Genomic DNA, 72,089 nt, shown 5'->3' with positions numbered 1-72,089 from the left:
TGTGGGTTTTTCTTATATGGCCTTTATTATGTTGAGATATTTTCCCTCTATTCCCACTTTGCTGGGAGTTTCTATCATAAGTGAATGCTGGGTTTTGTCAAATGCTTTTTCTGAATCTATTGATATAATCATATGATTTTTATCTTTCATTTTGTTTATGTCGTGTTTCACGTTAAGTATTTTGCAGATATTGAACCAACCTTGCACAACAAGAGTAAATCCCACTTGATCATGATGTACACTTTTTTTTTTTTGTAGATTTTATTGGCGGAGGGGGGAACAGGACTTTACTGGGGAACAGTGTGTACTTCCAGGACTTCTTTTTTCCAAGTCAAGTTGTTGTCCTTTCAATCTTAGTTGTGGAGGGTGCCGTTCAGCTTCAAGTTGTTGTCCTTTCAGTCTTAGTTGTGGAGGGTGCAGCTCAGCTCCAGGTCCAGTTGCCGTTGCTAGTTGCAGGGGTCACTGCCCACCATCCCTTGCAGGAGTCGAAGAATTGAACTGGCAACCTTGTGGTTGAGAGGATGTTCTCCAACCAACTGAGCCATTCTGGAGGCAGCTCAGCTCAAGGTGCCATGTTCAATCTTAGTTGCAGGGGGTGCTGCCCACCATCCCTTGCGGGACTCAAGGAATTGAACTGGCAACCTTGTGCTTGAGAGCCCACTGGCCCATGTGGGAATCGAACCGACAGCCTTCGGAGTTAGGAGCACGGAGCTCTAACCGCCTGAGCCACCGGGCCGGCCCTATACTTTTTTTTTTAATGTATTGCTCAATTTGGTTTTCTAGTATTTTTTGAGGAATTTTGCACCTATGTTCATCAGGGATATTGGCCTATAATTTTCTTTTCTTCACAATGTTTTTTTTTTCTGGCTTTGGAATCAGGGAAATGGTGGCCTAGTAGAATGAGGTTGGGAGCCTTCAATCCTCTTGAAATTTTTGGAATAGCTTGAAAAGGATAGTTGTTCATTATTTTTTAAATGTTTCGTAAATTTCACCTGTGAAGCCATCCAGTCCAAGCCTTTCTTTGTTGAGAGTTTTTTGATTACTGATTTGATTTTGTTAGTAGTAATTGGTCTGTTCAAGTTTTCTGTTCCTTCTTGATTAAGTCTTGGAGATTGTATATTTCTAAGAATTTATCCATTTTTTCTAGATTGTACAATTTGTTGATGTGTAATTGCTCGTACTATGTTCTTATAATCCTTTGTATTTCTGTTGTGTCGGTTGTCACTTCTCTTTCATTTTTTATTTTATTTATTTGTGTCCTCTTTCTTTTTTCTTAACGAGTCTGGTTAAAGTTTTATCAATTTTGTGTATGTTTTCAAAGAATCAGCTTTTGGTTTCATTGATCTTTTGTATTATGTTTTAAGACTGTTTTATTTATTTTCACTCTGATGTTTATTTCCTTCCTTCTGCTCGCTTTGGGCTTTGTTTTTTGTTCTTTTTCTAGTTTTGAGGTGTAAGTTTAGATTATTTATTTGATATTTTTCTTATTTCTTGAGGTATGCCTGTATTGGCATGAATTTTCCTTTATTACTGCTTTCAGTGTGTCCCATAGATTTGGGGTTGTTGTGTTTCCATTTTCATTTGACTCCAGGTATCTTTTGATTTCTTCCTTGATCTCATTGTTAGCCCATTCAACGTTTAGTAGCATGTTATTTAGCTTCCATGTGTCTGTGTGTTTTTCAATATTTTTCTATAATTGATTTTTTGTTTCATAACATTGTGGTCAAAGAAGATGCTTGTTATGATTTCAGTCTTTTTCAATTTATTGAAGTTTGTTTTGTGGCCTAACATGTGGTCTATTCTGGAAAATGTTCCATGTGCACTCGAAAAGAATACATATTCTGCTACTCTAGGATAGAATGCTCTGAAAATATCCATTAAATTCATCTACTCTAGTGTGTCATTTAAGGCTGCTTTTTCCTCATTGATTTACTATCTGAAAGATCTGTCCATTGGTGTCAGTGGGATGTAAGAGTCCCCTACTATGATCTTGTTACTGTGGATCCCTCCCTTTGTGTTGGTCAATATTTGTTTTATATAGTTAGGTGCTCCTATATTGGATGCATAAATGTTTACTGAGGTTATGTCCTCTTGTTGGATTGATCACTTTATTATTATGAAATGTCCTTCTCTGTCTCTTATCATGACCTATGTTTTAAAGTCTATTTTGTCAAAATTTTGATAAAATTTGTCAATTTTATCTTTTTTGAAAAACCGCCTCTTAGTTTTCTTGATCTTTTCTATTGTGTTTTTTTGGGGGGAGGGGGTGGGGAGGGTGGGTCTCTATTTTATTTATTCCCATTCTGATCTGTATTAATTTTTCCTGCTACCTTTGGGTTTCATTATTTCTTTTTCTAGTTACTTGAGGTGTAATGTTTGGTTGTTTATTTGCTATCAGTACTTTAAGTGCCACCAGTGCTGCCAAAGCCACTGCTGATGCTTCAGCTGCCAGTGCTTCTGCTGCCACCTTGATTCCCCTGGCTCTGCAGTCTTCATGAGGTCCAATTCACCCACCTTCAGTCACACAGATGTATGGATCTCTTAGATGTAGCACTGTGCTGTGCAGAGAAGCACTTGTTTGGTTATGGATGTCTGATTAGTAAATCAAAGGGGAGAGACAAAGGGAATGACTCATTCTGCCATGATACTTGAGAAAATGTTCTTATTGGTTTTAAATGGAAATCCAATCTTTTAGATATTGTTCAGTGTTTTCGCTTTAGAGGAAATTATAAAAGTAAAATGTGTAAAAAAAAGTAGCTATTGTAACAACCTTTTTAATTTTTAAGACATTAAGTGATAGATTTGAGTCTCACTCGTCTTGATTGCATATTATTACAGAAATTTAAGCATAAGGGATATATCATCATAATGTGAAATATATATATTTGGCCTTTGTCCCTGTTTCGTGGCACAGAATTCTTAAAACCCTTGGAATTTCCTGAGTGGTAGGTGTCTCTTTTGTTATTCATAACAAACCCCTTTCTACCATATCTGAGTTTATGCTAATAAAATAGCTTCTAGGTGGTAACTTGTTGTCAGAGAAACCTATCACATGATATGAGGGCTAGAATTTATGTTTTATCCCCATATCTTGGGGAGAGGAGAGGGACTAGAAATTGTGGTCAATCACCAAAGACCAATGCTTTAATCAATCATGCCTATGTAATGAAACTTTGATAAAACTCTTAAACAACACAGTTTAGGAAGTTCCAGTTTGGTGGAGAGGATGTGGAAGCCCTGTGTCCACCCTTATGTCTTGCCATTCCATATGCTTGTTTCTGAGTTGTGTCCTTTATAATAAAACTGTAATCATGAGCACACCACTTTCTTGAGTTCTGTGACTTGTTCTAAGGGATTAACAAACCTAAGGAGTGGTTGTGGAAAAACTGAAATTTATAGCTGGTAGGTCAGAAGTACAGGCAGCCCTTAGGACTTGGGACTGGTGTCTGAAAAACAAACAGTCTTGTGGTGCTGAGCTTTTAAACCTGTAGAGGTTTTTGCTCACTCTAGGCAGTTACTGTCAAAATTGAATTGAATTGTTGTACACATAGTATGTGTCAGAGAAGTGGATAATTGATTGTTTGGGAAACCAAACACTAGCTGATACAAAAAAAATTCTAGCTAACCAATTAACTAATGTACTGGCTTTTAATTTTCAGATTAGAAATCTGAGTGTGCAAACTACCTAATAGCAGACTTGTAGTCAATTCAGAATAAATTCAGCTAATTCAGAATTTTTGTGGTCAATTTTTTTCCTTCCTCTCAGAGTTAAATCTGCCAAATTTTGTCAGATGAAAAACACCAACAATTGTAAGATGCACCATTATTTTATGTATCATTAAGGAAAAAAATGCTGAAAATTAATGCTATCTTATCATTTAAAGCATTTTTATACTTATTTTAAAAGGTTTTTATACTTAATTAGACATAACATTTTCATATATTGCTCTTTTGCATACATTAAAAAGGAATATACAAGCAAAATAATTTGGTTATGATAATTCTAAAACTACTTTATATTTTACAATCAATTTTCTTATTCACATTTCATTGCAGAATGAGCAAAAGTTATTTTTTACATAATACTCTCCTTGCCATCAAAAGTTTTGTTAATACAGCATTTCTTAGAAGAATCCACCAATAACTAAAAACATCAGTACTGGGCTCTTATGCCAGCTTTAAAATTATTAGAACTAGATCATTTTGGTTTACACTTTAGAAATGTTGCTACATAATCTGGTAATCACCTCTCCCCTTCCTTACCCGCAACCATTTGGTTCCCATAGGTTAAAACAATCCATGATAAGGTAAATCTCCAAGCCTTTGCCATCCATTCCACATGTATTGGTGATGCTGAAGCTTTTGATATAAGCACAAGTTCAGGAAATAACTACTATATTACAATTGCCACATTACAACACTGATTGTAAAATGTCTTTGATTATGAGCTACATGTCAATTTTGATATGTAAAAATGTGGGCAAAAAATGGTTTGCAGAATCCCAGCCACAAAATCAGAATGCACAGTATAGACATTGAGAGATAGTATTTTAATTATTCTTCCTTCTGATTCAAAAATACACCACATACATAGGGTGTCGAAAAACCACACACATTTTAAGAAAGGAAAACTGTATTAAAATTGTAATACTCAATACATACCAATAGCAAAAGATGAATACAAGTCATGTTTGACTTCTGCAATTACAAGAGGTGCTCAAAATGGTTACCATCAGCGTCCAGACACTTCTGATTAAGGTGAAACTGCTTGAGCAACGTTGACCAAAGTGCCCACTTGTATACATTTTTTTGGCACTCTCAGCATATTTTGATTGTAATGCAAAAATTATAAAATTTTTATCTTAAAAATCTCTCACAAGTAATATAAATGCAAAGTAATTACTTTGCTGAAGAAATGCTAGCTCCTGAGATTGAAAGAATAGCTTCTTATGAAAATAAAATTTTATTTTATTTTATTATTATTTTTTTAATTTATTGGGGTGACAATTGTTAGTAAAATTACATAGATTTCAGGTGTACAATTCTGTATGACATCATCTATAAAGCCCATTGTGTGTTCATCACCCAGAGTCAGTTCTCCTTCCATCAGCATATATTTGATCCCCCTTACCCTCATCTCCCACCTCCCCACCCACCTTACCCTCTGGTAACCACTAAACTATTGTCTGTGTCTATGAGTTTTTGTTTCTCATTTGTTTGTCTTCTTCTTTTGTTGTTTTTGGTTTATATACCACATATCAGAGAAATCATACGGTTCTCAGCTTTTTCTGTCTGACTAATTTCGCTAAGCATTATATTCTCAAGATCCATCCATGTTGTCACAAATATTCCTATATCGTTTTTTCTTACCGCCGAATAGTATTCCATTGTGTATATATACCACAACTTCTTTATCCTTTCATCTATCGAAGGACATTTTGGTTGTTTCCATGTCTTGGCCACCGTAAACAAAGCTACAATGAACATTGGAGCACACATGTCTTTATGTATAAATGTTTTCAGATCATTTGGGTAGATACCCAAGAGAGGGATTGCTGGTCATACGGTAATTCTATTTGTAATTTTTTTGAGGAACCTCCACTCTGCCTTCCATAAGGGCTGCACCAGTCTGCATTCCCACCAACAGTGTATGAGGGTTCCTTTTTCTCCACAGCCTCTCCAACACTTGTAGCTATTTGTCTTGTTGATGATAGCCATTCTGACTGGGATGAGGTGATATCTCATTGTGGTTTTGATTTGCATTTCTCTGATGATTAGTGATGTTGAGCATTTTTTCATATGTCTATTTGCCATTTGTATGTCCTCTTTGGAGAAATGTCTCTTCAGATCGTCTGCCCATTTTTCAATTGGGTTGTTTGTTTTTCTGTTCTTGAGTTATATGAGATCCTTGTATATTTTGGATATTAGCCCCTTATCGGAGGCCCTGTTTGCAAAAATCTTCTCCCATTCAGTTGGCGGCCTCTTTATTTTGTCGATGGTTTCTTTTGCTGTGCAGAAGCTTTTAAGTTTCATGTAGTCCCATTCGTTTATTTTAGCTTTTACGTCCCTTGCCTTTGGAGTCAAATTCATAAAATGCTCTTTGAACCCAAGGTCCATAAGTTTAGTACCTATGTTTTCTTCTATGCAGTTTATTGTGTCAGGTCTTATGCTTAAGTCTTTGATCCATTTTGAATTAATTTTGGTACATGATGACAGCGCAGTCCAGTTTCATTCTTTTCCACGTGGCTATCCAATTCTCTCAGCACCGTTTACTGAAGAGGCTGTCTTTCTTCCATTGTATGTTTTTAGCTTCTTTGTCAAAAACTATCTGTCCATATTTATGTGGTTTTATTTCTGGGTTCTCAATTCTATTCCATTGGTCTATGTGTCTGTTTTTCTGCCAATACCATGCTGTTTTGATTATTGTGGCCCTGTAGTACAAGCCAAAGTCAGGAAGTGTGATACCTCCAGTATTGTTCTTTTTTCTTAAGATTGTTTTGGCTCTTCGGGGTCTTTTGTGGTTCCAAACAAATCTGATGATTTTTTGTTCTATTTCTATAAAAAATGCCATTGGGATTTTGATGGGGATTGCAATAAATCTGTATATTGCTTTGGGTAATATGGCCATTTTAACTATGTTGATTCTTCCAATCCATGAGCATGGAATGTCTTTCCATTCCTTTGTGTCTTTTTCAATTTCTTTCAAAAATGTCTTATAGTTTTCAGCATACAGGTCTTTCACATCCTTGGTTAAGTTTATTCCTAGGTATTTTATTCTTTTTGCTGCAATTGCAAAAGGAATTGTTTTTTTTAATTTTTTTTTTTCTGAGATTTCATTGTTAGTATGTAGGAATGCAATGGACTTCTGTATGTTGATTTTGTAGCCAGCAACTTTATGGTATTTGTTGATGTTTCTAATAGCTTTTTGGTGGAGTCTTTAGGGTTTTCTATATATAGCATCATGTCATCTGCAAAGATTGATAATTTAACTTCTTCATTCCCAATTTGGATGCCTTTTATTTCTTTCTCTTACCTGATTGATCTGGCAAGGACTTCCAACATTATGTTGAAAAGCAGAGGTGATAGGGGACAGCCCTGTCGTTTTCCTGAACACAGAGCCAAGGGCTTCAGTTTTTCACCATTAATTATGAGATTAGCTGAGGGCTTGTCATATATGGCCTTTATTATGTTAAGGTATTTTCCTTCTATACATATTTTATTAAGTGTTTTAATCATAAATGGATGCATCTTGTCAAATGCTTTTTCTGCATCAATTGATATAATCATATGACTTTTGTCCTTTATTTTGTTTATGTGATGTATCACATTGATGGATTTGCGGATGATGAACCATCCTTGAGCCCTCGGGAAGAACCCCACTTGGTCGTGATGAATAATCTTTTTAATGCATTGTTGTATTCGATTTGCTAGAATTTTATTTAGGATTTTTGCATCTGTATTCATCAGAGATATTGGTCTGTAGTTTTCTTGTTTTGTGTTTTCCTTACCAGGTTTTGGTATCAGGGTAATGTTGGCCTCATAAAATGAGTTAGGGAGTACTGTCTCTTCTTCAAATTTGAATAGTTTCAGCAGGATTGGTATTAGATTCTCTTTGTAGGTTTGGTAGAATTCATTAGTGAAACCATCTGGTCCCGGACTTTTGCTTTTGGGAAGGTTTTGGATGACTGATTCAATTTCATTACTGGTGATCGGTCCGTTTAGATATTCCAGTTCTTCATGGTTTAGCCTTGGAAGGCTATATGTTTCTACGAACTTGTGCATTTTTTCTAGGTTATTGAATTTGGTGGCATATAGTCCTTCATAGTATTCTTGGATGATCCTTTGTATTTATGTGGCATCCGTGATAACTTACCCTTTTTCATTTCTGATTTTGTTAATTAGTGTCTTCTCTCTTTTTATCTTAGTGAGTCTAGCCAAGGGTTTGTCAATTTTGTTAATCTTTTCAAAGAACCAGCTCTTTGTCACATTAATTTTTTCTCTTGCCTTTTTGTTCTCTATTTCATTTAGTTCTGCTCTGATTTTTATTCTTTCCTTTCTTCTGCTGACCTTGGGTTTCACTTGTTCTTCTTTTTCTTGTTCTTTAAGGTGTAACTTGAGGTTATTTATTTGGGATTTTTCTTGTTTCTTGAGATAGGCCTGCAATGATATAAATTTCCCTCTTAAAACTGCTTTCGCTGCATCCCCAAAATTTTGGTAGGAAGTATTTTCATTGTCATTTGTTTCTATGTATCTTTTGATCTCTCTTCTAATTTCTTCTTTGACCTGGTTGTTCTTTAAATGTATGTTGTTTAATTTCCATGTATTTTTGTTTTTTCCTGCTTTCTTTTTGCAGTTGATATCCAATTTCAAAGCCTTGTGATCAGAGAATATGCTTGGTATGATTTCAATCTTCTTAAATTTGCTGAGGCTGATTTTATGACCCAATATATGATCTATGCTTGAGAATGTTCCATGTACCCTAGAAAAAAATGTATAGTTGATGTTTTAGAATGAAGTGCTCTATATATGTCAATTATGTCCATTTCATCTAATGTATCATTTAAGGCTGCTATTTCATTATTTATTTTCTGTTAGGATGATCTATCCTTAGCTATCAATGATGTATATAAGTCCCCTATTATTATGGTGTTTTGGTCAATTTCTCCGTTTAGTTCTGTTAGTAGTTGCTTGGTATATTTCTGTGCTCCCTGATTGGGGGCATAAATATTGATGACTATTATGTCTTCTTGTTGTATAGTCCCCTTCAGCATTATGAAATGTCCATCTTTGTCTCTTGTTATCTTTTTCACCCTGAAGTCCGTTTCAGCTGATATCAGTGTGGCTACACCTGATTTTCTCTGCATAACACTGGCTTGGAGTGTCAATTTCCACCCTTTCACTTTGAGTCTATGCTGGCCCATGTACGTGAGATGTGTCTCTTGGAGACAGCATATGGTTGGGTTTAGTTTTTTGATCCAATCTGCTGCTCTGTGCCTTTTTATTGGTGAGTTCAGTCCATTTACATTTAGGGTGATTATTGATATGTGATGATTTCCTGTCATTCTATCTTTAGTTTTCTGGTAAGGCTGTGTCTCCATTGTTTCTTTTCCTTTTTGTTGTTTGTTATTTCTGTGTGGTGGTATTCTATGATGTTTCCCTCTGTTTCTTCTTTTATTACAGTATATATTTCAGTTCTGGATTTTTTTTTTTTTTGAGTGGTTACCTTTAAGTTTATGTAAAAGAAAGTTTGATATTTAGAGTATTCCATTTTGTTCAGCATGCTTACTTTCTCCATTCCCATATTCTGGGTCAGGCCTTTACGCTCCCCCTTTTTATGTTTTGGTTGCCACACATTGTCCCTGTTGATGGTGGTTGAATAGCCTCCTTTAGTATTTCTTGTAGTGCAGGTCGTTTACTAGAAAATTCCCTCAGATTCTGTATGTCTGGAAAGGTCTTTATTTCGCCTTCATATCTAAAGGATATCTTTGCTGGGTGTATTATTTTTGGTTCATAATTTCTCTCTTTCAATACTTTGAATATTTGGTTCCACTCCCTTCTAGCTTGTAGAGCATCTGCTGAAAAATCTGATGATAATCTAATGGGCTCTCCTTTGTAAGTTACCGTCTACTTTTTCCTGGCTGCCTTGAGGATTCTTTCTTCGTTGTTGATTTTAGACAGCTTCAATGCAATGTGCCTTGGAGAAAGCCTGCTGGGTTTGAGGTAATTAGGTATTCTATTTGCTTCTTGGATTCGAGGATCCAGTTCTTTCCATAAGTTTAGGAAGTTCTCATTGATGATTTGTTTGAATATACTCTCTGTTCCCTTCTCTCCTTCTGGTGTGCCCATTATTCTTATATTGCTCTTTCTGATGGAGTCAGAAAGTGCTTGTAGATTTCTTTCATTTCGTTTAAGTCTCAAGTCTCTCTTCTTCCATCCATGTCATTTCTAGGTTTCCATCTTCAATGTCACTGATTCTTTCCTCCATCTAGTCAACTCTACTACCTAAGATGGTTATTTCATTCTTAATTTCTTCTATTGAGTTCTTAATCTCCAGAAATTCTATTTGGTTCTTTTTAAAATTTCAATCTCTTTCGTAAAATGCTCATGTTGTTCTTTCATTGTGTTTCTGAGTTTATTAAACTGCCTTTCTGTGTTTCCTTGCATCTCGTTGTGTTTTTTCAGAACTGCAATCTTGAATTCTGTGTCATTTAAGTCACATATTTCCATATCTTTAAGTTTCTTTTCTGGAGACTTTTCACTTTCTTTCAGAGCTGTCTTGTTGCCTTGGTTATTCATGGCAATTACTGATTTATTATTTCTCTTCCTAGACATCTACAGGAGTGGCTTCTGCAACAATTTCATAGGAAGAGGTGTTTCTTTTGTTTTCCAGTAATTGTGGGTAAAATGTTTTATTTTGTCTCCGACTGCTACCTTTTCTTCTCTCTCTCATGTTAGTGTTATGTTTTCTCTGCACTATTCCAGCTTCTCACACAATGGGGGGATTCCCTGGGAGACGGACGTTAATAGTTCGCCTGGGTCACAGGGTGCATTGTCCGTGTGGGTATGTGGAGAGCTTTTGAAGTTCCAAAGCTCTTCCTGCACCAGATTCAGAACCTGTATATTTCAGCAGTTCTGTTTACTCCTGCAGGGATCCTCCCAGATAGGTGGGGCCAGGGGCAGGGTGACTTGTGAGAGGTGGCCCAGATCAATGGTGGCGACCACCACCACAGCTGGTCCTGCTTCCACAGCTCCCTCCTTGCCAGAACTAGTTGGGCTGCGAATCTGTGTCTGAGGACCACAGTTCTCAGAACTGCAAATATTCTATTCTTTTGATCTGACACTGCTACTGTTTCGCTTCTAGCACTGGGTAGGTGGGGGCAGGCGAGTTCTGGGAGGGTAGGGAGGGGGCGACTAGTCTCAGTGCCTAAGGCTTGCATTCTCTGCTCAGCAGTGAAGTCTTCAATTACCGTTTTCAGCCTTCTTCCCTCAGTTTTTTCTCCAAGGTCTCTACCGTGAGCTTTGGGTTCAGCCATGTTATATGTTGTCCCCTCAGCCCTGTGGGCCACAAGCGGAGCCCTAGCAGTCCGAGTTCTTCCCTCTCCTACAGCTGCGGTAGTTCCAGGATGAAACGAGCTCGAAGCACTGAGCTAGGTCTGTGTCCTGCGCCCTCACGGCTCCATCTCCGCACTTCTCCCTTCTCTCCTCCCCCGCTGGCGCAATTCACCCACCTTTAGGTGAATTCAGTAGTGGGCTTCTTAGTCTTGCCTGTCTGCTGTGCAGGGAGTCCTTTGTGGAGTTATAGTTGTAAATTCCAGGGGAGATTTCCAGATTGTCACCTCACGCCGCCATTTTGATGACCTTTTTTCTTTTCTTGATTACTGTGTAGATTATCAAAGTTCTCCTCTGAAATCATTATCACATTATCACACCCTTGAATTTTGGTGTGCCATAAATATTAAAGCCTACCAGAGCGTGCTATGGTTATAGTAAATGGGAAGTTATAATAAACAGAAAAATATTTTATTTCGCACGAAGACCCAATCTTTTAGACTTTGGAATGACTTGGGCAAAATTTTTTATGGGGAAATTCTCTGCTCAATTATGTTGACTGCACAATTATGTTCCTGAACTGAATAAAATGGATGTGTTCTCTTTATTGTAAATAAAGCTATTTTTAGTTTTAAAACCACAACAAGAAATTTGAATCCTCTATTTTCCCTTGTTCCTAGTCATTGACATGACAAATAGTTTCAAAATGCTGAAGATGGGACAGGTATGTTTTATCATTATTTTAGAGCTATACTCTGATTATTTATGACTGCATTCCAGCAGCCATACAACAGATGCTAATCAGTGAATTCAATAAAACATCAACCAAATTCTCTGGAAAGTGGCTGTAAAAAGCTAAATTACATTTAACAGCTGTACAATTCAAGAGATTTAGCTATCTCAAACTGTCATATTCATGTGGAAGATAAGTAAAACAGAACTGTGTCCATGCTATAATTTCTTGACAGGCTTTAGAGATAATTGAAATAGTCTATTCTGTCATTTTATAAAAGATGTTTGACTCTTCAAGTAAGTTCGGAATTCAAATGATGTTTGGAAGGTTTTTAATGAATGAGTAAAATGGCACACCTGTGTGCTCTGGGGTGTTTGTGTGTGTGTGTGTAAGTGTGTGTGTGTGTGTGTGTGTGTGTGTGTGTGTGTGTGTATCCCTTTTCCCCTAAAGATAGTGAATGTAGTTTCCTGGAAGAAAAAAGATAATAAAAAAAACTAAAAGCAAGTTGGCAAGATTTTGTGAAAATTCTTCTGAGAAATGTAAATGAAAATAACTTTTATGCCTTGAAGGCTAAAATGTCATATAAAACCAAATTTAATAAAAAATCTGAAGAATCAATTCTGCCTGAATCAGGTTGTTTGTTTGGATATAGTCTCCTTGTCCAGATCATTCATTTATAATCAATTACTAAAACTGTGGTCTCTAATTATGCTTAGTTGTATTTCCACCAATTTCTTGTAGTTTTATCAAAGATAGTCACAAAAACTACTCATAGTAATTCTGGTACATATATTTCAAATTATTATGAATTGACTAAATAGGGAATAAACATTAATATGTTCATCATTTGTCTGATTTTTTATATACCACATTCCTCTCCTTTAATAATTGGCTGACTGCTGTCTCTTTGAAAGCATCTCCGAATAATTCCACCTATTCTTCAATTATTTGATGTGATGACTAAAACCTCTCCTAATTCTGAGGTTGCATCATAATAATTATATGTGTATTAAACACAAACTTCTCAAAATTTTTATAATGCCTTTGTAGTGCTTCTCAAACTTTAATATACATACAAATAACCTGGAGATGTTGATGAAATACAGATTCTTATTCAGGAGTTTGGGAAAGAACCTAAGATCTTTTAATAATATCTAATGAGCTCCCATGTTATGTTAATGTCACTGGCTTTTGATTCACCTATCTACAAAGGATAGTAGTAATCCATGAATATCTCTGGAGTATACAAAATTATCTAATATGCATAGGAGAATGCCTGTTTCTACAGGGTATTGTTCCTGCTCAATTCATCCCTGATTAACATTTATCTCTGTGGGTCATTGTTGTTTCTTGCTGCACTGAAACAACAGAGTCTTCAAATTGGAAAACCCACAGTGTGCCATATGATACTAAGGAAGAAAACCTTTTTTCTTCCTTTTTGCATGAAAAGAGAGTGGTACCAAAGTATTTCTTCTTGTATCCCAGTATTTTGTGTAACTTATAGTGTTAAGTGACTATTGGTTTTAGCTTAGAGTCTTTTTACACTCTAGAGAATTTATTGCTAAGTCTAATGGGGAACTGGGCAGAGAAATTAAGCCAAGTGGCAAATATGATGAACTCATGATGTTCCTCTAATAATGACAATAAAGACCTGTTATTTGATCAGGATAGTCATACCCAGTTGCTCTTCTGTAAAAAATATGTATTCCAACATAGTCCTTAGCACCTTTATACAAATGGTATTCTATCCACCATTTTGCTCACAGTTCCCCAGAAAAACCCACACAACTGTGAATCTCAGGTCATTAAGAATTTGACATAACAAGTTGATATTAAAATTACTATTACTTATTCTTTGATACCAATTTATACCTTAAAAGTAATGAACTTTGTGCTGTCTCCTTCAAAATGTCTCTGATTAACTTATTATTTTTAAAAAATTAGTATCGTTGGTAGACAATATTATATTAATTATATTAGTTTCAGGTGTATAAAAATTGGCACTGATTAAAGAATTCAATGTAAGGCCTGAAACCATAAAACTCCTAGAAGAAAACATAAGTAGTAAACTATTTGACATCAGTCTAAGTAGTGTCTTTTTTAATCTGTCTCCTTAAGCAAAGGAAATACAAGCAAAAATAAGCAAACAGGACTTATTTGAACTAAAAATCTTCTGCACAGTGAAGGAAACCATCAACAAAACAGAAAGACAGCATACTGAATGGGAAACTATATTCACAAATGTTATACCTGATAAGGGGTTGGTATCCAAAAAATATAAGGAACTCATACAACTGAATAACAAAAAATAAGTAATCCAATAAAAAAATGGGCAGATGACATGAAGAGACATTTCTCCAAAGAGGATGCGCAGACGGCTGGCAGACATATGAAAAGATGCTCAGCATGACTAATCATCAGGGAAATGCAAATCAAAACCACAACGTGATACCACCTCACACCAGTCAGAATGGCTATCATCAAAAATCAACAAATAACATGTGCTGGCAAGGATATGGAGAAAAGGGAACCTTGTGTACTGTTGGTAGAACAGCCACTATGGGAAACACTGTGATAAATTTATTCTTAACTTATTCTTTATTCCTTCAGCAGGCTTACTAACCTATTATTATCTTGATATCACTTTAATGATAATTAAACCAATTTTCAAATATGGATATTTCCTTTCTTTGTCTTTTATTTTTTTGAGTGGGTAATACTCTCTTGTACATGTGTTTTTATTTTCTATTATTTTATTGAGATAAAATTGACGTATAACACTGTGTAAGTTTAATGTGTACAACACATTGATTTTGATACATTTATATATTGCAATGTGATTACCACCACAGCATTAGGTAACACCTCTATCACATCACATAATTATGTTTTCTTTTTCTGTGGTGAGAACAATTAAGATGTAGTCTCTTAGCAATTCCGAAATTTATAATACAGCATTATTGACTATAATCACTATGCTTTGCATTAGATCTCCAAGATTTATTTATCTCCTAGTTGCAAGTTTGTACCCTTAAACAACATCTCCCCAATTCCAGAACCTCTCAGTCCTTGGTAGCCACCATTGTACTCTTTGTTTTTATGAGTTTCACTTTTTTGATTCCAAATATAAGTGATACTATACAGTATTTGTCTTTCTTTGTGTAACTTATCTCACTTAGCATAATGTCCTCAAGGTCCATTCATGCTCTTGGAAGTGGCAAGATGACCTTCTTTTTCATGGATGAATCATATTCCATTGCATCTCTGTCTCTATTTCTATCTACATCTCTGTCTGTCTCTATATATTCATTACCCTTTTTTTTTTTTTTGACAGGCACTTAGGTTGTTTCTGTATCTTGGCTATTGTGAGTAATGCTGCAATAAATATGGAAATGTGGATATCTCTTTGATATCCTGTTTTTATTTCCTTTTGATATATACTCAGAAATGTAAATATGCCATTGGAAATTGGTAGGAATTGTAGTGAATTATAGATGGCTTTGTGTAGTATGAATATTTTAACAATAATATTTTATCTGATCCATGAACACAGAATATCCTTACATTTGTTTGTGTGTTCTTCAATTTCTTTCATCAAAATCTTATAGTTTTCATTGTACATATTTTTTACTTCCTTGGTTAAATTTATTCCTCAGTATATTGTTTTTGATATTATTGTAAATGGCATAGTTTTCTTTATTTCTTATTCAGATATTTTGTTGTCAGTGTATAGAAACAACTAATTTCTGTAGGTTAACATTGCACCTTGAAATTTACTGAATTTGTTGGTTAGTTTCAACAGGTGTTTGTTTTGTTTTGTTTTGAGTCTTTAGGATTTTCTATATATAAGATTATATCATCTGCAAATAATGACAGTTTTACTTCTGCCTTTCTCATTTGGATGCCTTTTATTTATTTATCTATCTATTTATTTATGTTACCTAATTGCTCTAGCTAGGACTTCCAGTAACATGTTCAATCACAGTGGTGAGAGTGGGCACTCTTACCTAGTTCTCGATCTTAGATAAAAAAATTTTAATCTTTCATCATTAGGTATGATGTTAGCTGTGGGTTTGTTGCTTATGGCTTTTATTAGGTTAAGGTATGTTCCTTCTGTCCTCTGTTTGTTGAGGGTTTTTATCATGACAGAATGCTGCATTTTGCCAAATACTTTTTCTGCATCTACTGAGATTATGTGACTTTTATCTTTCATCCTACTAATATGGTATATCATATTTATTGATTTACATATGTCAGACCATCCTTGCATCCCACTTGGCCTTGTTGTATAATCCTTTACATATTTTGTTGAATTTAGTTTGCTAATATTTTGTTGAGAATTTTTACAGCTATATTCATCAAGGATATTAGTATATAATTTTTTTCTCGTAGTATCCTTTCCTGGCCTTGCTATCAGGGTAATGCTGGCCTCATAAAATGAGTCTGAATGTGTCCCCTCCTTTTCAATTTTTTGGAAGAGTTTGAAAAGCACTGGAATTAATTTTTTTTTAAATGTTTGGTAGAATTTACCAATAAAGTTATCTGGTCCTGGGTTTTTCTTTGTTGGGAAGGTTTTAATTAATTAATTAATTTCCTTACTTATTATTGGCCTATTCAGATTTTCTATTTATTCCCAATTCAGTCTTGGTAGGTTGTATATTTCTAGGAATTTATCCATTTATTCCAGGTTATCCAATTTGTTGGCATATAATTGTTCATAGTAATCTCTTATGATTCTTTGTATTTCTATAGTATCAGTTGCAATGTCTCCTTTTTTATTTCTGATTTTACTTATTTGAGTCTTCTCCTGTTTTTTCTTAGTATAGGTAAAGGTTTGTAAATTTTCTTTATCTTTTTAAAAAATCAGCTCTTATTTTTATTGATCTATCATTTTCCTGCTATTTCATTTATTTTTGCTCTGATCTTTGCTATTTCCCTTATTCTGCTAAATTTGGTCTTAGGTTGTTCTTTTTGTGGTTCCTTGAGGTGTAAAGCTGTTTTCTTATTTAACAGAATTTTCTTTTACTGAAAATAGACTACACACACACACACACACACACCAACAAACAATTACTATTTGCTGCAAAAATTTGAAAAATGCTTGTTGACTGAACAGTAGTGAAAGGATGTGGCATAAATAGATAAAATTAAAGGAGATATATGAAGTAAAGATGCATATTTTTAAAACCTTTTTGTCCATATGAATAATATCATAAAAATGTATTAATAAAATTAAAATGTTGTGATTAAAAACTAGACAAAGGACTATCAAGCAAATATTAACCAAAGGAAATTGTTGCATCAATACCCATATCAGACAAAATTAAACTTAAGGCAAAAACCATTAATAGGTATAAAAAAAGACACTATTAAAAAATAGAAGACCTATCATCAAAGTTATATAATATTAGTGATTTTTTTTATGCACTCAATAGCAAATTATAGACTTCAATTTATTTCTTAATAAGTGAGAAATGAAGAGTGAAGTCAATAAGATGGCAGACAAAGCTCTGTCTCATTGATTTTCCATAGAATACCAAGTAAGAAACAACAAAGTGACTGGAATAACTATGTAGGCAGTCAAGAAACCAGGATTCATAGACACCAAGCAAATGCTCAACTGAAAAAAAGTCACACTCCAAACAATAGGAAATGTTATCCACGGTCGCCCTATGCCAAAATGAGGCACTTATGAGAAAGCCACAAAATCCCTGGTGCCTCCTTTGGAATGGAAGAGAAAAAGTACAATGTTCTGGCCTTTCTAGGGGCTACCAGAAGAACTTGTTTTTGTCTCACCTGACTCGGAGCTCAGATAGAAATAGGGGCATAGTTTGGATATCAGGTTGGAGATCACTGAAAACAGTGGTGAGTATCACAGCACATGAAAGCAGCAGTGGGACTGCAGAGATTCAGGTACCTAGTGTAAGAGATTATGGTCAAAGGAATGCAATTGAACATCTAAGACTTAGAAAAAAACCAGAAGTGAAACCTTTAGAAAAATTAAAACACTTAAAAAAGCAGCCATGAATACAGGGGAATTGTCAAAATAGCATGTGCACAACCACAATGAAGACGTATACCTAGATGAGGCTTGAGAATACCATAACTTTAGATTTCAGGATGATTTTTGAAGATCTTTCACAGCATGGAGCAAGTCCACATAGACTGGGAGATGTAGATGTCTTTTCCAAAGGCCTAATTTTTAACAAAAATTCATAGGCATCAAACAAAGAAAAATATGGTCCATTCAAAGGAACATCATATATATCCAGAAACTGAGCCTGAAAAAACAAAGAATTTCAACTTAGTAGACAAAGACTAAAATAATTGTCTTAAATATACTCAAAAAGCTAAAGAGAAGTGCAGACAAACTAAAGAAAACCAGAAAAATAATATATGAACAAAATGAGAATATTAGCAAAGATACAAATTATAAAAAAGAAGTAAACAAATTCTTGAGCAGAAAAATACAATAACTGAATTGAAAAATTCACTAGAAGGAATCATAAGCAGACTTGAAGAGGCAGAAAAAAGAATTACTGAACTTGAGATTTCACATTTGAACTTATCTACTTTAAGGAACAAAATGAAAAAATAAAAGAAATATGAACAGAGCATAAGGGGCTTGTGGAATACCATCAAGTAGAACAATATATATTCACTATGGGAAGCAACAGAGAGAAAGAAAGAGTAAGAAAGCTTATGTGAAGAAATAGTGATCAAACTGTCCCAATTTGAGGAAATAATTGGACATATAAATACAAGAAGCCCAACAAACTTGAAGTAGGAAAAATTCAAAGAAACTCGCACTGAAACACATTATAATCAAATTGTGGAAATTCAAAGACAAAGAGAATCTTTAAATCAATAAGGTGAAATCAAATCATCATGTTCAAGAGGTCCTCCATAAGAATATAGGTAGATTTCTTAGCAGGAAAGTTTCAGACCAGGAAGCAGTGGGGTGATATATTTCAAGTGTTGAAAAAAACACACAAAACACCTGTCAAACAAGGCTTCTATATCTGGTAAAAGTAGCCATTAAAAATGTGGCAGATATTAAGACATTCTGAGATAAACAAAAGCTGAGAGACTTTAACACTAGACTTACAAGAAATGCTAAGGCAGTCCTTCAAGCTGAGATTGAAAGGATGCTATATAGTAACTTGAAACAGTATAAAAATACAACATTCTCTGTTAAAGGTAAATACATGGACAAATATAAAATCAGTATTATAATTTTGGTTAATAACGACTTTTTATTATTTTATAGGATTTAAAAGGCAAATGCATAAAAATAAATATATGTTTAATGTATAGTATACAATATATAAAAATGTAATTTTTAACATCAGTAACATAAAATATGGGGAGCAGAGCTGTATATGGGTAGAGTTTTGTATGCAATTAAAGTTAAGTTGATATCAGTTTAAAATATATTTTTGTCTTTAGAGAATGTTATATATAATCCTCATGGTAACCACAAAGAAAATATCTTTAGAACATACACAAAATGAAATTAAAACAAAAAAATCAGAATGGACCACAACAAAAACGAACTAAACTCAAAGGAAGGCAGTAAGGGAGGAACTGAGGAATAAAACAAAAGGTTTGATACCGTGTTTCCCTGATATAAGGCCTGATTATTATATTATATTTATTATATTATATTATATTATATTATATTATATTATATTATATTATATTATATTATATTATATTATATTATATTATACCCAGTCTTATAGTATAGTAAAATAAGACCGGGTCTTACATTAATTTTTGCTCCAAAAGACACATTAGAGCTGATTGTCCGGATAGGTCTTATTTTCGGGGAAACACAGCAGCAAATAACAAAATGGCAGTAGCAAATCATTCTTATCAATAATTACTTTAAATGTGAATAAATTAAACTCCTAATCAAAAGATATAGAATGGCAGAAAACAAAAAAGAACAGCATCCAATTATATGCTCTCTGCAAGACTCACTTTAGATCTAAAGAAATAAATAGATTGAAAAGGAAAGGCTGACACAAGATACTCCATGCAATAGTAACTGAAAGATCACAGGAATGGTAATACTAATATAGGACAAAATTTTTAAAAGCGTTGGAGGAGAAAAAGAAGAGCATTGCGTGATGATAAATGACTCAATTCACCAAGAAGATTTAACAATTAAAATATGTATGCACCAAACGTCAGAACTCCTAAATATAGATACAAATATTAACATAATTGAAGGAAGAAATCAATGATAGTAGAAAACTGCAAAGCCTTTCATTCAATATTTATTGAGCAACCAGAGAGGATATCAAAAGAAAATAGAAGGCTTAAGGAACTATATTATAGACTAATTGAACCTAACAGACTTACACAGAACACTACACCCAACAAGAACAGAACATACACTTTTTGTCAAATGTAAATGGAAATATATTTCTCAGAATAGATCATATATTAGTCCACAAAAGGAGTCTTAATACATTTTAAAAAGTTGAAATCATAGAAAGAGAATTTCCATTCACAATGAAAAAAAAAAAAATCTAGAAATCTACAGCACAGAAACACTGAAAAATCCACAAATATGTGAAAGTTAAAGAACACACTCAAAAAAACCAATAGGTCAAAGAGACCTATCATGAGACAGAAAATAGCTTGAGATAAATAAAAATAAAAACCCAACATTCTTAAACTTATGGGATACAGTGGAAGCAGTACTTAAAGTAAAAATTATAATTGTAAATGCTTACATTAAAAAAGAAGAAAATCCCAAATTAGCAACCTAAATTTATACCTTAAAGAACTAGAAAGAAGAGGCCCACAGTCACTGTGAGTTGCCTCTTCTTTTTGGGCCTGGGAGATGCACAAGGCTCCATTCATCAACCACGCATCCAGGGTGAGGGTCAGTGTACTAGTTAGCAGCAGCATGTATGCCCTGATGGTTGGGGATGATGCTGGCCAAGTATATATTTACTTTAAAGAGGAAGGTGGGGAAGAAGATCAAGATCATGGAGAAGTCTCTATCCAAGCCTTGTATCTCTGGAAAGTGTTTACCACTTATGTTTAGTTTCAGGAGAAATTCAAGGACAGAACGTAGAGTGTCGTAAGGAAGATTGTATAACCAAGAAATGACTAATTAAGATTTTACTGTACATGAGAACATGATGCCAGAATTCCAAAAAAATTCAGTTCTCATCAAGAACCCTGCAAGAGTAGAAAAAATTATCTGTGGTCTTATCAAAGGAGGAGCTGCCAAACATTAGATAATAACAGATTTTGATATGACATTAGGTAGATTATCCTACAAAGGGAAACAATGCCCAATATGAAATGATGTCATTGACGACTGTAATCTGGTTACAAATTAATGTAAAAAGTTATTCCAAATAAAGGAAAATATTATGCTTTTGAAATTGATCCTCTTTTAAATGTAGATGAGAAGTACCCTTATGTGGTAAAATGGTATACCAATTTACATGATTTTCTTGTTGAACAAGCTTTAGCGAAAGCTGGACTTAAAGAAATTATAGCAGAATCTGACAGTATGCTCAGGAAGGATATGACAATTTATTTGATAAACTCCAACAACACAGTATCCCTGTATTTATATTATCAGCCAGTATCACTGATGTACTACAGGAAGTTATCCATAAAGCTAGTGTTTATCATCTAAATGTCGCAGTAATGTCAACTTCATGGATTTTGATGAAAATAAAATGCTCAAAGTACTTAAAAGAGAACTAATTCATGTATTTAACAAAATAATGATGCCTTTAAGAGCACAGAATATTTCAATCAAATAAAAGACAATACCAACATAATTTTTCCAGAAGACACTCAAGGATACTTAAGAATAAAAAAAAAAAAAAATTGGGTATCTAAATGATAGAGTGGATGAGCTTCTAGAAAAATATATGGACTCTTATATTAGTGTTTTAGGAAAAGATGAATCTTTGGAAATAGCCAACTCTATCTTACAGAAGATTCTGTAAACAAGCATTCTTAAAAAAGAACTCTGTCCTATGGGTTCAAATGATGCAAGAAGGGCTCAACTGTTCATCTTGCTGAAAGACTCCTATTTATAATACATTTTTGCTCTTGACGTTTTTCTTTTACATTACTGTAGTATTTTCAGATGCATTGTACCCATTAACTGGAAGCTCCTTTTTCTCCACCTCTCTCAACACATGTTTTTGTTTGTTTGTTTGTTTGTTTTTGTTTTACTATATTTTAAAATGGATTTTTAAAAATCTTAAAGCTAAATTTTGAAAAATAACTTTGTACTTCTTCAAAATGAAATTTGTAGTTTATTGTTATTAACAAGTTTTTGAAGAGTTTTTTTTACACTGGGAAGTTTGTATAATAGAAGTTTTTTTCTTTTTTTAAGTACTAAGAAATGGTAAAATAATGTGCATGGTTTTATGTATTGCCATTTTTGTAATGTGGGTGAATCATGCTGATGGTATTGTCTGCTGAAATTGTGCCTTTTTGTGTTTTTTTTTTTTTTTTTTTTTTTTGGTTTGGAGAAAATCAACATTTACAAGAAAATATTGGTATTAAAAAAATGTTGGTATCCACATGTCACTAATCATTACAAAATGTTCTATATTGATGTATTGATAATGAAGATGAAATGAAAATCCTTTAAAAATAACTAGAAATAGAAAACCAAACTAAACTGAAAGCTATTGTAATGAAGGAAATAAAAATCACAGAAGATATAAATAAAACAGATAATAAAGTAACAGAGAAAATCAACAAAACCAATACTTGGTTCTTTGAAAAGATCAACAAAATTGAGAAACATTTAGCTAGATTGACTAAGAAACAAAGAGAATCCTCAAATTACAAAAAAGAAAAATAATAACAGAAATACAAGTTTACTACCAACTTACAGAAGTAAAAAGGTTTATAAGAGAGTACTCTGAATAAACTTATGACAATAAATTGAATAGCCTAAATGAAATGGACAAAATCCTAATACACACAAGCTATCAAGATTGAATCATGAAGAAACAGAAAATTGATACAGAGATATATAACTTGTAAGGAGATTAAAATTAGCAATAAAAAATCTTCCAACAAAAGAAAACCCAGGACCAGGTGACTTCACTGGTGCATTCTACCAAAAATTTAAAGAGACATTAACACCAATATTTCTCACACTCTTCCAAAAAATTTAAGAGAAGGGAACACTTCTAAATTTATTCTATTTGTGTCCAGCATTACCTAAATACCCAAACCAGACAATGACATTACAAGGGGAAAAAAAAAAAAAAAAAAAAAAGCTGCAGTACAATAACCAGTATTAGTAGAGGTGTGAAAATCCTCCAAAAATACTAAATTACAGAATTTATTAGCATGGTAAAATAATTATACACCATGACCTTTGAGATTAGTTTCTGAATGCAAGGATAGTTTCTGAACATACCAAAATCAATCAATGTAATACATAACATTAACAGAATAAAGGGGGGAAATGTGATCATTTCAATAGATCCAGGAAAATAACTTGGCAAAATTCAACACTGTCTCTTGAGTAAAAAATAATAATAACACTGAACTAGGAATAGTAGGAAACTATGTCAATATAAAAAAGGCCATATTAAAAGCCCACACCCAACATCATACTCAAAAGTAACAAAAACTGAAAGTTTTCTCACTAAGATCAGATGCAAGACAGGAATGGTCACTCTTACCACTTCTAACCAACATAATATGAGAAGTCCTTACCAGAGAAATTAGGCAAAAAAAAAAAAAAATCCATATTAAAAGTAAGAAGTAAAGTTATCTCTGTTCACAGATGACATAATTTTATATGTATAAAACCCTAAAGATGCCACACAAAACTTATAATAAACAAATTCAGCAGAGTTACAGAATACCAAATCAACATGACAAAATCAGTTGCATTATTATACCCCAAAAGTGAACATCTGAAAAGGAATTTAACAAAACAATTCCACTCACAATAACATCAAAAAGAATAAAATACTTTGGAATAAACTTAACCTAGGGAGCAACAGACTATTACACTGAAAACTACAAAACATTGCTGAAAGAAATTAAAGAAGATACCAATAAGTAGAAAGACATCTTGGGTTCATGGATTGGAAGACTTAATATTGTTAAGATGTTAATACTACCCATAGCTATCTACATATTTAATGCAATCCCTATCAAAATCCCAATGGTGTTTCTGCAAAAAATATCCACTATAAATTTCAATTGGGACCTCAAGGGACTATGAATATTCAAAACAATCTTGTAAAAACAAAAAATTAGAGTTCTCACACTTCCTGATTTCAAAGCTTACTGCAAAGCTACACTAATCTAAACAGTGTGGTACTGGCATAAACATAGATATGTAGACCAATGAAATAGAATAGTGAGCCCAGAAATAAAGTCTCTCACTTATGGTGAATAATTTTTAACTTAGTTGCCAAAACCATTCAAAGGGGGAAAAAACTATCTTTTCAATAAATTGTACTGGGAAAACTGGATATCTTTCCACACACAGAAGGATGAAGATGGACCCTTGCCTCATACCACATACACATGTTAACTCATAATGGATTAAACACCTAAACATAAGAGCTAAATCTACAAAACTCTTAGAAGAAAACATAAGGAAAAATCTTCATGACATTAGGTTAGGGAATAATTTCTTTTATATGACACCAAAAGCACAGTCAACAACAACAACAACACACACACACACACACACACACACACACACAAGATAATTTGGACTACGTCAAAATTATTTAAAAAAACAAAAACAAAAACCCTTCTGGTCACCAGAGAACACACTAACAGAGTGAAAAGGCAATCTATTGAGTGGGAGAAAATATTTTCTTTTTTTCTTTCCCCTTCTTCCACCTCGCCTCCCCCCCCCCCCCCCCCAACTCGTGTTCAAGCTGTTGTTGCTTCTGGCAGCTCACAGCAGCAACCTGCAGCAGCACACAGCAGCCCAGCTCCAGGGAGGGCCATTGTTCACAATCTTAGCTGTAAAGGGTGCAGCTCACTGGCCCATGTGGGAATCAACCGGTAACCTCGGCTTAAGAGTATGGTGCTCCAACCACCTGAGCCACCAGGCAGGACAGAAAAATTACTTTAAAATAATTGATTAGATAAGGGATTAAAAATTGAAAGTCTTGTGCACTGTTGGTAGGAATGCAAAATGGTGGAGCTGAGATGAAAAGCAGTTTGACACTTCCTCAAAAAATTGAAAGTAAAATTACGTATGATCCAGCAATCCCCCTTCTGGGAATATACCCAAGTGATTTGAAACCAGAGATTCACAAATATTTGTACACTCATGTTTATAGCAACACTATTTATGATAGCCAAAAGGTAGAATCAATCCAAGCATCTACTGACGAATGAATAAACAAAATGTAGTATATACATACAATGGAATATTATTCGGTCTTAAAAATAAAGAAAATTCTGACACATGCTACAATGTGGTTGAACGTTGAAGACATTATGCTAAGTGAAACAAGTGAGACATAAAAGGAGAAATACTGTGATTCTACTTATATGAGGTACCTAGAGTAATCACATGAGGAATTATTTAATGGGTATAGAATTTCAGTTTTGCAAGATGAAAGGGTTCTGGACAAGGATAGTGATGATGCTTGCTCAAAAAAAAATGTGAATGCACTTAATGCCATTAATTTGTACACTTAAAAATGATTAAGATGGAAAATTTTGTTATGTTTAATTTTAAAAGGGGTGGGGGGAGAAATAGAAGAAATAAGAATCAAGAAATGTTGAAACTAAAAAACATGAAATATTTAATTTCAAAAGGCAGAAAAAGAACACCTCTGCAAAACCAAGGAAAGCAGAAGGAAAGAAACAATATAGATATAAGCAGAAATTAATAAAAAAGAGCTTTACTATTTCCTCAGAGGCCACTGATGTTGGTTGTTTATCTTGAACTCCTTCCTTTGAGCTACTAAATTCCCTGACATTTATAAATGGTTTTATTATTATTTATTATTATTATTAGTGTTGTGCTCATTAATATTAATGTATGTCAAATTTATCAGTATTGTCAGTACATGTTTGTTCTATGTGCACGTTGGTAAATATTGCTGTGTGGTCTTCCTGGCATTATTTGACTTGCAAAAGTGAGTAGGAAAAAATGAATGTATTCATAGTAAGGCAAATGATAAACCAGATTATTTGTAATCCTGTATTCAGGACTGCATATAAGGGGGTTGCTCAGCTCCCATTTCACCAGGAGCTTGGAAGTTTGGCATGATTTCCAATTTAGACCTGTGGGATGCACTTCAAGTCAGGTGACTCACCCAACTACCTAAACAGTCATGATTTCATCAGGTTTTGCTCTAAATTATGCCACTGAGTTAATGTTTATCCCTGCGTGTGGTCTTCTATCTCCCCCCACTACAAAAGTTATAGACACATGAAGCAAATAGATTATATCCACCTCTACTAGGCTCTTACCTGAATGGTCTTCATAAACAAAAACAAACAAACAAACAAAAAGATTTTACTTTCTTTTTTCTTTTTTTTTGAATTTTTGTCAGAGTTTATTTGAGCCAAACTGATGACATGCTGGGTAGCAAGATCTCAAATACTCCCCAAGCTTTTACTTTCTAGTGAGACCTTCTCGCTTCAATATATCCAGGAATGAAGCACCTTTTTTCTTTTTATAATACTTGTATGAGTATATTTGTGTTAATTAAGGAGTTGAGACAATAATGACTTAAGGGTTTTTATGCCATTCACAGCCTGTAGTGCATCTTGAGAGCTCCATTAAGATTTTTCAATTGAAATAGAGAATTTAGCTTCATTCTTCAAATACTTCCTGAGTATTCCTGTATTTCTGGACATTTGAGCTCATTAATGAAGTCCATTTGGGCACTTTATGGCTAGCCTTTCTCTAAATAGAAGGGGTTTCCTCTCCCTGGCATCCACATCTATATGCAGGAGAGAATAAGTGGATTCCGGAGCTTTATTTACATCAACCCCCATTCCTTTCACTAAACTCAGTCTGCTCATCACATTTTGTTTTGAGACCGAAAAAAAAAAAAAAAGAGAAATCCTTATTTTTTGTTCTTGTTGCTGTTTTTGTTTTTAAGTGAGAAGACTTTGTTCTTTTAAATAATGAAAGACATGATAAAGCCCAGGAAAGTATTCTGATAAGACAGAATCTTTTTTTTTCCCCTGTGGATTACTTAAAAGGTAAAGAAAACTTTTTACAATTTCTTATTAAGAGCAGACCAATAATTTAATAAAACTTTGTTATTTTAACAAGAAAGAAAACTAAAGTTTTACATCAATACACTACTGAGCTCATTGAAAAACAAAAACAAAACAAAAAACTTATAAATAAATCCATTCAATCTTAGCCAGCTTTGACACACAACATAAAATTTCTTTCCCAGAAAACACTCTACACTTTTTTATATCAATTCAAGTTTTGTTCTCTTTCTCTCTCTCTCAACCCGTTATTTTACTTAAAAAAAAAAAAAAAAATTGCTCTCCTTTTTCTCTTGAAGAAACATATTTTTTATACTTCCTGCCTTTTATACTTTTATAAAAACACATCCTACTTTCCTTGCATACTTTGCATACAGAATTATTTCCCTTCATTCTTACAATTTCTGGTAATTTCATATACATATATTGATTATACTTTTCTTTCATATACATATATTGATTATACTTTTCAACCCTTAGTAATCTTAATTTTCCAGAGGGAAAAAGAAAGTAGACAATTGTAAACTCTCTGTCATATGCAAGCATTCTGCAATAGATTAACAAATTTATCATTTCACAATTTCTAGTACAATTTCTCGATATGGCAAAAATAACATGTTTTATTAGCGGACCCAAATATCTTTCATCTCTGTAAAACTAAGAAGCAAAAACTATATAAACGTAAACTTAATTTTAGTAATTAATATATCAGCTTTTCATTTTGTTTAGAAGTAATCTAGATATTCAACGAATATCTGTCATTTAACTTAATTTTGTATAACTTTAAGGTTTTAAGTTATCAAAAAGATTTTGGAAACTACTCAACAGATATATAAAACATAATTATTGTTAAACTAAATTTGTCATAATGACTCATTTGATTAAAATCAAATCTATAAATTTTATAATCTTAAACATTTAGTAGATATAATATTAGCTTATTTGACTACTAGGCCAAAGTAGAATAAAAATGTATGTATTATATTTAATGGTGACATACCTCTTTTATTAAAACAACAATATTAAGCTAGTCTTACAAAGACTAGTTTTATTCAAATCATGGGATTTGAAAAGCATCTGGGTCAATTCCTATATTTCTGAGAATTTTAGGAAAATTTAATTTGTGTGTTTATTTCTTTTCTAAAGCAATTTAGAATAGAGTACTTTGAAGAGATTTAATAAGTTAATGTGTCAATATCATCAGAGGTAGGAAAATATCACACATATATATACAAATGTATGCCTTATACATATGTATAAACATAAAAGACATGCAAACAGAGATCAAATAGATTTGTTCTATGATTTTAGCCATGAATCAGGTATAAAAACAGGTAGAGAAGATAGTTCTGGGTGATGAAAGATTCATATTTCAAAGTGGGGAGTGAAAGGGTGCAAACTTTCTAAAGTAAGTGTTATAAAAGAGTTTAGGTTATATTTTCCTATTAGGTTTTGGCTAGGTCAAACAGTAAATTCTCCTGGCAGCACTGAGCTTTGTCAAGCAGGCATTTTAAGGGGCCATTTAAAACAAACATTATTTGTGTTGAAAGTCTACAGTTCTTATAGGTCTAGGTTGAGACCTAATTAAAAAGAGGCCTGAGGAGCTTGGCTGAAGAGGCTGAGGCCTAGGGATTAGCAAACATTTGGTCCTGTCCAAAATGTCCCCCCACCCCACCCAGAGATATTTGGTTCAAGCCAAAAAAAATCTTGATATTTGGTCCAGTTCAAAATGTCCATGGAGACATTTGATTCATGCCAACTCACCTACCTAACCCCGTGTGCCATGACCAGCTAGACTACCAAGATGAGAAGGGTTATCATTGGCAATACAGCTACAACACAACTATTGGACCAATAAAACAAAACAGTATTTTTATATATTAATCCTGTATACCAAAAGTACAAATAAACTTTATGGGTTATCTGAACCCTGGGATAGTTCCTAAGCATGGGCGTTTTGGACAGAATCAAATTTCAAGGACCTTTTGGTGTGGACCAAATGTCTCCATGGGCATTTTGGACAGGACAAAATGTCCTGCAAGGAGGCCTAGGGTAATTGCTATTTAAGTTTTTCTTTTTATTAGGTGTAGAATAGTCCCTTTCCCGATGTCCTGACTTTTCACACTATCTGCAACATCTTGAGATGAATACGGGAGGCTTTGAGATTGGTAAACAGATGGGTAAGTTTTGGGTTACTCCTAGAACCACATAACCACATTTCTGTTTTTATAAAGACTTAATTTGTAAAGCAAGGGTAGCTCTTTTGTTTATTTATTTACTTATTTATTTTTATCAAACTATTGAGTGGCAGTCTCAATAGTAACATTAAAAGGCTGACCCACTCATCCAACTACGTTTTTTTTTAATTCTTTATTAAAGTTTCTCTTAACAAGAAGATAAATTATTTTCTGTGACCTTTGGCAAGTAATGTCAATGCTTTGTCATGGTAGTGATGCAAAGCAACAATCATGAAATGCAAAGTCCAGTCATTAATCATGCCCAAGGTTAAAGTGAGAGTATTTGTGCTGTTCCCAAAAAGAGCCCTTTGATGGCCGGGAACATTGTCCCAGTAATACAATGCCTTCACAAATTTTCTTAACTAAATTGTCAATTCTGAGCCTGAGCTACAGGGAGTTTTAAGGAAGGATTGAGTAGTACGACAAACATGGATACTGGCAATAAGTTTCAAGTGGAAGGAAAACCAGTAGTGATAACATATAGATTCCGAACTCCATGTTTTATTTGAATATGGCAAGTTAACATCTGAAGTAAGCCTTTCCTTTCAGGCAGATGGAAAACATTGCCTCATATCAAACACTTCAAAAGGTCAAAATATCAAAACTGAAATTTGAATAAATCAGTGTTTTATTTTATTCATTCAGAATTGGGGAAAACTCAACCACCTCTGTCACTTTTTTACCCAGAATCACTTTATTCTGAGGATCTTGCTAATGACCCTCCCGTACTTGACTACGTAGATGGACTTGCTTATGACTGGGAATAGTTGCTGACATCTTGAAAATCTGGTCGCTTCTGAATCATGTGAGCCTTAAGGTAAAATTGAAAAATGTGTTTAAATTGCTCAAAGATAATACCACTGGTCACGTTTACGTGACACTTATTGCCTAAACCCAACGAGTATAATTGTTGATATTTATCTCATTGAGTGGGGTCTTTTTTCCAAAAAAGAACATGACTCATTGCCTTTCTAGGTGAAGATGATCAGTGGTAATTCAAGAATTTCTATATAGGAAACGGTTATGGAAGAGGGCTAGTGGATACAGGTTGAAACTGTGTTTCATAACAAACAAATGACATTTAGTTTGATTGTATTCTCATGCAGGGGTAGAGGTAAAAGAAAATGTGGGAAGGTCCCTAAGCCTTTGATTATTCTCTTCCCAAGTTGCTGCTAGCTCCAACAAGCAGACAAAAATGCTAAAATGCTGTACAGAAAATCAGCACTCAACCAGAGTATAAGGACTGTAGAAACTGCAATTCCTGGCTACAGATCTAGACCACACAACACACCAAGTACTGGCAGCAAATCTCTTAACCCTTTTCTTCCTAGAAATACTTACTTCCTAGAAATACTTACAACCAAAAAGTTTTGCAAACCCATTGTCAGGTTTCATATAGTGTAATGACAAATTTTCCAATATGGGTCAAAAATTTGATGAGTTATTAATTTCATGAAGAGCCTTCGAACATCACATTTCATCAGATTTATATTGGCCAGTGTAACAATTTCATCCAACTACATTTTATTAAATTTGCTTCTTTATATCAGAGAGATCCCCAACTAAGATGGAAATCAAAAGATTCCTTCATTTTGGGGATGCTGTATTTAGAGCTGTGTGCCTTTAGAATTTTTTTATAAATTGTTTAACAAAGACTTTTTAGAATGTGTTTCTTTCCTTTGAGTATATAGTCCCACTTTAGCCCAATTAACCTTCAAAGGGAAGGCTTCTACAATAGCTCCTTCAGGCCCTGAGCAGTGGTCTCCAACTGGGCCATTTTGTGATCATTTGCAAGAGGGCTGGAAAGAGGGTCTGGACATTTGTTACCTTGGTGATGAGGATTTTCTGCAGGGGCCTGCCTGTCTTGTGTGACTATGCTATAATCATGGTTTGGAAGATTTATGGTTGGTATGGCTTTTAATTTTTGTTCTAAATCTTATTTCTGCTCTTTAATTTTATTGAGGGAGTGTTTAGGCTAGCCATAATGATTTTTTGTTGTCCTTTCAATTTCATACTTCCATAGGTACAAGTAGAATATTTGTTTAGGGTGAGAGCTCTCTAAAATTCTTTTAAAAAGAAATGCTTTTCCAATTCAAGAGATATATCATCTGGCCATTGATGATTTAGGATCTCCAAAGGTGTACCTCTTAGCAAATATGACTCAAATCAATATGCCTTTTAATCACTTAACAATGGATGCAAAATGCATCCCCAAAAAGTGTACAGAAGATGTAGCTTTCATAATCGAAAATCACTCTCAAAGACAGCCAAAGAGATAAAACCAAAGACCTTTGTTGCCATAGGTGGTAAGAATGGTATTTGTGAAAACTCGTGTTTCTGGTCTCCCATAAAAGTGAGATGCCTCCAATCATGAACCCACCAATCTGTGACACTTGGTAGATGATACTGAGGTGGGACTTTTCAGCAAGAAGGGTCTGTCACTGGGATTAGCCACACTGTGCATCCACCACTCAGGAACTCTTTCTCCAGTACTCAGGGCTGTAGATATTCTGCTCTTTAATCCAACACTGATACCATTTTGTTTTCTGGGGTCCACTGCTAACATGGGGAGGGTGAAGGGAGGAGAGCTCTGGAAGGGTGGGGGTAGGCGGCCAGGCTCTGTGGGTTTGTTTTTTGCCTGGTAGTGAGGGCTTTTGACCCCCATTGTTGCACTTCTGTATTTGGTCTTTGCCCCGAGGTCTTGCCCTGATGACTGGGTTCAGCCGTATTATATGTTGATCCCTCAGGCAGGACTGTGGGCCATGGATATTGCACCTGCTGTCTCAATCTTCCCCTCTTCCTGGGACCACAGTGAGCTTTGGGCTTGCATCCTGCATTCTGCCGTCCCCGTCTCTGCATTTCTCTCTTCCCTTCTTCCCTGTTCACCACGATTTGCCAACCTTCAGATGTTTTGATGTGCAGATCACTCAGACACATTTGCATACTGTGTAAAGAATCCTTTGTTGAATTACAGTTGTTCAATTTGTAGTAACTTCTAGGGGAGATGTCAAGGAGCACCCCTCATGCTGCCATGTTTCTAGTATCACTTCCCATAAGTCCTTTCGCAATATGTTAATATGATACTTGAAAGTCAATATGTAAAATTAGATGGAGTAGAAGTGATAGAAATGTGCAGTGAGACATCACAGAGTTCAGTAGCACCGGTTTTCTTCAAAGTTCTCCCCTCTGCCCTCTAATAATTAAATCTTTGCAGAGGCCCCTGATAAAGAGTCCTTTGAATAAAGGCACCTGGGCTAGGAATGCACATATGAGTCAGATCAGGGCTGGACAGAGGGGCTTAATCCTTGATGGCATTTCCTTTTAGAGATTGCAATATATTGGTTGTGTATTATGTCTAGTGTGAGGAGGGCAGCTCCTCTGTGAGCCCTGCCAGGTAAAGCCTCTATAATTGCCTATGGTCGGGCCTGAAAAATCACACATAGGTTTTTAACCAGGGGCTGGATTGCTTAGGCATGGCCGTGTTCTCTCTGAAGACTACAGGGAATGGTTCTTGCCTTTCTAGCTTCTGGTGTTTGCTGACATTCCTTGGCATGCCTGGGCCTGTAGATGCATCACTCTAATCTTTGCCTCTATATTAACATTGTGTTCTTACTTCTGTGTCTCTGTGTACAAATTTCCTTTTTCTCATCAGGACACCAGTCATTGGATTAGAGCCCACTCTAATTATGTAAAGTCTCATAATAACTTGATTATATCTGCAAAGACCCTATTTTCAGATAAGGTCACATTCATAGCTTTTGGATGGACATGAATTTTTTTGAGGGGGGTGGGACATTATTCAACTCAGCATGTTTTGTGATCCCAGGCTGAAATTACTGATGATTTATTTTCTTGGTCTGGGGGCTAAGGGCAGTTGCAGAGGTTTTAATTTACTTTTTGCCACTAAAATAGTGTTTTAATTACCTCCTATTCACCCTATTGCCCTACGGTTATGGGGATGGCCAAACATACCCTCAACACTGGACTGATGAGATCAATAGCAGTTTATTAGTCACATATATTCGCAGTCTGGGAGAGGAGGACACCACATGTTATGCAGGATTGCACTTGGGAACAGAGTGAATAAGCAGAGACTATGGAAGATAGGCCTTGTTGAGTCAAGAGAGTGAGGTGCCTCCTTGTTCCCAGGAGAAAATGTGCTAGCTTGTTGCAATAATTCCATGGCTTAGCAGGGAACTGAAGCCCATTGCTTGGGAGTTAGCAGAAACTGTACCTGGTTCATTGATAAGAAGGATTGTTTGGCTATGGGACATTATCTGTAGGAGCAGAGTGGGGAGGGGAACTTGTGGTTAGGCTATTCCAGGCCCTCCTGGTTTCTCCCAGATATCAAGGCACACATAGTATTGCGATTTTATTTTGGGCTTTGCACCAAAACTAGCTCTTACTTCACAGGCCAAGAAGCCAATGGGGATGTTCTGCCAATTAGCAAATAGATTGATTCCAATTATATATTTGTGGATCAAGGAAATGGTCATGGGGTATGTCCATGGACACTAAGTTCATTGTGACTCAGACTTAGGCTAGGACTCTATTTATTACCTGGCCTCTGTATGCCTTCACTAACCATAGGACCATGTTGGTACTTCAGGTCCTGAGGTATTAATACCAATTCAGACTCTAGGTCCAACTTTCCTTGAAATATCTGGGTATTATCCTTTCCTCGGTGTTTGTATATTTGAAAACCCTTGGGGACAGAATTGGGGGATCAGTAATACGTACAATAGTTTCTGGTTCCTTCCTCCTGGGATCTCAGCCTTAAAGAGTCAAGGAGTTCTGGGTTAGAAAACCAGTTCATATATGGAAAATGGAGAAGCGATTGTGACTTTTTATCAGGGAGTGGGGAGGCCTTCAGCCTCCTAATCATTCAACTTTGCTTACTTTTTGTTGTATAATTGAGTGATAAACTTGCCCACCTATCTTGCCCCTAGGGACACTGCATTCTATCGCCATAGTTTTCAGTGAAGACCTCATGGCTACCAGTCTCAGCTTGCTGCTCATTATCATAATTGCATACATCTTGCTTCTGACAGTGAACTGTCACCGCTTGGCCTCTATTATTTCAGGATCTTGTCATTTCATTGTTATCCAGCAGTCCAGATCTGTAACAATAGTCACCTGTGGCCTATAGAGCTGGCGTCCCAAACGTTTTCAGTAAAGGACCAGATGGAAAATATTTCAGTCCTCCAGAGCTACATGCTCTCTGTGGCAACTGCTCAACACTGCCTTTGTAGTGCAGAAGCAGCCATAGGAAATGTACTAACATATGGAAATGGCTATGTTCAAATAAAATTTTATTTACAAAAAACACATTGTAAGACCCTGGGCTAAATTTGGCCCATGGCCCATTTACTGGCCCCTGCTATACATAAAAAGTAGTCACCCCTGAGCTTATGAACAATTCTGGTGTTTCACTTGTTAGTTCATTTTGTTATGTTCTTGGTACACAGAGTATAATTCAAGCCCTCCCACAGAGCATAGTCAGTCCCCAGTCAAATGCCCCACTTGAGTTCCCAATTGACAGTCAGCTTCAATATGGCTTCAATATGGCACCCATGTGAGTAGGCCATCTTGAAGTAAATCCTCTAGTCCCAGTCAAGCCACAACAGCTGATACCATATGAACAGAGAGAACAGACCAGCTATCCCTCAGACTATATAAACTATCATGTTAATTAACAAAATAAATTATTGTTGTTTTAAACTAATTTGGAGTGAGTTTTTTGCTCAACAACTGATAAGCAGAACTGAATGTGGAAGTGAGATATTACCATAAATTCTAAACCATGTGTCATTAGTTTTGAGGCCAGAAGGTAGGAGGGAATAAGAGAGACCTTGAGGAGTATGGGGACAGAGTCCCAGACAGCAGTTTCCAGGCTCTTGGCCTCACATGGGAAGATGGCTGGCTCCGGTAGTAGATGACCATCAGCTGTAGCTAGTTGGCCATCAGCTGTAACCGGTTAGCCATTGGCCACTAATATAACTACCATGCCTAAGTTAGCAAGGGGTTGGCTGGCAGGCAGGCAGGCGGGCAGGCGGGCAGGCGGGCAGGCGGGCGGGCAGGCAGAGAAGCGGATGGCAGATTGCAGATCATGTGGCTCCTGCTTCCTGTGTCTCCAACCCAGCCGCCAGTGAGAATATAGTGGTATGACTCCCCTATCTATGGCTCCATTGGTGTTCCTTTTTGGTCTCACCATGTCCTGTGTTCTTGTGTGGGAAGTGGGACCAGAGACCCTTGTCATGCGGGGTGTCATGTGGGGTCTCTGGTTCCGCTCCCCACATAAGAACGCAGGATATGGTGAGGCCAAAAAGGAACACCCACGGAGCCATAGATAGGAGAGTCATACCACTATAGTCTCGCTGGCAGCTGGGTTGGAGACACAGGAAGCAGGAGCCAAACTGTCCGCAACCCGCCGTCCACTTCTCTCTGTCAACCAGCCTCACTTGCTAACTGTAATCCACTCTTGCTGGCTCAGCCACCATCTTCTTGCTAGCCCCCATTTACTGCTAGCATAGCCACAGCAGTTATCTTAGTGGCCAATGGCTCACTGGTTACAGCTGACGGCCAACTAGCCACAGATGATGGCCATCCAATCACAGTTGATGGCCATTTACTACCTGAGCCAGCACCTTTCCACATGAGGCCGAGAGCCTGGAAACTGCACTCCTGGCTCTGTCCCCACAACCTGCATGACAAGGAGACTCTTAGTGGAAGCAGGAAAAGCTTCAAGGAGACTGTTGATGACAGCTTAACGTATATGATAAAATTATTATTTGATCCTAGTAAAAAGACAACACCTATTATTTAGTGGCAGAAATTTTGGCAGCTGTGTTTCCTGTATTTAAATGGAAATCTAAACTATATCTAATAAATTTAGTGAGTTTGGCTGAAATAAAAACAATTCCAGCCAAAATGTGGGAAGTGTTAACTTGTTTCTCTTTGTTGCTTATGATAAGATATCAATAAAGACAAATAAGGAAAAACAAAACAAACAAAAAGCAACAATTCCATTTTAAAGTAAAGTTTAGAGAGAATATAAATGATCCAGGGTTTAAAAATAAATAAATAAATGGTTTTTCATTCCTATTTACTTTAGAAATAAAAAAGTCTCAAAGCAGGAAGTGACATCAGGACAAAGCTCAAATATAGAGTGTAGCTATAAAATACTTTGTTATGACCGAAAAAAGACTTATGGTAACAATGTACTGAATTGAGGCAAGGTGGCAGATGTTTTGTACCAGTTCTTAGATGTCAAAATCCCCAGGATGAATACATAACTTGGGGTGAATTGGCTTCACCCACTGGGGATCAACTGTGAGTAATCAGCACACAGCACACCAGCACAGACTGGGGTTGATGGTGGTTAAATGCCTTACTTCTGAGTGGGGGATGTACATGGTACACAATAGTAGTATCTACAGTACTGGGCTATTAGGACAGGTCATCAGGACATGATTAGCCTAAGTAGGTGCTAAACTCCTCAAGAGAAGCAGTGATGAGGACTGCCGTGTTCCAGAACACTGGATTTGCACTCCTAATTAAATACAAAAATCTCTTACCCTTATTTGAGGACAGTGTCCTGAAATGGAACTTATCCTAAGTAGGAGATAGTTGAGATTCCCTGTTGATTGGTTTACATCTGACAAGGAATAACACTGTCAAGTGTGATAGTGAGTGAGTGATATGAAGTGCCGTGTTTCTGGATTCAGAAGCTTTGGGCTTACTTTAAGCTTGTGTTGTAGCAGAGAAATTAACCAACCAGGAGGGCAAGGAACAACTTATTTGGGATAATACATTCAGATAATTTAAAATGTTTATACTTCAGTATTCTAGGCTCTGCATCTTAGATTGGTTTACTTTTTCTGAATACAATTAATATCTTAAAATAACATTTGTCTAAAACAAAAGTCTAGGGAACCAAGAAAACACCAGGGATAATATTATTACTGTTATTGTTATTATAAAAATTATATAGGGACAGCCAGTTTGCTCAGTGCGTGCTCATAACATCAAGGTCGCCGGTTCAATTCCCACATGGGCCAATGAGCTGTGCCCTCCACAATTAGATTGAAAAACAAAAAAGAAAAAACAATGACTTGACTTGAAGCTGAGCTGCACCCCCCACAACTACATTGAAAAACAATGACTTGACATGGAGCTAATGGGTCCTGGAAAAACACACTGTTCCCCAATATTCCCCCCCCAAAAAAAAAATTTTTAATAAAATTATATAGGGTACTCTTCTGCACACTATACACATGTAAACTTATTTAACCATGGCAACAGCCCTCTATAATGGGTAAATACTAGAAAGATAGAATAATTGGTATCTTAGAGTAGCTCAAATAGCTATGTAAAACACTGTGAACCAAACAATCTTAGAATCTGAAAATTAATATGCCAGGATGTGGGGACAGAGCCCCAGAGAGCAGTTTCCAGGCTCTCGGCCTCACGTGGAAAGGTGCTGGCTCGGGTAGTAGATGGCCGTGGGCTGTAGCTAGTTGGCCGTCAGCTGTGGCGGGTTAGCCAATTGGCCACTGATATAACTGCCACGGCTGCACTGGTTGGAGAGTCGAGTGGAGTCGGTCGGTTGGCAGGCAGAAAAGCGGACAGCAGGTCGCACGTCATGTGAATCCAGCCTCCAGTGAGACTAGAGTGGTATGACTCCCCTACCTATGGTTCCGTGGGTGTTCCTTTTTGGCCTAGCCATATCCTGCGTTCTTATGTGGGGAGCGGGAGTTGAGATCCCACAGGCTGCCCGGCACAACACAGGATAAAACAAAGTATATAGTAATTCATAACAATCAGAAGAAAAAGATGAAATGTAAAGCATGCTGCAAGTTTTATACTCTTGAGGGCACTTGTTTTCACAGACAGCAGATAAAGCACTCTGTGATCTCTGGTAGCATGAAGATGGGCAGAAATATGATGACTAGCAAAATATATAGATAGATGCAGAGATTCCTTTCAACATTTATATGGCTATACCAGAAAAGCTTTTAAAAGTCCCTAGCCGTCTTTCTTTTCTGATCATTCACATCTAAAAGAATTATAATTAGAAAACTAACATCACAGAAAGCCAAGACAGACATTTTTTTCCCACTCCCTACTTCAATTAGTTTCCATTATTCATTCTTCCTTTGATCTGTCCAAATATTGGAGACTCTTTTAAATGTTTCTATAAATTATAACAAACTATTTTTTAGCCTCAAAGAAATTTTCTATATCTACGAAGAATAATATGGAGAAGCACGCCACAGAATGCTCAACTGCTACAATAAACAGTGAAGATAATTGGTCAAAAGATATGTTTTTGGTAAATCCACAAAGGGAAAATAAGAAATACTGCTTTCATTCCATCATTGATTCATTTTTCTTTTTTCAATACAAATATTTTTTATATGAATAGAGTGAGCACATATAACACACACATATCACTCTTCTCTAAAAGATTTTTAAGCATTTGACAGCAATTATATGAGAGAAATAACATGAAAACTAAGCTTTTATGAATCTAATTAGACATATCACAGTATTGTAAAGTGAGATTCACTTGTAAATAGCAATGTAAAATAATGAATCCATACAAATACAAACATATTTTAAAATTATCTCATACGTATGCCAACTTTATAGACCTAAGTTTTAATGTTTAGTGTGAAAATTAAAACATGTTCTTAATAAATCTGACACAGACACTAATTTCCAAGAAGCTAGTTGTCAACTGAAAAGATAATTTTGAAATGAGAACAAGTGCGAAATCTCAGAGAGCTTGATTATATTCAATACAGGGCTATTGAATGATAAAACAAGGGCTTGTCAGGAAATAATGATTTATTTTAAAATGGCATCAAATTAAAAATGAATATATGTGATAGATATCCATTTTGAAATAAATATTAGTTGAAAATAAATATTAGAATGTATTTTAGTTTAGATTAATAAAAATAGTATTCAAATGCTTGACTATTGAAGAATAATGACCTGTTGTCACAAAACAATATGTTTTGAAGGTAGGATTTCCAGAATGGTGGAGTAAGGAGCTTTGAAAATCCACTCCTCCATAAAGCAGTGAGAACACTGGCAAAACTTGTCAAAATCAACTTTTACAAGACTCTGGAAATTATCCAAAAGTTTGCAATAATTTGAGAAGAATTTATTCAAGAAACAATGTTGAAACTTGTAAGGAACAACAAGTTTTATTGTATTGTAACTTGTCCTAGTCTCGTGCCATTTTCCCAAGTTCTACAGCAGCTTGGAAAACCAACAGCTTTGCTACTGCAATAGCTGTGAAAAGAGCACACTAGCAGCCAGCCAGTGGAGGAGCCATAATGGGTTTGGAGCTCATCAGAAAGCCTCATCCTCAAAGAATTGTCACTATTTGGTCTGTTTGGAAGTTCCCTGAAAAAGTTCCATTTAACCTAATTTAGAGCTCACTCAGTGGGAAAAGCCCTATTTCAGGGGCACTGGTCATAAAAAATCAGTAGCACTTGTTTAACAATGCAGCTGCTTTAGATGGTGATGCCATTTGAGGCAAACAAGAGTCTAGACAAAAAAAATGAGGAATCGTATATATGATTTTGAAAATCTGTGACATATTCATGGGCAAGCCTATACACATGCCCAAAAAAGATCTGAGAAGATCCTAATCTCTTAATTGCAGATAATCTTGAGGCTTGATGCAACTGGGAAATTAATGATGTAGTGTTGTAAACTACCTAAGCTTTGAAAGCATAAACTACCTGAGCATTGAAAGCATTCATCAACACATATACAGAACCCCTTGACAGAAGGTGGAAGATATATCAGTCCATGGCATTTCAACAAATCTCTGCCCAGTCATTAGCAGAACATTAAGTTAACTGAATAGACTTTAGTGGTCATACATGATAGGAATTACAGACTTTACAGAAATTGTCTAGGAAAGATTCTACAAGCAGAAACTGTCCTTTAGGAAGTCTATATTCTACACTTAGTAGACAAGACTTAAAATCTGCTGTTATTAATATGTTCAAAATACTACAGAGAATCATGTCCAAAGAATTAAAAGAATAAGCACACTAAAATGTGCACAACATTATTAGTCTTAGGGAAATGCAAATCAAAACCACATATCACTTCACAATCAGTAGGAAGCCTATAATAAAATGACAGATAATAAGAAGTGTTGGTGAGGCTATGCAGAAATAGGAACCCTCATACATCACTGGTGTGATTGTAAAATGTTGCAGCCACTTTAGAAAACAGTTTGCTAATTTCTGAAAATGTTAAACATTGAATTTTAATATGACCAAGGAATTCAACTTCTACTCATGTATTCAAAAGAAATAAAAACTTAGTCCACACAAAAAAATTGTACATAAATATTCATAACAGCATTAGTCCAACAGTCTAAAGTAGTAACAACCTAAATATCCATCAACTGATGACTGGATAAGCCAAATATGGTAAATCTATATAGTAAAATATTATTCAGCAATAAAAAGGAATGTAGTACTAATACATGCTGCAACATGAATGAATCTCGAAAACATTGTGCTAAGTGAACTAAGTCAATTACAAAAGCCATACATTGTATGTTTCTATTTATATTAAATGTCCAGAATAGGCCAATCAAATTAGTGGTGACGGTTGTCCACATTTGTGAATATACTAAAAGCTAAAAGTGACTTGTCCACATTACAAGGGTGAATTTTATAAGTGAATTATATTTTTTAAAAGCAGCTAATAATAACAACAACAACAATAATAACAAGAAGACTTATTTCAGAGGATTTGCAATAATGGATTAATCTACTTTTGGATCTCTTTTATTTTGATCATCTAGTGCATTTGTGTGGTTGAGTGCAAAGGAAGTGAAGAAGAACAAAAAAATAACTTGTGACAAATATATGGCAATATTTCACTATTGAAGACCTAGTGCTAATTGCTCTCTATAGATATCTTTCAATATGTTGCATATTACATACAGCTTATTTGATTGTTTTAATTGACAAACACACAGTAACAATTAAAATGGGAGATCATTGGGAGGTTACAGATAGCATGGTTTGTCTTCCTTTTTTCTATGTAAAGTTCTTATATTTTATTTTTATTTTTTCCCCTTCTTCTGCCTCCCACCCCCTCAACCCACCCTGGTTCAAACCGTTGTTTCTCAGTCTGGTTGTGTAGGACACAGCTCCCTAGCCCACTCTGGTATTATGAGCCTTGCGCTCCCCCCAGCTGAGGTAGTAAGTCACTGGTCATGAGTCGGCCACTCACAGCAGCTCACAGCAGCTCTTGCCGGCTGCCGGACGCTCACAATGGCTGCCAGCCACTCACGCTGGCCACCAGCTGCTCCTGGCAGCACACAGTAGCCCACATCAGCACTGCAGCCTGTGGCAGCCCACGGCAACCGGTGGCAGCTCACACTGACCTCTGGCAGCTCATGACAGCCCAGCTCCAGGGAGAGCCATTGTTCACAAACTTAGCTGTAGAGGGCACAGCTCACTGGCCCATGTGGGAATCGAACCAGTGACGTTGTCATCAGGAGCATGGCGCTTCAACCACCTGAGCCAGCGGGCCGGCCCTTCTTCTTATTTTTTTCAAGTCAAAGAACATTGTGGTATGGTGGAAAAGAACAGCTCTTCATATCAGACAGTCCTGGGTTCAAATCTTAGCTCTGCCTCTCATAAGCTATTTCAGTTTGGAAAACCTGATTAATCTTTCTGAGATTCAGTTTCTTCATCTGTAAAAGATAGAGACTAATAAATCATAATCATGTAATAGTAACCAAGATTTATTAAGTATCCACTATGTTTCTGATTCTGCATTGGGTTCTTTACATTTAGGTATATGCAGTGCGACATTCAAAATATTTACCAGTAGGGGACTGGCGAAAATTGATTAAGATTGAGGCTGGCTATGGTGCTGTTACAAGGTCCTAGACACTGTCTGCCTTGGCAGACATCAATTTATTTGATGCTGAATTGTGGAGAGGTAGAGGGTAGAGGTGCAAAGGTACATTTGTGGAATGATCAGGGGGCCTAGAAGCAGCTATTCACCTGCTGTTACTCTTTTTGGTGTGTGTGTAAACCAATTGAATATTAGCCCTGCAGGTACTGTATCACTTAATCCTCACAAAACAAAACAAAACAAAACAAAACAAAACAAAACAAAACAAAACAAAACAAAACAAAACAAACCATCAAAAACCACAGGAGGGAGTTATAGGAATTGTATATACAAGGAAACTAAAATTCAGAGAGATAATTTGTTACATGGCCAGTAAATGTAAAAGCCAGGATTTGAAATCAACATAAGATATACACAAAGCACTTAGCATAGTGCTTGGCATTTAATAACAATTCAATAACTGTAACTAACAATGTTGTAATTAGATATTCAATGTCTTTATGTACTTGGAATCTTGTTTTTACTGCATAACCAAATAGGCCTTTAAAATTTATTAAAATTTGAAATTGACCTCCTTATAATGGTTGATGACTTGGTCTACGTTATTTGAGGTCAAGGACCATGCCTAATTTATTTATGAATTTAAAAACATAGGGCAGGCATTGCATTTCAGAGAATAAAACTTGAATAACAAGTGACAATTAAAGAATAATAAAATAATCAAACGCAGTTGCTGAGGATGCTACTTTGAAGGCTGTAAAAGTTCTTGAAAAAACATTAAAAAATTAAAAAAAATTCTGTCAGTCGCTCTCAAGCTTTGTCAAAAAGCACCCAAAACTAATTAAAATGAACAAGAACACAAAGAATTAGTTACATGTGCTTAAAAGTAATTATTTTCTTTACCATAATCATTGAAGCTTACCTTCTGCTTACATTTATTTTTTAAAAAGAAACATTTATTTTTGGAAGTAAAATTCAGTCTGTTTTTTTATTTTTTATTTTTGTAAAGATTTTTATGAAAAAAATATAGCTAACATACAATATTATATTAGTTTCAGGGGTACACCATTGTTATCAACATTTATATACCTAAAGAAGTGATCACCATGGTAAGTCCAGCAACCATCTGACACCGTACTATGCTATCACAATATTATTGACTATATTCCTCAGGCTGTACATTACATCCCCATGACTTAGTTGTTTTATAGCTGGAATTTGGACCTCTTATTCCCCTTCACCATTCCCCCATTTTTAATTTTCCAGTTACAGTTGAAATTCAATATTATTTTATATTAATTTCAGGTATAGCATAGTGGTTAAACATTTGTATAATTTATGCTAGTTTAATTTTACCCCTAACTAGTCCAGTAACCACCATGGTTAGTACTATATCATTGACTATATCCCCTATGCTTTACTTTACATCCTCATGATTATTTTGTAGCTACCAATTTGTACCTATTAATCCCTTCCCCTTTTTTACCCACCCCACCCCCCCTTCCATCTGGCAACCATCAAAATATTTTCTATATCTGTGAATGTGTTTCTGGTTTGTTTTGTTCTTTATATTCCACATATAAGAAAAATCGCATTTTATCTGTCTTTCTGTCTGACACTCCACTTAGCACAGTACCTTCCAAGTCCTTTCTATGCTGACGCAGATGGCAAGAACACATTCCCATCCATGCCCCAGCAATATTCCATTGTATATATGTACCACCTCCTCTTTATCTCTTCATCCATCAATGCCAGGCTGCCTCCACTACTTCACCATTGTAGACAATGCTTCAATGGGCATATGGATGCACACATCCCCTTGAAGTATTGTTTGGGTTTCTTCAGACAAATACCCAGGAGTGGCATTACTGGGCCCTTCTTTGTCTCTTGTTATACCCTTGTTTTAAAATCTATTTTGTCTGGTATAAGTATTGCTACCCCAGATTTTGTTATTGTTGTTGTTGTTTGTTTCTATTTTCATGAAGTAACTTTTTCCATTCCTTTACTTTCCTTCTGAGTGTGTCTTACAATCTGAAGTTAGTCTCTTGTAAGCAGCATATGTATGAATTTTGTTTTTTTATCCATTCAGCCCTATATGTTTTGATAGGAGCATTTAATCCATTTACATCGAAAATAATTGTTGATAGATATGTAGCTATTGCCATTTTAATATTCATAATTTTGGTTTTTTTTCTCCATGTTAAAGAAGTCTCTCTAAGATTCCTTTTAATACTGGCTTGGTGGTGATGAACTCCTTTAGCATTTTCTTATCCGGAATCTCTTTAATTTTAAATAATAGCTTTGTTGGGTAGTGCCCTCTTGGTTGTAGGTCCTTGCTTTTCAACACGTTGAATATTTTGTGCCAATTCCTTCTGGCCTACAAAGTTTCTGTTGAGAAATCAGCTGACAATCTTGTAGGGACTCCCTTATAAATTACTAGCTGTCTTACTTCTTTTAGGGTTCTCTCTTTTTCTTTAAACTTTGTTGTTTCAATTATAATGTCTCTTGGTGTGAGCCTGTTTGGGTTTATCTTGTTTGGGACTCTCTGTGCTTCATGGACACGTATATCTATTTCCTTCACCAGGTTAGGAAAGTTTTCAGTCATCATTTCTTCACTTGCTTTTTCTTCTTCTTTTGGTACACCTATGAATGTGAATGTTGTTACACTTGATGTTGTCCCAGAGGTCTCTTAAACTATCTTCAACTTTTTGGATTATTTTTTTTCTTTTTGCCTTTGCAATTGGGTGTTTTCTGCTACATTGTTTTGTAAATTGTTGATTTGATCCTTTGCTTCATCTAGTCTGCTGATGATTCCTTCTAGTATATTGTTCATTTCAGTTATTGCATTCTTCACTTCTGACTGGTTCTTTTTTATAGTTTCTATGTACTTTTTTATTCTCTCTCTCTCTCTCTCTCTCTCTCTCTCTCTCTCTCTCTCTCTGTTGAAATTCTCACTAAGTTCCTTGAGCATCCTTATAACCATTGTTTTGAACTCTGTCTCTGGTAGGTTGCTTGCCTCTGTATCATTTAGTTCTTTTACTGGAGTTTTCTCCTGTGTTTTTTATTTCAGACATATTTCTTTGTTTCCTCATTTTGGCTGACTCTTTGTTTTTGTTTCTATGTATTACATAGATCTTTTATGTCTTCTAGTCTTGGTCTTATGTAGGAGGTACCCTGTGGGGCCCTGGCACAGTCTCCCTGGTTACCTGCTCTGTATGCTCCAGGTGTGTCCCTTGTGTGGGTTGTGTGTGCCCTCCTGTTATAGTGGAGCCTTGATTGCTATTGGCATGCCAGTGGGTGGCATTGGCCCTCAAGCTGATGGGCTGTGGAGTTTGGCCATGTCCACAGCTTATAGGCTGCTGGATTAGGGTCATATCCCACTCACTTGGATTCACCCCAGCAGGCTCTGGTGCCTATTGAGACCACCCTTTGGTTGTGCCACCTGTGGGGCTAATTGGTTGGTGCTCTGCTGTGGTTTGAAGCCAATCTCCAATTTTGTGGGTTCCTGGGCCTCTTACGAGGGGCTCTAGTGCTGGCTCAGATCATGCCTGCCTATGACTGGCCAGGGACTATCTGGTAGAAGACACAGAGTGATTCATGGTTGTTTGCTCCCTTTTCTAAGTTGAAGGGATGTGGGAGGGGCCACGCTGCAACCTGAGGATGGCTGTCATCAGTACTGGCCTGGAGGAGCTCTGCAAAAAGCCAGGACATCTCCAGGCCTGCAGCCACCTGCTGGCTTCCTTAAGGTTCAGCCACTGATAGAGCCTCTTGTGGTATGCAAGTTGGGTGAGCCAGCGTTTTAAAGTACTACTAGAGTGGGAAGAGTTGTGATCACCAGGTTAATGTAGACTATGGTTTGGTGCCAGTGTTGAGCCTGGAGCAACTCAGCAAAAGTTTCAGAGCACACCAAGGCCAGTTGCTACCCACTTGGGGCCCTTGGACTCTGATAGTTTTCCAAGAAAAAAGTGCAATGCAGGACAGGCTCACTGCTTGCAGAGAAAGTGCCTCCAGGGTTGGGGAAGTTGGGTGGAGCGAGGTCTCAGCGAGTCAGCAGGGTGGAGCTGCAGAGCTCACAGACTAATCAGATTCAGTTTTTGCTGTGGTGAGCGTGGGCTCAACATAGGGAAGATAGTGCCCGCCTGCTGGCTACATAGGATAAGGACCCCACCCAGGGAAACTTTGACTGTCCTCCAGGCCTCTCTGAAGCCATACACCTCGGTCTGCCCCCTGTATACCTCCGACACTCCCTGAGTCACCGTCACTCTGCTGGAGCCCAAGGTGAGTGCCTGCAATCGAGTGAGTCTGTGTGCGACTTACTCAAGAGGACATCTGGGCTTCCCACAGTTTTCTGTCCCACGTGGATGGTCAGAATCCCCACTGTTTTCACAGCCAGATGTTGTGGGGGCTCCTCTTCCCGGCACCAGTACTCTGGGTTGTGGAGGCCAGTGTGGGCTTGGGGTCTCTTGCTCCTCAGGGGGAGATCTCTGTGGCCGAAATATCCCTCCCGGTTGTCAAGTGTCACACAGAGGTTTGGGGCCAGCCCATTTCACATCTCCACCCCTCCTACCAGTCTTAATGTGGTTTCTTCTTTATATCCTTAGTTATAAAACTTTTGTTCAGCTAATCTTCAGATGGTTTTCCAGGATGATTTTTCTAGAATTTAGTTGTAATTTTGATGTGTTCAGGGAAGGAAGCAGGCACAGTGTTTATCTACTTGGCCATCTTGGATCTCTCAAATTCAGGCTGTTTAAATGTTACCAAACCAAAAGTAAATATATGTTTAAAAATATATCACTTCTATTTGCTGTATTCTTACTTGTGAATGCTCAGCTAACTTCTGGAGAAAGAATACTCTGTGAGGCAGTATGTTATATCTCCTTTATGAAAAAGTTAATTAAAAAACAACAAAACACTTTTACAGAAATCTAAGGAAAAAAAAGTTAGATTTGTCTCTGGGTAAAAACAGTTTTGTATTTTAACAGATGGAACTTGGTTGTAGGAAGAAAAATAAATTAATAAAAATATATGTCTTCTATATAAAAACAAATCAATAAATACATTGTACATATTTAATATATATTTATATGTAAGTATATATATTATATACATAATAAGACTTTGACAGTCAATACAATGATAGTGCTGATAGTGACTCTAAAGACTATTGAAACAATTTATAATGATTTCTTCATATTTAAATATATTTTATTCTTATGAATCTGCTTTTTACTATTTTCTGTTTTTTCTTGTATGATGCCATTAAAATGCTTATTTTATTTATTTTTTAAACAATTTGTTTATTTTTCAATTACAGTTGACATACAATATTATTATATGTTAGTTTCAAGTGTACAACATAGTGATTAGACATTTATATAACTTAAAAAGTCACCAACCTGGTAAAGCTGTTACCCATCTGGCACCATACATAGTTAATACTATATTATTGACTATATTCCTTAAGCTATACTTTACATCTCCATAACTATTTTATAACTACCAATTTGTTCTTCTTAATCCCTTCCCCTTTTTCACCCATCCCCCAAAACACCCTCTCATCTGGCAACCACAATATTCTCTATTTCTATGAGTTTGTTTCTGTTTTGTTTGTTCATTTACTTTATTCTTTAGATTCCACACACAAGTGAAATCATATGGCATTTTTCTTTTTATGTCTAACTTGCTCCACTCGGCACAATACACTCTAGGTCCATCCATGTTTTGTATATGGCTAAATTTCATTCTTTTTTGTTTGTTTGTCCGAGTAATATTCCATTGTATGTACATATAGCACTTCTTCTTTATCCATTTATCCATTGATGGAAACCCAGGTTGCCTCCATATCTTGGTCATTGTAAATAATGCTGCAATGAACATATGGATGCACATATCCCTTTGAAGTAGTATTTTGGGTTTCTTTGGATATATATCCATAACTAGGATTACTGGGTCCTGCATTGTCTCTTCATATAGTCTTTGTTTTAAAGTCTATTTTGTCTGGTATAAGTATTGCTACACCAGCTTTTAATTTTTTTTTTTTTTTCACTTCCATTTTCATGAAATATCTTTTTTCATCCCATTATTTCTAATCTGTGTATGTCTTTCAAATTGAAATGAGTCTTTTGTAGACAGTATATGTCAGGGTTTTTTTTTCTTTTTCTTATCAATTCAGCCACCCTATGTCTTTTGATTGGAGCATTTAATCCATTTATATTTAAAGTAATTGTTAGTAGATATGTAGTTATTGCCATTTTATTGTTCATTTTTATGGTTTTTCTTTTTTTCTTCCTTATCCTTCTTTGAAAATTCCTTTTAACATTTCTTTTATTACTGGTTTCAAGGTGATGAAGTTTTTTAGCTTTTTCTTGTGTGGGAAGCTCTTTATCTGTCCTTTGTTTCTAAATGGTAGTTTTCCTGGGTTGAGTACTCTTGGTTTTAGGTCCTTTCTTTTCATTACTTATCACTTTGAATATTTCATGCCAATCCCTTCTGGCTTGCAAAGTTTCTGTTGAGAAATCATCTGAGTCTTATGGGAGCTCTGTTGTACGTAACTAACCACTTTGCTTTTGCTGCTTTTAAGATTCTCTCTTTCTCTTTACCTTTGACATTTTAACTATGATTTGTCTTGGTGTGGGCCTGTTTGGGTTCATCTTTTTTGAGGGTTTCTGTGCTTCCTTGGCTTTTATGTCTATTTTCTTCACCAGGTTAGGGACATTTATTCTTTTTCTGGAACTTTCTTCTGTTTTTTTCATTTGGGACGTGTTTCTTTGTATCCCCATTTTGCCTGCTTTCCTGTGTTTGTTTCTATGTATCAGGTATAGTTCCTGTGTTTACCAGTCTTTGTAGAGTGGCCTTATGTAGTAGGTATCCTGTTGGGCCCAGTGGCACATCACCTTGTTTGCCAGAGCTGGATGCTGCAGGTGTATCCTTTGTGTGGGTTGTGTGTGCTCTCTTGTTGTAGTTAAGCCTTGATTGATGCTTGCATGTCAGTGGTAGGGATTGACCCTCAAACTGATTATTTGTGAGGACTGGCCATTAGTACAGTGGTGGAACTGTTGTGCAGTGGGTGAACCTATGGAGCAGGATTTGCTTTAGCAGGGCTCTGGTGCCTGCCCATTCTGCCCTTTGGGTGTTTCATCTGAGGATGTGGTTGGGTGATGCTCTGGCTTGGTTCAAAGCTGTCCACCAGGTATGCCAACCGTGGGGTCTCCTGGCAGGGGATTCACTGTAGGCCAAGTTCAGTCACAGCCTGTGCCCTGACCTAGGCCACCTGGCATAAGCCACTAAGTAATCCACCGATGGCCGCCACCCACCATGGACTTGGGAGTGACTCGATAGGCCAAGCTGCTAACCAAGGCTGGCATTTGCTAATAATGGACTTAGGGCTGCTTAGCCAGAGGTTTTGGGACACACTGAAGTCAAATGCTGATTATTTGGGTTTTGTGAACCTTTGAGAGATTTTAGGAAAGTCTGTGGTATGAGCCAAGATAGACCGTTTGTATGGAAAAGCCACTGGAAGCAGCTTGGGTGGGCCTAAACGTTGGGTTGGGTGGAGTCTTATGGAATCACTAGAGCAGGGTGAACAGTGTTAGCCAGGTTTATGGAGACTCAGAAACAGCAGCCACCTGTATCTGCATGCTGGGAGGGGGGAAGTCTCAACAAGGGAACAGTGGCTTCTCCCAGCACTTCTGTCTGGGAGAAAGCTGCCCCTTCAGCCCTCACCCTGCAGCCAGACAATTCACTTCCTTTTTTTATGTCCCAGGTGCCCTTTGAGCTGCTGCCCCAGTGTTGGAGTTCAGAGCCAGTGAGTCTGTCAACAGAAAGTCCATGTGGAGGCCCTTTAACAGGAATGCCTGTGACTCCAGCAGCCCTCTGTCTCAGCCACAATCTCTGCTGGTTTTCACAGCCAGAAGTTATGGGGACTTCTCTTCCTGGCACTGATTCTCCAGGCTGGGGAGCCCAGTATGGGCTGGGAATCCTCACTCCTCAAAAGGACCTCCACAGCTGAGCTATCCCTCCCAATTTTTAACTGCTACATATGGTGTGGGATCAGCCTGTTCCATGTCTCCACCTCTCCTACCAATCTTGATGTGGCTTCTTCTGTATATCCTGTTATAGGAATTCTGCTCAGTTAGACTTCATGTGCTTGTCAATGATGGTTGTTCTATAGTTTAGTTGTAATTTTCATGTGCTCGTGAGAGGAGGCAAGCACAGTATTTACCTACTCTGCCATTTTCACTGGAAAATTAAGATGCTTTTAAAAGTTGCCTTCCTGGAGATGGGGGACCTGATGTTTGCCAGAGGCCATTACTCTTTTTCATGTTTTTTTTTTTTTTTTAATTGGAAAAATGATTTTTAACTTGGATTGTGTGAATTTGTATTATTTAATTTTCATGGCTTCATTGAAGACCCCTGGTCTAATTGTTTTGAAGATGAAATCAATAAACCTTGTTTTTCTGTCTTTATTAACATTAGCATAGGTTAGTTTTACATGCTACTTTCTAAACCTTAAAATGAATTTTAGGCACCTCTATATGTTGGCTCAATCAAAATGAGAAAATGGAACATTAAAAATAAAACTGTTTATACTTATAGTTATATTTTTAAAAAGCATATTCTTTTAATTTCTAAACAGGAAAACCATATTCTTTAGTAATGTATAGATAGGTGGTAAAACAATAAAGAAGAACCTCCCAAAAAATAATCCAAAAAACAAGGGTAATATGTATTGAAAGATGGGATTTTGATTGTTGAGAGGCACAGAAGGGCTTGTGAGGTGCTGGCATTATTGTATTTCTTCATCTGGGTGGTAACTACATAGGTGTTCATTTTCAAATATATCATAAAACTGTATGTAACATTTAATAGGTAATAAATAAATAAAATTTTCTGTATGAGCTCTGTTTCATAATTCCTAAATGAAAATGATTCTACTATCACTCAGTCATCTAGATAAATATTGTGACTCCACTCAGTTTAGGGAACTGTACATGTAACACAATCATTATCCTTATTTTAAAACTCAATTTTTTGGGGATTGGAGGAATGTGGGAAAGGGAGGGAAATTTTCCCCCTGCATTAAATTTAAATATTTTTTATTGTACAAAATGTTAAGCATATACCTAAGGAGACAGAATAGTTTAATAGGACCCTATTAATAACTAGTTCCAAAATTTTTCAGGTCATGATTAATCTTCTTTCATTCATACACCCCCCTCCCTTATTTTACTCCTTCCCATATTATTTTGAAGAAAATACCAAATATTGTACATATTTTAGTATGTACCTTTAAAAGATGAGGACTCTTTTTATGTAACATAACCAAGTATTATTTTTGCACCTTAAAAATAAAATTAAAAATTCCTTTATATTGTCATATATACAGTCAACATAACATTTCCAATTTCTTCATAAGTATATATATATTTTTTACTTTTTATTGGTTTGGTTTAATCTGATTCCAAAAAAATTTCCATGCACTGGAGTTGGTTGATATGTATTTTAAACTTTAAGTTTTTCTCTTTGCAGTTTCTTTATAGAGACTGAGTTATTGGCCAAAGATACCTTTTTAAAAATTAGTTTTATTGAGGTATAGAATAACCAACTTTAGGCATGGAATTCAAAGAATTTTGACAATCATGGAGTCATAGTCACCACCACAATAACGATATATTGAATAATTTCATCACCCTTAAAATTTCCCTTGTACTCTTTCACCACCAATCCCCACCTCCTAAATGCTGGCCCTTGGCATCCACTGATGTGTTTTTCATCATTATAGTTCTGTCCTTTCTAGAATTTCATACAAGTGAATTTTTATAGTATGTAGCCCTTTGTGTCTAGTTACATCAACTTAGCATAATGCTTTTGAGATTCATCCATGTTATTGAATGTCTCAATACTCATTATTTTTCATTGTTGAGAAGTATTCCATTATATATATATATATATATATATATATATATATATATATATATATATGGATATGTATGGAGATATATATATATATATATATATACATATATATATGTATATGTATATATATACACATATATAGCTCATTTTTAACAATAAAAGTTAGCTAATCAAAAATAGTATTTTTGCCAATATATATGTTTTTTCTTTTCCATATTTATAGACCATGGTAACCACCAATCTAAAGGAAATAAATGGCATCACCTGCTTCATAGAATTGTATTGTTATTTCTCATATTCAGGAAGAAGAATCTGCAATTCTTTTCAATATGGCTTTTTAATTACAGCTATAACTAGAGTGCACAGAAGTAATGTTTCAAAACACTGAAGCACAACTTCAGAATGTTCTTTATGTTTGTGGAAATATGAGGTCGGACAATTAAGTTCATGAACTCATCCTAGAAACAGTGCTGCATATCTCATTGCTGAATATCACTATGGTCACCTTTGAAGTACTCCCCTTGGGAAGCTATGTACCAATGCCAGCACCTAGTCGACCCTTCAAAGCAATTTTGGAACTGTTTTTCTGGAATGGCCATCAGAGCTATTGCCATATTACCCCTGATGTCCTAATGTCATCAAAGTGTCTTCCTTTCAATATTTCCTTTATCTTCGGGTAAAGCAAGAAGTCATTAAGGGCCAGATCAGATGAGTAGGGAGGGTGTTCCAGTGCAGTTATTTGTTTGCTGGCTAAATGCTCCCTCACAGACAGTGCGGTGTGAGCTGGTGCATTGTGATGCAGGAGCCATGAATTGTTGGCAAAAGGTTCAGGTCATCTAACTTTTTCACACAGCCTTTTCAGCACTTCCAAATAGTCAACTTGGTTAACAGTTTGTACAGTTGGTACAAATTCATAATGAATAATCTCTCTGATATCAGAAAAGGTTAAGCAACATTGTGGAAATAAGTTCACGAACTTAATTGGCAGACTTCATATAGGAATAAAAGTACTGTGATCAATTGGATAGTTCTTCCTAAGCAAAAGATTGCAGCAAGTAAATTGTGGAAACAGATTCACAAACAGGGCCAGGTTCTGCTCAAAATGGCTTAACTTGCAGACCAGATGTCATTCTATATTATAAGTATGTACAAATACAATCTTCTGGGCATAAGAAGCTGACTTTTCACTTACTGATGTCTCTTTATAAAATGTAGATTCAAAGATTGTGATAGAACCAATCCACTAAAAGATTCTTAGAATATTAAAGTGAAAAAAAATCATATACAGAAGATCAATGATTTGCCTTATAGGTTATCCATGTTTAGAATACTGATTGAAACAGACATTTTGCTCTATATTCACTATAAAATCAAATAGCATTTCTAACAGATGTTTATATTTTATATATAATTTTTTTGTTTCTTCAATATATATAATTCATTTTTGTGTATTATTTTCAAATTAAACCCCTTACTTTCATGTTATAGAAATGTTCCTGATTTAAGCTAATTTATGCATCATTAAAGGAGGAGCCAATTGTAATAAATCAAATATAATATGAACCCATCTTAAATTCATATAAATCTCAGAGAAATTATTCAACAGGTGATCAAAGGAAGATTAATAAAAAAACAAAAACAAAATAGTTCACCTACTTTCTATTTACTTTGTTTAGATTTCTAAATACAAAATTTATAAACTTAAAAAGAAGAGCCCAACTTTTGACTGCAAAAGAACAACAGTGGTTTAAAAGTAAGCATGAGGAAGGATAGGCTGCAACCCTGGTGAATGAGGTAGACTGATAATGATGTTTTCTTACTCTTTCTTGAGCTGGTGTTGAAGGTCTTTAATTTCTTAGAGAAAGAAACACAAAATGAAAAAGTGTGTTTTTTCACCAGTACTGACAAAAACAGGTAACCGTAATTAGACCTTTACTTCTCTGGATGAATATAAGAATGATTTGTTAAGGAAGGGAAATAATAGTGAGAAACTGTGAAGCCACAGTAGGAGGCCTCATTTTATTGTAGGAGGCAGTTTAAAAGACAAATTCAGACTTTGTATTATTACACTTCATCCTTTCAGTGGGTCAGGAATTTGTGAGCAGTTTGGGGATTCTCATGAGGTTGCAGGATGTTGGCTGGGATTGCAGTCATCTGACAGCTGAATTGGGCAAGAGCATCTGTTTCCAAGGTGGCTCACTTCCATTGCAGGCAAGTTGGTGCCAGCTGTTGGCAGGAGGCCTTAGTTCCTTTCCACATAAGTGGTTTCAGTGTCCTGAAGACCTGGTAGCTTGTTTCTCCCAGAGCAAACAATTCAAGATCAAGTTTTATCTTTTTACTTGTGGAAACTGAAAAAAAGCAAACAAGCAAAAACAAACAAACGAACAAAAAACTTCACTTTGATTTACAGTTGTGACTACATAGCATTTAAAATCTATTTTGAATGAAGTTTTCTGTTTTTCATATTTCCTGAAGGAAGGTTTTCATTTTTAGCCATACATTTAAAGCTGGAAGGGCACAGTCTCTCTCTATTTAAACTTCCCAATATTTAATGAGCACTAAGATTATCATACATTAGATCCTGCTTATGAATTCCTAAGCTACTCATTTAGGGAAGTGATTTCTTTGTGTCACTAGCCAACAGTGGTGAAACAAATATAATGTATAGCTGATATTTCCTGATTATAGCATTTAGCCTTGGTCTTCTGTTGTCTGTCTAGTCTTCTAAACTTGCATATTCTTTCAAAGCTATTACTCTCTCAATAGTTAAATTCTTTCTTTCAGCAGGAAATGTCTTTTATTTCATAGAGAACATAGATATAATGAAAAATAGTGGAAATTCACTTAAAATATTGGCCTCCCACCAATAAGGATGGCTTTATCCAAATCTATTCTTACATTTTCCCATAATATTTCTGCAAATTAAATACTCTTCGTCTACAGGGGTGTCCAAACTTTTTTCAAGGTTTTTCACCAAGGGCCATATGCGGTAAAATACACAAACAGCCGGGCCACTCACTTAAGGTGAAGTACGTATTGCCTCACCTGGTTTATTTAATTAAACTAAATATATTTTTGGAATTTGCTGCGGGCCAATAAAAAATGGATTGCAGGCTGCAGTTGACCCGCGGGCCACAGTTTGGACACCCCTGCTCTAGACTAAGGCTAATCTTTTCATTTTCTCAGAATCTGATCTTCTCCCTCAATCTCATGGACATGGCTCCATCAAGTATCTATTTTCTCTTCATATGTAAAATTTCTCCCTCTCTACTGAAGTATTCAGCATCTTCCCTCTGTGGGGATAGGAAAAACAATCAAACAAACAAAAAGGAAAAAAAAATAACTTGTACTGACCTGTCATCATTCTATGTATTACTTTAGGCATCTCCCCATTAATAGGCAAGTTTTAAGATAAAAATAGACTACTTTCACAGTTTCTATATCCCCTCCCTACTGTCAATTCAACTTATTGCAATCTGTGTTCTACATCCATCAGTCTAATTTGTTATTTTGACCAATATTTACTGAGGACACTCTATGTGCCAGAGAATGTTCTCTGTTCTGGGGATAATCAGAAAATAAAACTAGCAATGATCCTGTAGAGTTTGCATTCTAGTTGGGGCTTGGGGGTGGGGGGCGACAAATAAGTATAAATGAATAAGTATATAAGTAAATAAATCATATAGCACATTAGAGTGTGATAAGTATTATGGAAATAAGAGTTGAGCAGAAGAAGAGAGTTTGAGAGGGACAACGTGAGGGGCAGTTTGCAGTATGAAACGGGGTGATCAGGATGGGCCACACTGAGAAGATGAGACTTAAGCAACGATTGAATATTAGAGAATGAGGCAAATACATCACTGGGAAAAGTAACTCTAGGCATACAGAATAACTAGAATATATCTCTAAGGGAAGCGTGTGCCTGATACGCAATGAGGCCACTGTGGTAGCCAGAGCAAAGAGAACGAAGGGTGACTAATCTAAAAGAATGTAAAAACGATAATGGGTTACATTGTCATAGAGCCTTACAGTTTTTAATAAGGATTTATTTTTTGCTCTGAGTAAAATGAAGGGACACTGGAGGGTTTTGAGCAGAGGAGGAACATGATTTGATTTATGGTTTTTAGAAGATACACTCTGGCTTTTTTGTTGAGACTACAATATTCACCCCTTATCCATAGGGTATACCTTCCAAGACTTCTAGCAAACTCCTGAAACCAAAGATAGTACCAACCTCTATATATACTATGTTTTTCCCCCCTGTACATACAATAATCCACCCTTAACCAGAGTTTGATTTCCATGGTTTCTATTACCTGCTACTGCAGTTCTGAAAATATTAAATTAAAAAGTAAAGAAATAAATAATTTCTAAGTTTTAATTGGGCCTCTTTTGGAGTAGTGTGAAGAAATCTCATGACGTCCTGCTCCATCCAGTCCAGGATGTGAATTATCCCTTTGTCTAGTATATCCACACCGTACACCCTCCCTACCCATTACTCAGTAGTTGTCGCAGTTAGCAGATGGACTCTCAGGGTATTGCAGTTCTTGTATTCAAGTAACCTTTATTTTACATAATAATGGCCCCAAAGCTCAAGGGTAGTAATGCTGGCAATTTGGATATGCCAAAGAGAAGCTGTAAAGTGCTTCCTTTAAGTGAAAAGGTGAAAGTTCTGGGGTGTCAAATTACTTTATTTGAAGGAATGGTACAAACAAAAGGATGTAACTAGGTGATTTGGTACAACTTATAGAAAGGTAAAGGTAACCCCAACATGCATGTATTGCTTTGGTGACCAGGGAAATCACCCCCATGGCTATTGGTAGCCAACCAAAGGCTTAACTCTCATTGTCTCGCAGGGTGTACTTGTCAAAGAGATACACTGCCATGACAGATTTGGGGGCCCCCACCTTGCACAAGTGGGTAACACGGTCACCCAATTCTTTGATGGATTTCACTTGCTCATTCGGTAATGAGTCTCAATGAAGTCACACAAATGGGTGTCATTTTTGTCAGTGGCCAGTTTGTGCAATTCCAGTAGTGACTGATTCATACTTTTTTCCAAGTGTAATGCACACTCCTTTGCATTCAGCACATTCTCACAGTTGTCACTGTCAGGTTTCTTGATATCCTGAAGGAAGAGTCCACCACCTCGCTGGTTCTGCAGCTTCATCAGTTTCTCAGCATGCTCCCTCTCCTCATGAGATTGGTGAAAAAAATATTTGGTAAAGTTCTTCAAACATCATTTTTGGTCGAAGTAGTAAGACAGACAGGTGGATGGATTTGATGGTTGATGGCGGCATCCGAGTCCTGGTGGAAGTTCTGGCGCACCTGCGAGGAGGACGCGGTCATAGTAGTGGGTGGCTAGAGAGGTGGTGGTGGCTGCGTGTCACTAGACAGGTGGCAGGAACCTTGGGGCGGTCCGATGGTGCTGTGAAGAGGTGGCAGAGGGCTGGATCTGAGCGGCCTGCCGGGATAGGGGATGAACACCGGGTTTCGCCCGAGTCCCGTCGAAGCAAGAAACCCTGACAACTTTGGGCAGACTGAAAAGGTGAAAGGTCTTGACTTAATAAGGAAATAAAAATGTATGCTGAGATTACTAAGATCTACGGTGAGGATGCATCTTGTGTCCATGAAATTTTGTAGAAGGAAAAACAAATCTGTGCTAGCTTTGTTATCGCACCTCAAACTGCAGACATTATGGTCACAGTACTTGATAAGTGCTTATTAGTTAAGATGGAAACGGCATTAAATTTGTGGGTGGAAGACATGAACAGATAATATTTTCCGATTGATGGCAACATGTTGTGCCAGGAAGCATTGAGCCTGTATGAAAAAGGATCTCTTGAAATGAATAAAACCAAGCCATTTACTGCAAGTTAGAGATGGTTACACAGATTCAGGAATGGTTTTGAACTAAAAAACACAAAAATTCCTGGAGAGAGAGAGAGAAACTATATTCACGTAACTTTTATTACATGATATTGTTATAATTGTCCTATTTTATTATCACTGTTGTTAGTCTCTTACTGTGCCTAATTAATAAATTAAACTATATCATAGGTATATAGGTACAGAATGAAATATAGTGTATATAGGGTTTAGTACTACCTGTGGTTTCAGGCATCCACTGGGAGTCTTGGAACAGATCTCCTGCAGACAAGAGGGTACTACTCTATATGCCTATGATAAAAGTGTAATTTATAAATCAGGCAGATAAGAGATTAACAACAATAATTGACAATAAAATAGAATGATTATAACAATATATTATAATAAAAGTTTTGTGAATGTGGTTTCTCATTTCAAAGAATCCCTTGCTGAAATTTCCATATAGGCTCAATGCTTTTTGGCACAACATGCTGCTGTCAGTCAGAACAGATTTTCTGTTCATGTCTTCCACCCACAAATTTAATGCCTTTTCCATCTTAACTAAGCACTTATCAAGCACTGTTGCTGTAACTTTCGCAGTTTGAGCTCAATAGTAAAACTCGCACAGATTTCTTTTTCCTTCTTCAAAATTTCATGGATAGATAATTCATCCTTACCATAAATCTTAGCAACTTCATCATACAATTTTTCAAAATTTCCTTATTAAGTACAGAATTGTTTTATCTTTTCACTTAAAGGAAGCGCTTTACAGTTTCTCTTTGGCATACATCTGAATTGCCAGTATCACTATTTTGGCACTTTGGGGTGATTGCTAAATAAAATACGGGTCCTTGAAATACGGGTCCTTGATCACAAGCACTGCGATACTTCAACAGTTGATCTGATAACCAAGATGGCTATTTAAGTGACTAATGGGTGGTGATTATGTACAGATAGCATGCATATAGTGGACAAAGGAATGTTTCACATCCTGGATGGTTTGGGACAGTGAGAGATTTTATCACGCTACTCAGAAAGGTTCACAATTTAAAACTTAATGAATTGTTTATTTCTGGAGTTTTACATTTAATATTTTCAGACTGTGGTTGACCACAGGTAACTGAAAGCATGGAGAGCAACACCACCAATAAGGGAGGACTACTGAAATTCTTTCGGAGAAAGGGAATTCTATTAGGAGACTATTGCAGTAATCCAGATAAGAGATGAGGTGGTGATAAGTGGTTAGACTGTGGATATATTTTAAAAGGAGAGTCAAAAAGATCTACTGAGAAATTGGATGTGGGGTTGGAGGGGAAAAATGAGTCAAAAATGATCCCAATTTTTTTTAACTTGCGTAAGCTGAAGTATGGAACTGACATCAATTAAATGTTAAAAGCTTCCTGTGAAACAGATTTTGGGGAATATCAGAAATTCAGTTTTAGATATGTTGAGTATATAAGTCAGGCTTCTCTGCAGAAAAAGAACCAACTGAAAGTTGACCCCTAGAATTTGAAATGAGAAGATCATTGGTGATCTTGACTAAAGCAGTTTTGATAGAGTGCTAAGGGCAAGTGCCTGACAGGATTGGCGTTAAGGCAGACTGGCAGAAGAGGAATAAAGACAGCAATTACTTTTTCTATTTTGATCATTTTTGCTAGGCAATGTTCTTTTTTTTCTTTTCAAAGAACTGGCTTCTGGGTTTGTTGTCATTAAAATTCATCATTGTCTTTTTCAAATGTTTCATATCTTTCTGTCTTCCTTTGGTTCCAGGATGCTGTTTTCTAACTCAGTTAAGTTCTTACATTTCCATTAAAAATTAGATACACTTGAAGCTATAATTTACCTGTAAGTACCATTATGCTATATCTCACAAGTTTGATAGATAACTCTTTCACTGGCATCCGTTTCTAGGTACTTAGTAATTTTCTGCATGATTTTTGACTTACTGCACACTATTTTGGAACACAGTTTTAGTCCCCACCCCAATAATATGATATATGTGAGTATGTGTTTGTTCATCTCAGAACTTTCAAATCTGTATTGTGGCCAGACTATGTAATCTATGTTGTATTGAATCTTAAATTTGCTCTAATTTTTAAGTGAAACTAGCTAATTATTAATTTCTGTCAACCAACAAAATATACAGACATAAGTTGTAATAAACAATAAAAAGCATATTTGAGTAAAAGGATTGCAATCTGAGAGACACAGATTCAGATAGCAACCCAAACTGTGCTCTGGGGAGAACAAAGAAAGGTGGGGTTTATAAAGGCATAAAGCACAAAATATAATTCTTTCATGCAAGTGAAGGATTGTTGGCCAGGTTAACAGGGATCCATTAGTTCCAGTATACAAACAAGGAAGGCAAAAACTACCAGGAGGAGTAAAGTCCATATGTATCCATGTAGCAGTTGTTGTTCCAGAATGGTTATCACTCAGGCTTGAGCTGAGTTTAGCAACAGGTTTAGCCAACTTAATAGCAGCTCTGAGAAATGAGGCTTAAGATGTGCATTGGTTCAGCTTCCCTATGAGCCTCCAGACTCTATTTTAAGTGACTCTGTTAGCAATGCTTATTGCATTTTATTTTTTTACATTGTCAATTCTTAATTAACTTCAGAACATCTAAGTTCTTCTAGGATCTATTTTTGTTGATTAAAAGTCTGCTTTCAGTATTAATTGTCCTTTTGCAGCTAGACTGTCTCTTTGTGCAGAAGCTGTGATTTTTTTTAATCTCTTAATCATTGAGGTTGCAGTTTTATTATGTTTTTAGGTATGAAAGTTATTTATTTGTTTATTTATTTATTCATTATTTTTATTCTTTTTGCCCCGTACTCAGAGTGCTTTTTAAATTTGAGGATTCATTAAGTTTCTACCATTATAAAAATTCTCAATTATTACCTCCTCCTCTGTTGCTGCTTCAATGTCACCTCTATTGTCTTCTTTTGGAATTACTGGTAGATGTATGCTAGAACCTCCTAACCACTCTTTATCAATTGCTTTTTTTTTGTTTCATGTTTGTGTACAACAGTCTTGTTAAACCTCTAAAAGATAAATTCTTATTTGCTAATTGTATTTATGACCTTTTAATCTATAGCTATTTCCTCTTTTGAGTATATATGTGTTCATATATACACATTTTTAATGACATGACGTTTTCAGATTATTTATTTTTTTAAAGTAAACTTTAGATGTGTCCATTTATTTATATAAAATCATAAACATATGGAGAGTGGACAATGATTTAGACAGCATCCAGTACATTCTTATCATTTCATAGATGAGAGGTGAAGAAAAGTTTGCCAAGGCTACAGTATCAGTGGCAGAACAAAGGCCAGAGGACCCAAGGATTGTTTTTTTCCTCTCTGCTGAATTAGTTCAGAACATTTAACACATATATACAGTAAGACTGAAGCCATAGAAAAGATAATGAACACATAAGAAGGATCATTTGCACAAAACCAAAAAAGTCAGTTGCTTTAAATCTTTGGGGTTACAGGTAATTTTTCTGGGGAAAATATCCTTTAAATTAATTATATTATCCAAAAAAGTATAAGGTATATGTTGGTAACTTTAATGTCTCTATCTAGCAAACATTGTTTCTTGTTATTTTATTATATATGTAGAGAGACAGATTCAATATACCTATACATATGATTTCATAAAATATATTTGACTTTTACAAATGAGCTCTATGTTCAGTATGTTAGAATCTTCCTTTAATAAAATTGTCTTGTTTTTTCAGATTTTATTTATGTGTGTATAATTGCCTTTCACCAAGTCACTATTGACACCTATTTATTGAGTACCTCCTGTATCTTATATATCTTATATATAGTGCTTTAAAAATTGAGAGCTACAAAGAAAATAATAGTGACAATGATATGAAATAGAATACTCTTCCCTCAAATGTAAAATGTACTAAATAAGTAAGGGCAATTATTTTCTGACTAGTGAGAAATTTTTACATGTAGTACACAAGAAAATAATTAAATCTCTGTTTTAGATACACGAGCATAAGTTTGACACTGATGTTACAAATTCAAATTAACTACCATCAAGTTTTATGACATTATTTCTCATTTTTATTCTAACAGATTATGATTAAAATCAGAAAGTAGTAAAATTTGGTCTTTGTAGACTTTTGGTTTCCCCATCCAAGCTTATTTTATGTATTTTATTACACACGCTAAAAAATTTCCACAAAGGTTTTTCTAAAATTAAAGACATGCTAGTAGCCAATCACTATAAAAACAGAGCAGGGTATACAAACACATAAGGGCATGTTTATAATAGTGAGTCAAATATTTTTAAAACCATAAAACTACCTTAACTATGTCCTTCCAAATAGAGGTGATCTTAGAAGTTAGGGCCTAAAAATTCAAATGCTCTTGTTGATGTTACTGCCAGCTACTGAAATTCTAAATAAACAGTAACAAAAGTGCAAGACCATGAAAATATTAGTTATGTGTATATTTTAATTACATGTATGTCATAGTCTCATGAAAGGAAGAATGCAGAATCTTCTCCATAGATCTCTGGTGAAGCTCTGAGGGGCCCTGCAGAAGTACTTACTAAGTGAGAAGCTGGTTATCACATTGAGCAACACATACAGGAGGACTTTACAAAGCAACTAACAACTGTTTAGCAAAACCCAATCCAGAATTAATCTTGTAAAGCTTACATACATTTTTTTTATATAGCATCAACTTATCTGACACTGAGACAGGTTAACAAAAAGACTGCATTGAGCATGAGCGAAAGAAAGATACTGTTTGCCTATGTGGGGACAGAGTCCCAGAGAGCAGTTTCCAGGCTCTCGACCTCAAGTGGAAAGGTGCTGACTCAGTTATTAGATGGCCATCAGCTGTAATCAGATGGCCATCTGTTGTGGCTGGGTGGGTGTCAGCTGTTACCGGTTAGCCATTAGCCACTAATATAACTGCTGTGGTTAGACTAGGGGCTTGGTTGGTTGGCGGAGAAGCGGATGGCAGATTGCAGCTGGCAAGTGGAGTTAGTAAGTGAGGATGGCGGATTGCAGATCATGTGGATCCTACTTCCTGTGTCTCACCCGGCTGCTAGCGAGACTGAGGTGCAGGAAGACCCCTCATTGAGGTACTGGCGGATGTTTGCTTTTATATCTTGACCAGCCGCCAGTGAGAATATAGTGGTATGACTCCCTTATCTATGGCTCCGTTGTTGTTTCTTTTTGGCCTCACCATATCCTGCGTTCTGGTGCGGGGAGCGGAACCAGAGACCCAGCATGACACATGGCGCAGCAAACAGGGTATGGTGCCAGCCAAAGCTCTCCGAAGGACGGTGGAGCAGTTTGTGCATATGAACACTCAGTCTCAGGAAACCCGTCAGGAGCGATGCTGCGAGCAGGAAACGTGATCTGCCTGGGAGAAACATGACCCCTCGGTGAATTGGTGGTCCTCTCGAGCCTCTGGTTGGCATGCCACCCTATTGGCCATTGCAGGCATCACGTGCTTTTTGGTGGTCTCGGATACTTGGTGCCACAAGCAAGATTCCGATCAGGTAAGAATGATGTCTGACTCTGGGCGGGAGGACGTGTGGCCCCCACACAGTGTGTGGTGCCGGGTGGCCGCTGTTCTCATGAGCTGGACCCCTGTGGAGGGGTGGAAAGATGTGAATAGTTCTCCAGCCAGCATGGGCCAGAGAGAGTGGGAGTCGTTGCGGCTGTAGTGCGCTGGGGGTTGCTAGCTGGGGCGACCCAGATGCGGGATTTGTAGTCCCAGGAGGAAACGCTTGCTGAGTCCTCGGTGGAGGATGCCAGTGAGGTCAAGGTTGTCTCTCACCCCCAGGTAGTGGAGAACTTGGAACCCTCGCCCTGCAAAGAGGGCATACATTGTGAGGCCAATGCACAGCCCTGGCGAATGACTGAGGACTATTGCCTTTCATCCCTGATTTGATGGATCGCTTGACTGTTTGGGAATGTGCCACCATGTAGTGGAACTGGTGGATGTTTGCTTCCTGTGTCTTGCCCCGCCACCAGCGAAACTGGTGCAGGAAGACCCCTTGTTGGGGTGCAGGCAGATGTTTGCTTTTGTGTCTCGACCTGCCACCATCGAGAATATAGTAATATGACTCCCCTATCTATGGCTCTGTTGTTGTTTCTTTTTGGCCTCACCATATCCTGCATTCTGGTGTAGGGAGCGGGACCAGAGACCCAGCATGACAGTCTAGCTTAGGCAGTTATTTCTTTTATTATGAATAGCAAAGTTTTTAATTTGTAAAATAAATTAATGATGCAGAGTGACTCATTTAGAGGTCTTTATAGTTAAGACCCCTTTATATTTGTGAAAGTGTTCTAGAAACATTGTATTTCATCTCCTTAAAAGTTTTCTAATGTATTGTCAATACCTACAAATATATAGTTCTGTTTTGTTTGTTTTTTTACATTAATGGACTTTATCACTGAAAAACAATTTCTCTGAAAGTGATTAATCATTTTCTACAGATGTTTGCGACTAAATGAAAGTTTGTTAAGATTATACAAAGATGGTCATTCTTCTTTTATATTTCCCACCTGTGGGCACATGGCACTGAAAATACAGTTCTCATAATACACCTTCCTCAAGATGATGTTAGATAAATATTTTGACTCCACAAGTCTGATAAGTAAGGATCTTTGAATAAACAAAACTGTGCACTGTACAATCTTGTCCCTGCATACCTTAAGTAGTTTTTCTCCTTGAAATACTCGATCATGTTTCTGGAGATACTTGAATTTGATTGGACTAGAACTGTCCTTTCACCGCACTCTATTTTTTCACAGGTAGAGTCACCAAAGTTTAGCAAATAAACCTTATTCTCAAGCTGCCTTTCATTATGATTTTTCTGTCTGTTTTTTTCCTTATTGGTTTACATGGTGGGAAATTCCTGGCGTCTCCAGAGGAAGAGGTACCTATATACAGATGAACTTGGACATTTTCCTTCAGTTTAAACTATTTTCATTCTGATTTCTGGAAGATTGGTCTGTTTTAATTATCTTTGCTATTTAAGTAAAATCAAGCTGTACATTCAAAAATCTAAGGAAGAGTTTTTGAGATATTATTTCTGCATTCATTTTACATTAATTCACGACCATGATCACCCATGTATTCTTCACTAATATACATTTTTCTTTTACCAACACTTATCAGCTTGACATCTTTAACATCTGTGCATGTTGTCATGACAATTCCAGCAAGATATTTTCTATGTGCATGAGGAAAAAGAAAATGTCAATCAAATCATTGAATTCATCTAGAACCAAATGTGCAACAGCTTCCATTAAAAGTCATATTTTCTTCATTTTCTATATCCACGGCAAACTTCTAAGGGTTTCTGGATTGGAAAAACTAGTTTCCATTGCTGAATTCCTTTTTATTATGTTTTTAAAATTTTGACACAAATAATAAGGAAAAATCTCCTGTGCTGAAGTACAGAATTTAAATGATAGCATTTCTTTTTTTTAAATTAAATTTATTGGAGTGACAATTGTTAGTAAAATTACATAGATTTCAGGTGTACAATTCTGTATTACATCATCTATAAATCCCATTGTGTGTTCACCACCCAGAGTCAGTTCTCCTTCCATCACCATATATCTGATCCCCCTTACCCTCATCTCCCACCCCCCACCCCCCTTACCCTCTGAATGATAGCATTTCTTCAGTGTTTTTCTTCAGTAACACCTTATGCTCTCAGTTCTAAGCTTGAAAGCCTTCACTCTCATGGGTTTGTTGTAAGATTAAATTAGTTAATCTATGTAAAGGACTTAATGCAGTTTGTGGCATGGTGTAAATACTCAAATATTAGCTCTTAGTGATATGATGTAAATGATGACACCAGTAACACAATAGTGATGAGAGTGATGATAATACTGGCTTTAACTATATCAGTGATAACCAAATTTCTGGAGCTTTAAATTTCCCAGACATACTCTCAAGTTGTAGCCGTGGAGCAGAGATACTCCAGGATGCTCCTTCAGTTGTTTAGTTGTTGATGGCAGCTTCTGCTCCATCAATGCTTTGTTCGCCCTCAGCTGGTTGCTGTGCTGCACTATGGGGTACAGCTGTGTCCTCATGCAGGCCCGAAACCTCCTCACAGCGAATGCCTAATGACTGCCTCAGTTCCCTGAAGGTTCTTTTTCATGACTATCTGTTCTTATTTTATACTTGCCCTTTTGTTTCCAGTGAATGTCAGGATTGTTTATGTCTCATGAAATAAGCCACAGAAAATCGAATACATTTGAAAACAGAAGTGTATCTCTGCTTACAAATATAGAGGAAAAATAAGTTGAAACTTTCATATATAGAGAATGAATTTTGTCATCAGTGAATTAAGACAGAAGGTTTATTTGATTCAAGATACAAAGTGCTAAATATGAATGATGATAACGTTGCTTCTGTACTTGTTTGTACAGTGGTACTTCGGTTTTCGAAAATAATCCGTTCCGGAAGACTACTTGAGTTCTGAAACATTTGAAAACCGAGGCGCGGTTTCCCCATATATATATATATATATATATATAGAGAGAGAGAGAGAGAGAGAGAGAGAGAGAGAGAACTTTTTCACTAAAAGATACCATGGACTACTATTTCTCAGCAGTTTATATAGACAACAATTGGTAACACCATGAGGATGAAAGTATGTTTCATTCATTTCCTGTTCCCCAGCACTTAGCACAGGGCCCAGCAGATAGAAGGGATTTAATAAACTGCTGTCATTCCCAGCAGGCAGTTTCCTTCCAAATCCACTGTAGATCCCTGTTGGGTCAAGTCTAATCCAGAGACAATGGCTTGCACACTTTGTAGCCTAAATTATTAGTATCCAGCAAGGGAACCAAAGCAGAATTGTTCTCACCTGGTCTTATATGAAGAAGTAAAAAGAAGGATAGCAATGTTCATGATTCTTCCTTCTTTATATTCCCCAATTCTAGGTCAGGTGGTCACATACTCAAAATGCCCAAAGAGGCTGCAATAGTACATAGATAAGGGGTCAGACTCAGTTTCGGAGGAAATAATATAGAGTAGTGAAGTCTATGGAAAACTGGAGAGCATACACTAAGCTTAAAAGGTACAGTATTCCCCAAAACCTGTTGATTGTCAGTAATTAGATAATGTAGGTTCATGGTTTCCAGCTATTCTGATTTTTGCAGATATTCAAGATTTTTATGTACAATATCCCACTTTTGAAATGTTGGCAGCTAATTTATATTTAAAATAGTGATCAGGGCAACATTGTATGGGTCAAACCAAATGATTCTGCTGACAGTCATTTTTATAAATAAATATAAATATTCTTGGCATCATTCTGAAATAGAAAAATAAAATCAAGAAATCACTATTTGATGGCATTTTACATGGAGTTTGCACCTAAAAGGCAAGGTTTTAGATATATTATGAAAATGATGTGATAGAATAACAAAGACCAAAAAAAATCTAAATGCTGCATCTTCAAGATTAAGAATTAATGCTTCCCTGTACTCTTATGTTGTATTGTAACTTTAGATGTAGCCACAATTAATCCATCCACAACACTCTAACCATGGGCATGTCACTTATGTATTTGAAATCTGGTATATTTTCCTTAAAAAAATGAGATTATTTGACCTACCTACTCCATAGTGTTGTGGTGAAACAAGATTAAGAAACTAAAATTTATCTTAAAAGATTTATGCTATATAAATATGGTAATGTATAGGTTGATACCAATTCAAAAGAAAGCTATTCAATTTAAGATGTATTCCAACTCTGGATACATAAGATAAAGCTGGCTCTACCCATTACTGTGAGGTCTAGTGCAAGATGTCTTAATTAAACTGATTTTTTACTCTCTTTATCTACAGAAAGGGTGTATTATGCCTATTGCACAAAGAAATTGTGAAGATTAAAAGTCATAACCAGAATGTGTGGGGGAAAAAAGAGTTTGTAAACCAAAAGACTAAGCAAGGAAGTTTAATTTTCTAAATTGGTCAGCTCAAGGGACATGATTGTCAGGTATTTGAAGATTTAGATGAAATCCTGGTCTTATCTCCAAGATGTGAGCCCTCACCTCTGGTTGAAATGTTTCACTCTCTCATGCAGAGATCTTGTTCATGAAAAATTTATTGCAACTAGAGAATATCAGAAAGTTAGCCACCATTCAACAAAAGCCAGGCACACAATTCAATAAGACAGTATAAATGAGCACCACCAGGATAAGCAGACATGTGCGCGTGCGCGCGCGCACACACACACACACACACACATCAGATAATGTGATCAGTAGACACAGATTTTAAAACAACTGTTCTTATCCTGTTTAAATAGGTAACATGTACAGGGAATAGCAAATGATTAAGAAATGGGGGAAAAAAGATACATGAAAGGAAACAGAACTTTAAGAAATCAAAAATTAAATTTGATATCATTGCTGTATTTGACTAAAAATTAAACACAGCAGAAAAGAAAACTAGTGACATGAATGGTAGATCTGACGCAATTTTATAGAATGCACTATGAAGAGAGAAAAACAAAATCCAGAAAAAGGGCACAAACTATGTCAGATATAGTAATAAGATTAATGGCATGCAGAATTCTAAAATAGATGAGAAAAAAGAATAATAAGGCAGAAATAATAAATGAACTGTTAATGACTGAGAATTAAAACAAAATTTTTAGAAATTATTAAGAAAACAAGCTATATATTCAAGATGCTTAGAGAGTGCCAAGAATGCAAAAATAAAATAAGCCCACACATAACAAATCTTAGTGAAAATGGAAAAAAAAAACAAAAACACAAAGGCAAAGAGAAAATCTTAAAGCATCCAGAAAAAAAGAAAGATTACTTTGAAAACAACAGCCCTTACACCAACAACTAGATTTCTTTTTTTTTATTTTTTAAGATTTTTATTAAAATACAGCTAACAAACAATATTATATCAGTTTCAGGTGTACACCATAGTAATTCAACATTTATGTACCTAAAGAAGTGATCACCATGATAAGTCCAACAACCATCTGACATCGTACCATGCTATCACAATATTAACTATATTCCCTATGCTGTACATTACACCCCCATGACTTATTTGTTTTATACCTGGAAATTTGGACCTTTTACCCCCTTCACCTTTTCCCTCCTTTTTAAATATTTCAATTACAGTTGACATTCAATATTATTTTATATTAATTTCAGGTGGTTAGACATTTATATAACTTAAGAAGTGATCCCCTTTACTAATCTAGGACCCACTTGGCACTATATATAGTTATTACCATATTATTGACTGTATTCCCTATGCTTTACTTTCCATCCCCATGACTATTTTGTAACTACCGATTTGTATTTCTTAATCCCTTCACCTTTTTCACCCTGCTCCCAACCCCCTCCCATCTATTATACTGATAGCATAAGGAATATAGTCGATACCGTGTTTCCCCGAAAATAAGACCTACGCTGAAAATAAGCCTCAGTTAAGATAGTCAGCCAGATGGATGCATTTAGTACGTTATGACTATGTTCCAGAAGATGACATGATTGTATTTGAATAAATGTAATTGTTGTACATGAACAAATAAGACACCCCCTGAAAATACGCCCTAATGCATCTTTTGGAACAAAAATTAATAAAAGACCCAGTCTTATTTTGGGGGAAACACGGCAATATTGTAATAACCATGTATGGTGTCAGATGGGTACCAACAACTAGCTTTCAAATGCATCAATAATTATCATATGGTATATACCCAGTGCTTTGGAAGAAGTTAAATGACAACATAAGATTCTAAATAAACCTGATAAAAATAGCTTTCACAATGAGAGTAAACTAAAGATATTTTCAGACAAATGGCAGCTGAGTTTTCCATTAGCAGTATGTCAATGTAGAAATTTTAATGACATATTTTAGGCAAAAGGAAAGTAGCCTCAGATGGAATGACTAAAATGCAAGAAATAAACAGGAGTAAATAAAGAGGTTAATATGCGGACAAATGTAAATGCATACTGATTGTATAAATAGCAACAATTATGTCTATTAGGGTTAAATGTAAAACAACAAAATTGTTTAAACCACCACACTAACATTTAATTTAGGAAAATTATAATACATTCTAAGGTCTTGTAATATCCTAGAACATGGTAAAGTATATTTTTATTAACTTTAAAGCTTGATAAATTAATTATTGCAGTAAGCAGAGTAATGGCATCCCTAAGAATGTTCATGTCCTAATCCCCAGAACCTGTGAATTTGTTATCTTACTTGGTAACATTCTACACACAAGAAACAGTCTGATAGAACTATTCAGCTTCAAACACATCTGTGCTACCTTTCATGCAAAAGAAAGGATGACTCTGAAGGGAAAGTCACGAGCCCTGAGAGTGAAGCTGTAAACCACAGAGGATTATTCCCAGACCTTAAAACCAAATGGAATTTGCCAGGCTAGATTTTGAAATTGCTTGGGACCAGTGACTATTTCCGTTCATTTTCTTTCTTTCTTTCTTTCTTTCTTTCTTTCTTTCTTTCTTTCTTTCTTTCTCTCTCTCTCTCTCTCTCTCTCTCTCTCTCTCTCTCTCTCTCTCTCTCTCTCTCTCTCCTTCCCTTCCCTTCCCTTCCCTTCCCTTCCCTTCCCTTCCCTTCCCTTCCCTTCCCTTTCTTTCCCTTTCTTTCCCTTTCTTTCCCTTTCTTTCCTCTCTCTCTCTCTCTCTCTCTCTCTCTCTCTCTCTCTCTCTCTCTCTCTTTCTTTCGAACAGGAATATCTATAACTGTTATCCTATGACTGTCCCACAACTGTATTTGGGAGCAGATAACTAGTATCTGTAGTTTTACAGTCCATATAGATTCTCCATCTGGGAATTGTATCCCAGAATGGATCATACCCAGAGTCTCACCCACACCTGATTCAGATTATTTTAATGATAAGATTTTGGGAGTTTTGAGCTGATGAAAGTTTGGACTTTGGGTTGATGCCTTTGAGGGCTTTTGGGGACCTTAGGATGGAGTGAACATATTTTGTATGTGGGCAGATATAAATCTGTGAGCCAGAGGGCGGACTGTGGTAAGCTGAATAATGCCCCTCTCCCCAACAAACACATCAAGATTTGAATCCCCAGAACCTATAAATGTTGCCTTACATGGCAAAATGGCCTTTCCAGTTGTAATTAAGGTGAAGAACCTTGAGAGAGAAGAATTATGCTGGATTAGCCAAGTGAGCCCAATTTAATCACATCAGTCTTTAAGGTGGAACACCTTTCCCAGGTGTGATTAGAGGGAGAGCTCTAATGATTGAAGAAGGGTCACAGGAATGCAACATGAAAGGAACTCTAACTGTCCTTGCTAGATATGAAGATGGAAGAAAGGAACCATGAGTGAAGGGCCTCTATAAACTATGAAAGACAAGAAACTAGATCCTCCCCTGGGACTCCCTCCCCCAAAGGGAATGCAGCCCTGATGATAGCTTGGCTTTAGCCCAGTGAGACCCATGGTGGATTTATGATCTACCAGACTATCAGATAATAGGTTTGTGTTGCTTTAAGCCCCTAAATTAATTTGTTGCAGAAGCAATAGAAAATTAACACAATTATGCATATTGTAATTTTGGAGGTAACCCATAAAATAATCCATGTATAACTTCAAAATTAGAAGAAGGAAAACAGGATTGGTAGAACAAGTTTAGCTAACAAAAAATAACAAAATGGTGAGTAAAAGAAATAGAATGTATGAGACAAATACAAAGAAAAAAAGATTTGTATCTCTTACTTATAAGTATATCATTAATTACATAAAGTGAAAATGGACCATATTATCAAGTCAAATGATAAAGATTGTTAGGCATGATTAAAACAATCATAGCAAAATGGTACAGAAAAATTGAATGATAAATGATTTAAATAAATATCCCATGAAAATGCTAGTGACAAAGAAAGCTGGAGTAGCTATATTAATATTAAACAAAATATTCTTTAGAGCAGAAGTCATTGTTAGGATTAAAGAGGATCTCTTTATAATGTTGAAATGTTCAATTCTCTAGGAACATATTAATTCTAAGTTTGAATTTACTTAATATAGTCTCAAAATAAAGATAAAAATGACAAAATTAATAAATTAAAAAAAACAGAGTAGGAGATTTTAACACACTTTTCTCAACAATTGATGAAAA

At 36.0% G+C, this 72,089-nt stretch overlaps 2 pseudogenes; one reads left to right on the top strand and one right to left on the bottom strand.

The window, feature by feature from the left end:
* The first annotated feature begins 20,651 nt into the window (after positions 1–20,651).
* On the top strand, positions 20,652–21,771 carry LOC109436356 (cytosolic 5'-nucleotidase 3A-like; annotated as a pseudogene).
* A 35,141-nt stretch (positions 21,772–56,912) lies between these two features.
* LOC109436352 (ferritin heavy chain pseudogene) lies at positions 56,913–66,034 on the bottom strand (annotated as a pseudogene).
* Positions 66,035–72,089: the final 6,055 nt, after the last annotated feature.

This window comes from Rhinolophus sinicus, chromosome 18 (assembly GCF_057876585.1).
Source record: "Rhinolophus sinicus isolate RSI-liver-muscle chromosome 18, RSI-T2T, whole genome shotgun sequence".
Classification (NCBI taxonomy): Eukaryota; Metazoa; Chordata; class Mammalia; order Chiroptera; family Rhinolophidae; genus Rhinolophus; species Rhinolophus sinicus.
The sequence above is the reverse complement of the archived record's forward strand: the minus strand, read 5'-3'. Positions and strand labels throughout refer to the sequence as shown.